Consider the following 72089-nt stretch of genomic DNA (forward strand, 5'->3'; position numbering starts at 1 on the left):
AGTTCCTACTCAAGGGTTTGCAGGAAGGTTTACCAGTGAAACCCTCGAACCCGGGAAGGTGCTGGTTGCTGATTGGCCAAGAGGAGGAGCTTCCATAGATGCTGGTTGCTGATTGGCTGTGGGGAGGAGCTTCCGTCCTCTGTTGACTCTCTTATCTTTTCCACAGATCGTTGGAAATCGGATTTTTAAGTGGAAATAACATGAAAAACAAAAGAGGGAGATGTTATCAACATAATTGGCACTGACAATATATACAACCCAATGAGCACTTGGCTAAGAAATTACTTGGGATTCTTAGGACCAAATGATTTAAAGTTATTGCCAAAACAAGTGAAAAGTGTTCCCTTCGGGAGCTGAGCATCCGCGGTCTCCACAGACCTTTACTGCCATTAGTTGATTAATTAATTCATTAACACTCATAGAGTACAGGGTATTGACTCCATATGGCACTGAACAGGCAGTTGGATTTCTCCAGAAAATTTCTCATAGACGAAAGCACAGAAACAGTAAATAATTAAGCTCTGAGCGGCTTGGTTGTAATCTTTTATTGATCAAGGCAAAGATTTGAGAGCAGGAAGGCTTCAGGCGCTCTCTCCAACCTGACTCTCTTTGCCCCGTGATGACATGTTACCGTGAGACACTTGTTCTTATTATAAAGCCTTTAAGGAAGAAAACAAGCAGGCAACATGTTTATGGCCAGAGTTACTCCTGTCCAAGGTTAATCGTCCCTGCCATGAAGACTGAGCATTTTCTGGTGGGTTCCCAGGAGGTCATAGAAGTGAGATGACAACTGTGTTGCCTGCCTCCTTCTCGGCCCTGCTTTTGTTAAGCTTTCTCCCCCTAATAAAGCTATTAAGCCAATGACTTATGACCGTGTAGCTCAGTGAGATCTCCAGGGAGTGAAGGTGGAGGCCAAACAGAAGTGCTTGAGCATGGATCAATGACAGAGAAAGTGGCCGGAGCCTTCTGCCAGGTGGAATTTTTGTTGCTTCCCTCCAAGGACACCAAATTGGTTGCTGCAGCCCTAGATCGTGCTCAGCACTTTACTACCGTTTTTATCCTCTGGGTCTCCAAAGAGATCCAGTGGGAGGGAGATGGGGGAGGGAGGACGGAAGAGGATGGACAGCTGTCTCTTGTGCTAAGCCTTCCCCAGTCTCATCCTGCTACGGTTCACACTGCTCCTGCCTGGTTGGTCCTCAGTCACTGCCCTCCCTCTTCTCAGCAAAGCTTCTTGAAGAAGGAATGAGCTCCACTCGCTATGTCTATAGTTTCATCTCCTAGACACATCCCAGTCTGGATTTTCCTGCATCCCTCGTAGCTGCTCTTTGGTCCCAAGGTCATTGTGCATCTCTGAAGGTCAGTGTAACATGGAGTCATGCAAATCAGCTACTGTTGGAATGGTAGGTTTGAAAATTGCCCACAGCTTTCCCTTCATTGATTAGCCCTTGGTACTTTTGGAACCTTATGTATATACCCATGCATGTCTGCGTGTGTGTGTGTGTGTGTGTGTTGCATGCATTTGTGTGAATATGCATGTGCAGGGGGTTGTCTGTATGTGTTAATGGGGAAGCCATAGGTCTATTTCAGGTATCCTCTTCTATCATTCTGCATATTGTTAATATTTTTAATAATAATAATATAAATGATATGGTGAGGATGATTTGAGACAGTCTCTCAGTGAACCTGGGACTTGCTATTTTAATTAGCAAGCTCCCAGAACCTTTTTTGTCTCTGTCTTTCCAATGCTGGGATTTCAGGCTTACATGGGTACTGGGTTGCATGGATACCCAGGTCACATGGGTACTGGGGATGGAAACTCAGGTCCTCATGTTTGCATACAGCATTTTAGTCCCTGAGCTGTCCCCTAGCCCTGCCAGAGTGGACGTAAGATTCAGATCTGGTGTTATTTCCTGATTATTCCATTTAAATACTGTCCTTTTCTCCTCTTCCTCCTCCTCCTCCTTCCTTCCTCCTCCCTTCCTCCTCTCTCTCCTCCTCCTTCACTCCTCCTCCTCCTCCCTCTCCTTCTCCTCCTCCCTCTTCTTCTCCTCCTCCTTCCTCTTCTCCTCCTCCTTCCTCTTCTTCTCCTCCTTCCTCTTCTCCTCCTCCTTTTCTTTCTTCTTCATCATCTTCTCTTTCCTCTTCCTCTTCCTCCTCTTCTTCCCATGTCACACAGGGACTCATGTAGTACATGTTGACCTCAAACTCAATATGTAGCCATAGGCTCTCCCAATGATACAAGCTAAAGTATATCACTGACTTAGGTCTCTCTCTCTCTCTCTCTCTCTCTCTCTCTCTCTCTCTCTCTCTCTCTCTCTCTCTCCTGTCTCTCATTAAATTTGATAGCCTTCTGCTTCAGTTGCCCAAATGCTTACATAACAGGTGAGTGCCCCCATAGCTGGTGGACAGCGCCCTTGTTTCCAGGTTTTTAATTGGCCCTCCATCATTTGTTCTGCTCTGACCACACTCCCTGTTTTGACAGCTCAATGCAGGCTCCTGCTAAGCACCAGTTTGTTCCTGAGAATCAACACATGTATCACCTCCTCCAGGAAGCCTTCCAGGCCAGTCCCTCTGCTGCCCAGCTGAATCTGGTGCCCTTTGCTCTGCTCCCACAGTCCTCTATTCTTCATTCAATTACAGCCCTTCTCTCAGGTTTTAGAATTGTATTTCAACAGGCTGTGTATTTCCTGCTAGACTGTGAAGTTGTTCAGAAGAGACGCTGCCTTTTATCTCTGACTCTATGGGACTTGTCTCACTGCCAGCCCGAGAAGGGCATAGCAATGATGTCCTGAGTCCCTGTCTTCACCAGTGCTGCTGGCCTATGCTGGCACTGTCAGCCGCTTGCAGTAGGCACATTTTGCCTCCCCTGGCAGCTTCCTGTGCCTCTAGACATCTCCTCTAAAAGTATGGGGCTAGGGTTTGATCTCATCCTGCCTGTTTCATTTTGGCCCCAGGGAGCTGGTACTGGCTGGTGCTAATTGGATGATGGCATCGAGTCCAGCTGGTTTTGTAAACGTGGGCACAGGCAGTGAGTGGAGCACAGTTCAAACAGAATCATCTTGGAAAGCCTTTGATTCTCCCAGCTAAGCAGTCTGACCCTGCCCTTGTGGGAACTTGGCATCACTCCCTATGCTATTATTGATGAGACCCCGCCTTCGAGGCCCACTGTGGAGTGGTGATTGATGCTGCTGTATACACAGACTGTTTAACCCCAAAAGGCCTTACTCTGTCCATCTTCACAGTGAGCATCATGCAGATTAGTCACGTGCCCTGCCAAATGCTCCAGGCACAAGCCTTTCCGACAGAGTCTGGTTTAGCTCATATCATTAGGTGCATAGCTAGAAATGCAGCAAAATCTGAGGGAGAAAGCTTGCGGTGGGGGTGGGGGTGGGGGTGGGGAGAAGCATCATCTCCTTGGGTCACCCGGATACCCTGAGGGAGAACTGTCCAGGTTGTAGGTGCTGATTACAAATGAAGTTCAGAAAGATTACTTCTGGTCTGAGCAGAGCTTGGCTTCTCTCCTCCATCCCTCTTGGACAGATTCATCTACTTCCCACAGTCCAGGATGTACCAACAAGAGGTGTGTATGTGGGGGGGAGATGTGAAAAATATAAACACAGCTTTGCATCCCTGGGGTCCTCCTGTCGACCCTGTGTGAGTTCATATCCTCACATTGTGCTTGTCAGAGGGACAGCTTTCTCCCACGGACTTCCCCTCAGATCAAGGGTGTCACCAGAAGGCAGTGGTCTTTTTCTTTTTTTCTCTTTGGCAGGTGTGCGTGTGTGTGTGTGTGTGTGTGTGTGTGTGTGTGTGTGTGTGTGTGTGTAAAATCTACGAAAAGTGACAAGGACCCCTTAGAAAACAAAACATTCCCCACATGTGTTCTGTTGTGTTGTAATTCACTTCAGGAGACCAGGCTGCTACTTTGGAACCCTTGCTGTGTTACCCCGATCTTGTCTGCACCAAGTCTCCTGCCACTGTAAACCTCTGTAAGCCCTAGGCACAAGTGTTCCCTTCTCAGTGTTCTCCAAGTGAGTTGCCCTTGATGCAGAGCAAAGCACTACGGGTCGTCTGATTTCATTCTCAGCCTTGGTGTGGGTGGTACCCCTGGCTCTTACACTGGCTTCCCGCTCACTGAATGACCTTGAGAGCTGGTTGGTCAGCTCCATCAGTCTCCAAGCTAAGAAGAGAGCATTGTCACAGTGTGTGCCCCATAGGGGCATTTATGAGACCCCATGGTGCCTGTCGGGGCCATCTGTAAGGACTGACTTAGTGGGAACACAGGGCTTGAACCCTTTATTCTCTGTCCCTTGTGCCTAGTTACAGGGTCACCTATAACAGATATCCAATTAGCATTGGTGGAAAAGGAGATAGAATCAGTTGAGATACATTTATGCCTATGAAAGGCTGTTAATGTGGCCAGGAAGGTGGCAGTAAGAGAGGAACACCAGTGTCCCCATCCTTCCAGACTCTTGTATTTTCTCAATTTGTAGAGATGGTCATTTAACCTAGAACTTGGCAAGTATAGATTTTTTTATAAAAAGAAAAAAGGGAAAATGTTAGTGTATCTATGTGGAAACCTTGGCTTTGGAGGCAGCTCCAAGTCCAACACTGACACCCACCAGAGTCTGAGCACGCCTTGTGAGCCTCCATTTCCTCAAAGGAAATATGGAGGGATTGACGCTTGTCACTCATACTTGACTACATCAAGAGTGGAAAAACAAAACAGCCTATAGGAGCTGTGGGAGGGGGGAGGGCGGCTTCAGTTGCGACTGAAGCCAAGAGAAAGCTGAACACAGTCCAACTGCAGAAGTCGGTGGCGTGTAACTGTCCTCAGCTGGCCTGAGATCCGCCCTAACTGCCCTAACGGCTGATGTAGCTGCACAGTGGTGGTGAGCCTGAGGTAAGCCTCCAGCTAAGACCGTTTGCACTCAGACTCATTTTCATCTCCAGCTTGCTCTGTAAGTTGGGTAAGTTGGCTAACCTCTCCCAGCCACCCCATCCCCCCCCCCTTTTTTCTGAAATGAAGATGCTGCTTCCTAGTGCATAGAGTCACTTAACTATGGGGTTAATGTACCTTGTCTGTGGCACATAGCAGGTGCCTTCTCAGTGGCTTTATGGCGACCCTTGTCTGAGAGTGAGGAAAGGGAGGATCTAGGCTACAGATCCTACCTTCTGCTGGAGAGCTCGCAGGGAGCAGGGTTCAGTCTTAGATTCTTGAGGAATCACCACATTGTACTCTTGTTTTGTAGGTGTACCTCAACAATATCGTGGCAAACTACAGATGGGCCAAGCCGGGAGGAAAACCAATGACTCTTAAACCCAGGGTGCCATGGAGACCCTCTATAGTCCAGGACAGCATGCGGTTTGCAGCTTGCCTTATTATAGATGCTCTGTGAATTCTTCCTGGACATCCGGTCCCTTCTCTCACGGGTCCTCAGAACTTCTGCCAGATGAGGTTTCTGTCCTAAGTGGGGGAAATCTGCCTCAGGTTATCTGAGGGCAGAGGCCGTGTGGACTCAGGCCTCTGTGCAACCAAGCTCCTCTAGGAGAGCCCATCCTCACCCTGGGCAGAATGCTGGGCTTCATTCATATTCATCGTCACTTGGAGCTGCACCTTTTCTCCAGTCTGTGCAGGGATGTGCATCACCATGGCAACGCTAGAGGTGAAATCACTCAAGTGTTGGCAAGCAGGGTTTCTCTCTGGAGCTTGGAAAAATGGAGAGCAGGCTTGTGGTGTCACAGAAAGGAAGATGCCCTTAGAAGAACCCAAGCATTCTCTATTCCATTTGGGGACTTTCCCTTTAAATAAAAACTGAACAGTAAATGGAAAGAGAAATGTTTTTAGTCTCTGGATCTGCTACCCCAGTGAGCCTACTTGGAACGGACACGCTGATCCTTCTGGCTTTCCTAACCTGCTGTACCTTGTAGACTGTTCTGCCTGGAGTTACTATTTTAAAGTAATGAAGCTGGGGCCCACAAGTGTGATGTTTGTGCCTGTTGGCCAATTTCTGGCTCTTTGTCTAATTTGGGGGACTAGAAGATATTTGCTAAATAACTATTTGACAGGCTACTGGTGGCTAAGGGCAATGAGGACATGCTCACACACCCAAGGGGTCTTGAGATAAGCTGTTTCAGTACCTGCTCGAGGCAGCTTGCCCTGAGACTTCTGAGTACATGCAGCAGCCCCTGGAAATGATTTTGACAGCATTGCCTTTGGGCAGGAATGATGAGGAGGAGAAAGGTATGGGAGGATGGGTGTGGGTGCCAGGTACTGGGAAACTTGGGCTGGTTAGGGGACCTGTGCATACCCAAGGCTTAGAGGAGACCATCAGTGCAGATTGCCTGATAATTCTACATGATTCTTGGCTTGATTTTATTCTACCAGGGACAAAGAGGCACTGATAGTAGTTCTCCTTTTAATCAGAACAGTTTGGAATACCTTGTGAAATAGCCTTGCCCTCTTCCCCATCCCCCTTCTCTCCTCTACACTCCCCTCCCATTCTCCCTTCCCTTCCTTTCTCTCTCTTTTTCTCCCCCCTCCCCTTCCCATATCCACTGAGTACTTGTCAGGCCTCAGGCATTATGAAGGGCTAAGTTACAGCCTTCCTGGAAATAGCCAGCAGTCAGGAAGTTAAAGTGAATATATCATAGATAAAGGCACTTCTTCGCAATTCTAGTTTTCCTGTTTTTAATCAGGGACTTTGATATTAAGTCTAGGTTATTCGATTGGACAGATAGACTGACAGACAGACAGGCTGTGACCCTGTTACCCTGAAATTAAGGTTAAGGTAGGGTTCTAGTCCCTTGATTTAGTCTCAGATCGTTTGATCTGTTCTGTTCTCAGTTGTTAAGGACAAGCTTCCACTTCTCAGTGCCTTGGTTTCTCCACATTAAGCTTCAGCCAGAACAATGAGGAGATCTCAGTGGCTCTCACTCAGAAGGGCTGAGGTTTGGCAATGTTGGCAAGTGGGCTCAAGCAGTGTTAGCTCGTCCGGACTCTTCATAATGGATGACGGCTTCTCATGTGGCACAGGCACTTCTACGATGTGGTGTGGAGGTGGAGGGGACTAAGCTCTAGGAGCTGGTAGGAGGAGGAGGGTTCTGCAGAGGGGCCAGGATGACCACATAGTCAGGGAAGGTAGTATGGGCATTGCTGTCAAGCATCAGAACAATACCGTCAGGATTCCAATGATGAGAAGAGTGAATATATAAAGGAGCCAATGAGGAGGATGTCCAAGTACTCAAGGTGATGAGACCAATCTTTTGGAGAAGAAAACCATTAAAAGAGGGAGGCCAGAGATTCTCCTATCATTTGTAAATGAGATCTTGTAAAACCTGATTCCCTAGTCTATGAGGGCCCTTATTCATGTTGCCTTTCTACTGGTGAATAAATCAAACTGCTCGTCTGTATGAGGGAGATGTAGGTCCTTTAAAGGGCTGTGTGTTCCATGAGGTCCTGTGCCTGAAGTGCTCTTCACCGTAGTTAGCTTTCCACTCAGAAGTAGCTCTGATTTCTGATGTGTTTAATGTTGTGATTTGAGCCGTTCAACTAAGCTGGTCATTGGCTTTGAATATATTGTCTTTGGTTCCGATCCAATGACACTTGGACCTGAGGAGAGTTATACAGCTGGCGGCTAACTGACATTCACACAGGGACACTTGCTTCTTGTGACGTGGGTACCAATGTCCCTTTTCATTAGTTAGCAGGCCTATTAAATAGCTAGTCAGGCAGCTTGGTGTCATCTAGGTTTTCAGATCACTGGAACATTAGGGCAAGTCACATAGACTTGTTGAAGACATCAGTCTTTGTCCTAGGCCTTGGTATCTCAGGCTACCTCCAATGGAATTGCCAGATGGGAGGTGGTTTGGGAAGCTTGAGGAATTCCAATGGGCTTCAATTATTTTCATACACTATATTTTTATCATGTTTTTCTCCCCCGATTTCTCCCATATTCTCCCTGCTTCTCTATTCATTCAACTTTATGATCATTTCCTCAAAACAAAAACAAAAATTCAAGAAACCATCACCACCACCACCACCACCAACAACAACAACAACCAACCACACACACACACACACACACACACACACACACACACACACACACACACACACACACACAAGAAACAATAAATCCCTCCACAAAACCTCAAAAATGAAAATCAAATCAAAGAACAAAGGCCAATAAGACAAAAATGCCAAAACAAACAAAATGAAACAAAATATTTACAAAATTACCATTGTGTTTATTGTGGTGGCACCAGGCCTGCCCTATACAGTGGTTAATACACCCAGTGACGATTCATTGGCGAAAACCAATTTTCCCCAAGGGGCTTTTGAAAAGATTGTGTGGAGCATTTTTAACTCCCCTTAGGTTATGAGTCATCTGGTGAATGTGATAGAAGTTCTAGATTTTCTTTCTGGAGAAACTTGACAACGTTTAAGTATCATCTGGGAGGTCTCTGTGTTACTCTGCCTCTCCTTGCTGTTACAAAGTATCCACCATAAATAGGGTAAAAGGAGGAGTCCATGGCTAGCTAGCACCTTTGTTTTCATGCCGGTGTTAGAGCAGAAATGTGAAAGGGGAAGGGGTCCAAGGACATCCCCTGATGAGCTTCTTCTGTCCGTCCACATGATGCAGGTCAACACAGTGGCCTTTCAAGCTGCTTGCTGAAGCCAGGCATACAACATATTCTTCAAAGTCATGCTCTCTGACTTACTTCTTATTTCTTACTTATTCCCAGGAGCCCATTCAACATAAACTCATCAAATGCTTGACTCAATGATGAAGTCAGTGCCTTCTTCATCCAATGGTACCTCTGACTGGGGATCAAGTCTTCAACAGGCCAGTCTCTTGAGGGAGGACTCTTCCCATCCAAATCCTATCAGCCTCCAAGGAGTGAGCCCCCGGACTGATAGAATTGCTCTGGAAAACTGCCTGGCATTCTCAAGGAGAGGCAGTCTCTTTCTGGGGAGGCAGCTCCAGGCAGCATCCCCTCCTGGGCCATAGCTAAGCGAGAAAAATCTGAGCACTTTTCTCATCAAGCTCAAATCAACTGCGGGAAGCCTCAGAGGGGCCTTCTCTGTGCTTTCCTAGTCATCTCCATCTCGACAGTCCTACAGGTTCTGAACGTTAATCAGTGTCATCGCGAGTCTGCTGATGTTACGGAGAACTTAATTGGTTCTTTGGAGGAAAATGAGTCACCATCAGGAGAATAAGCTGCAGGGCAGGAACACACAAGGGGAAAGGGAAATGAAACTGTACGCGGAAAAGATCAAGTGTGCCCTTATGCTTCTCCTAGGCTGCAGTCCCAGATGAGCCCACTTTTGCTGATGGGGCTTAAAGAGGTTTTCAGAACCACGAAGACAAAAGGTATTGCCTTCTCCTACCCCCATCGCCTTTGTTTCCCTCTCTCCTTTTCTGCATGTGCAGCCATATCCAGTGGAGGGGGAAGGGGACAGACCGTCCGCCTGACTGTCAGAGTTGATCATTGCTGACCTTATCAAAACACAGAATCAATACTCTCTCCTCCCAGCAGTCCAGAAAAAAATCATAAGGAGTTTGAACTGAAGCAATTTGAAGTGCAGAATTGCATGAATCAGGAGACAAGGCAGTAAACTGTTGGGCCTCTGAATCCTTCCAAGCCCTTCCTAAGAGTCAGGCAAGACCAATAACATCACTTGAAATAACTGTTTCTGGGTGGAGAGGGATCCAAAGAAGCTTTTGATAACCAAGCCCACCTCCTGGAGAAATGGTTTTTTAGGTTTGTGGTAGCAGGGTGCTTTTGAAAGAAGCCTGAAGGAGGGTGGGACTAGAGGCTGGGACCATGGTCCTCACCTTCCTCAGGACCACTCAGTAGAACCTTTCCAGGCCTGGCCCTGGACAACTCTATGGCCTTTTACATTTGGAATTCCAAGCTGGGTCACACCTCCTTCCCATTTCTTTGTTCTTTTAAAAAATATTTTCTCCAGATTTACTTTTTCTTTCCTTTTGAGTTTTTGCTCCCTCCATCTTCTTCCTCCTCCTCTTCCTCCTCCTCCTCTTCCACCTCCTCCTCTTCTTCCTCTTCCTCCTTCTCCTATTCTCTTTCTTTTTCTCAGAAGAGCTAAGACTGGAAATGGATTACACGCCTGACACCCTAGCTATTGAGAGGCTCTTGGCAGATGATATTGAGTTCCTGGCAGGTGGGATTACACAGTGAGGTCCTATCGCAAAACAAACAAACAAACAAACAAACAAACAAACAAACACACCCCAAAACAAAAAAACAAAACATAAAAAACTGATCAAAATAAACAAAATTCCCAAAGGCCTGGGAGAAAGGAATGGAGGAAGAACTTAGTCTGTGTTGTACGGGATTTAGGTAGCACCATTGTTGGTTGGTAGAAGGGCCAGCCCTCAAAGAGAAGACAGAATCATACTATGTGGTCATTTGGCATCAGGAGGAGAACCCATTTGCTCCAGGCTGGTTGTTGATGGCATTGGGACCTGGATTTCCTTGGGCTGTATCTTCCGTCTCTTCCCTGGCCTCCCCAGCCCTTGTGAGGATGAACCGTAGTCTCAAACACTGTGGTCTGTCTACTTCCTAGCATTCCTACAATCTCAGAAACTGCAGTGGCTGGAGCCAGTGTGCTTCAAGGGCCCAGGACCATCAGAACGATCAGAAACTCTCCTTACTGTCATTGTCTACCCAATGATTTCTCATCACCAGCAGGGGGTTCCTTATAGGGAAGAGCTGACCTCACAGCCCAACCTAGAAGTTTACACAAGGTGGGCTCAAGGACAAGAAATCCAAAGGGACTCAGAGCTTACTAGGGAAGCAATCTAACCTCAGAATTTGTTTCTAAAAAAATTTAATTCATCTATCTATCTATCTATCTATCTATCTATCTATCTATCTATCTATCTATCCACCCAACTACCCACTCATCTATCTATCTATCTATCTATCTATCTATCTATCTATCTATCTATCTATCTATCTATCTATCTATCTATCTATCTATCATCTATATAATTTATTTATAAGCTGGTTCACTCTTTATACAGTATGAGTCCTGATACTGATCTCAGGTGGTGAGGCTTGGCAGCATGTATCCTTACCTCTGGAGGATGTCATCAGCCCTCCAGCTGACTTTTTGCATTGTCACTTATGCAGGAACATTGTAGCCAGTCCTGTGACCCTAAGGATTCATTGTTGAGCAGTTTCTTTCCAGGCCTCACTGCATACTTACCTATGACCAGGCCCTTGGACATTTGGTACCTTCCCAAAGAACTTAATATTTACCTTAACAAGCAAAAGTAACTGTTCACACTGTGCTCTTTTGTTTGTTTGCTTGGCCGTCTCCTCTTAGGCAAGCAATTCATCTACTCCACAAACAGGTATCTTTGCCAGGTTTGCGGAAACACCAGGCACAACACAGGTGAATTCTGGCCCTCATTGAGCCACGAGGAAGGAATGACCTACAGAGAAAGCCCCTATCAAACAATCTTGAGGGACGGTGATTAGGACGACCAAGCAGGGAAAGGCCAGAGTCCGGCAAGTGAGGCATGGTTAGGACTTGATGTTTTATTTTTGTCATAGAGCCGCCAGTCTGGACCTGGGCGGAAAGAAAAATAGCCAGAAACAGCAACATCTTGTTTGTCAAGAGAAGCTGGGGTAGAGGTCCCAGAGGGTCAGGCTGCTGCAAGGACAGCATGAATGAGGAGCCTGCTGTCCACAGGGCTCATCCAAGGGCAAGGCTACAAGTGCTCCACCAGCTGTTCTCGCCTGTCACTGCTGTGGACAGACACAAGTCTTGGGACCCGCGGCTGCCAGTGCTGGGGGCCAGGGAACACTTATCAGGAGAATGTACAAGGACCCATAGTGACAGGCAGGCCCTGGTGCCAACATTATTAATTGAAGGGAATGTAATCCACCTGATGTTTAAAAATCACATGGGCCAATGAGCAGAAACCATCCCAGAGCAAGCAGCCAAATAGGCCGGATGAAGCCAGATGGGTTGGTATTCTCTGTATGGGTGGAGAAGGTAGAGTGGGGGCAAGCGGGAGTGACAGCCTCGGCTCTAAGTGTCACTAGTGTGTGGAACCCACACCTATGGTGTCAGAGTGGGGCCTCTGTTCCCTGAGCAGGCTAATGTGTCCCTTGGTAGATGAGTCTGCCCGCATGCACGCCAGCTGTCAGCATTTCCTGGCAGAGCAGGGGAGCGCCAGTGCCTGACCTCTCTTCTCAGACTTTCATTCCCCACACAACTAAGGCTCCCTTTGGGAAATTCCCTGTGCTCCAAGATGTCATCAACCTGTGGTTGGGGAGCAGGGATACACATGGCAGGTACCAGCCACAGATGGCCCCAGCATCTAAATAAGCATTTCATTAGTTTAGAACCTGGGGAAAAACGGAGCAGGTTATGGGGAAGCATAAATGCGTGCGGAGAACAGAGTTTAAATCCTGCTACTTATGTTTGGCGCCTTCATAAAAACAAGCGGAGCTCTCTCTCTTTTTTAAAGGGGCCACAGTTAATTAGCTGTAGTGCTCCTCCAGCCCTTGTCTAGTTATAATGTGGTCAGGCAGGGATAGGTTCCACATATCCTTTATATGCCTTCTCCTGTCATACGGAAATTGGCTCTCTCATCCCACAACTGTGTTTTATGCCATAACTGAGCAGGGACACCTTTGCTTCTGTTTACCCTTACCCACCCTGGGAGGCGGATTCCTTCTCATTCCTCCTTTTGGAGGTCAGAGCTCAGCTCTGATTGGGAAGGACATCCAATTCTATTTTCACAAGCTGTGTGTTTGGTTTTTCCGTTTCCTTCCCCAGTAGTGGATGCCTGGATGTGGTGTCTGTGTTCTCTGTGTGACCCTGTGGCTTATTCCAAGCTCTTCTTCATCTTTCCTGATAGACACAGTCTGTTCAAGGAGGGGGTTGTTTATTTATTTATCATCTTTAAACTTCTATTAGCATATATCAATTATGCAAAATAATGGGTTAATTATGACAGTTTCATACACATATATATGATACACTCATATTCACCCCTCATAATCGCCTCTTTCCCCACCCCCCACCTATTCCTTGTCTCTAATAGTTTATCTTCTATTCTTTTGTGTCTCAATATTTCTCTCTTCCCTCCCTCCTCTCCCCCTCTCAATCTACATCCCATATAGGAGAAAACGCACTCAAAATTTGTCTTTCTGAGTCTGGCAATTATTTCTCCTAAATGATGATCTTCGATTCCATCCATTTATTTTTTGCGCAAATGATGCAATTTCATTTTCCTTTATGGCCCAATAAAACTCAAGAAAGACGTTGGACTGTGATTCTGAAAGCCCCCTGAATGTGAGCTTGTTCGGCCATTTCATCAGACGACTGAGAAGGACTTGCAGCTGCCCTACCGATCTCTTCACTGAAGCTCAGTTACTTCATCTGTAGGATGGGGCCGGGAAGGGCTCATCTTCTCAGGCCGACATTAAGTATAAAGCCAGAGACCTTCAAAGAGACTCAGGAAGGCTGAGGAGCTATTACTTCTATACTGATTTTGAGTGCTATGTTTCTGGGTCTGAGTAGGTCTGACTGACTACTGTTTTGGGTCTAGGTGATGCCCATGAAAGGCTCTTCTGTATAATGGCCGTGGGTTTCTGGTTTACATTCTGGGTACCATTTTACCCCACCTCCAGAAAAAAAATCATTCCATTTAATGCATAAAAAAGACTCAGGAAAGTTAGGCGAAAGGTCCAAGGTCTTGCATCCGACAGTCAAGTGAGTTGGATTTCAGTTGATTTGCAGCCTTTGAGTTCCATCCACACCCACCCTTATTCTATGATCTACCGGCTCTGTAGACTCTGAGGGATGCCCAGAGTAACACTGCGTAAAGTTATAGTTTCTACAATGATGGAAATGTTTCTTTTTTTCCATCTGACGTGAAACCATTAGTCACTTGAAACATGGCCAATGTGACACAAATGAGTTAAACATTTTTAATTTTGTGAATGGCATGGGAGTAAACAGCCTCTTTCTAATTGGATTGAAGGCCTGCTTCACAAGACAGACCTGCCTGCCACTGTTAACGGCGAGTAGCTGACATAGGCCCTAGGCCCTATGAGAAACTGAACACTGTTTCTCTGTTAAACGGACAGAGTAATAAACTGCTCCTCACTTCTTATTTTTATACCATAGATTAGAGCATCTCTTGACCGTCATCAGAGAAGCTTGCTTTTGCAATGGATAGTGATTAACATAGAGACCCATGGTCTATGTGCAGAAAAGAAACTGTCAAGTTCCCAGCTCCAAGTTAGAGATCTAGATCATATTACCTCCTCCAAATTCCCAGGGATCACCTCAGAAGATGCGATGGAAAGACTATAAAACCAGAGGCAGTGGATGTCTGCAGAGAAACAGGACATAGTAGGACAATTGCATGTTGTGTCTGTGACTGTATGCAAAAGGTCTACACAGGGCCAAGCCAGCTAAAATCCCTGCATGGAGCAGAGAGCGCCTCATGGAGTCACACTCCTACCTGAGCTGCTAGGGGGAGGGGCGAGTCAGTTTTCTTTAGGAATATAGACCCTGAGAGGCTGCACATACCCCAGTAGAGAGTCCTCTCATACTGGTGCAAAGGTACCAGCACTAAGTGGATTCGATTTTTTTTTTTATTTAAGGGCAAGGGAAATTGTGAGATAAATGAGGTAGAAGTGGTGGGGGACGAGTTAAAGGGAAGTAAACGGGTAGATGGATTTGACCAAAGCGTTTTATAACAGTAAAAGTATTACATATGCTAGAACCAGGTGTTTGGTACATGCCTGTAATCTCAGGACTTGAGTGGTTGAGGTAGAAAGATGGCCAGCCTAGACGACTTTGCAAGACCTGGTCTTAAAAACAAACTCTATGCCCGATAGCAGACAGTGGTATACAATCTTGTAAATGTGATAGAAACTACTGAATTCTATATAGAAGAGTCAAAATAGTGTCTTGTCACCCTGAGAGCAAACTCATGTTACTTATACAGAAAAGTACCTATTAAGTAAACTTAAATAACCTCTGTGACTAGTGGCTACCATATTGGACAGTGAGTGGGCTTTAGAAGTTGCTTATTTCTGATGTGAGTCTTCAGGGACAGTCCATGAGCTCCTACTCCATGGTCCTACTCCAGCTCCTCCCATATCCACCCTACAAATGGGCAGGTGCACAGTTGGCCACTTTTCTGTGTGTAGACGCATTAGCATTAGCTGCTCTCATGCCTGGATGGTCCTCCATATTCCTATTCCCTTCCCAGCTTCCCTTTAGCTTTTCACTTTCCACTGTTAGTCCCTGGGCCTCGCTAGCTCATCCATCTTCTCTTTCTCCTCCCGTTTTGCAGATGTTCGATCGTTCCCACTTCGCCTCTCAGATAGTCACTGTCTAGGAGGTGTTGTGACTCTGTCACAGTGTTGCTGTTGTGGCTAGTCTAGGCTCTCCAAACCTTCTTGAGGTAGCTGGTATTTTGGCTTAAAGACATTTTTTTTCTTCCAGGTTCTTGGTAGTTTGAGGGCTGCCTATTTGCACATTTACAAAAATATTTCTTTGATTGATTATAAAAGTAATGTGTACTGATTGTAAAAGTTTTATAAAATATGGAAACTTGTAGAATAAAATAAAAATCAGGAACCACAATGCTGTTTGATAACTTCAGTTTTTTTTTTTTTTTTACTTTAGATATATGAGTTTTTGGAGTATAAGATCTCCACGACTCTGTGTTTCTTCCACGTGTAAACTCGACTTGTTTTATTAAATGAGCCAAGTCCTAATCTGTGGTGTGAGGACCACAGAGCCCTCAGTCTTTGACTAAGTTCCATTTCAACTTATTTAGAAGTAGCAAAGTTTGTATATCTCCATGTCAGGTACAACCACACAAAGCCAACTGTTTTAAAGGTCTTATCAGGTGTTTCTAGTGCCTTGAGATAAATATTTCTCAGAAATAACTGTGATTTTATTCTTGAAGCCTTCAGTGTGAACAACATTCCTGAGGTTTCTGGTTTTTCCGATAACTAACTCTCATCCATAGAAATTATTAAAAACATTCAGAATCCCCCCATCTACATTTCTGCTGAGGAAGTACATTGTCCACATTGATCTCAGAGGCTTTCCTTTAGCACTCTCTTGAGAACAACCTGAAATAATCTTAATATAAGGAAAATAATATTTTTCTCCTGAACCATTATTTATTAATGTACCATGAATATTTTTTATTTAAAATTTTGTTCTGAAGCAGCTATGAAGCAGTTTCTTTTGAGTATGAGTACACTCATTTAGTCAATGTCTCAGTAATGAAACCGGTTATTCCTAATATTTTGTTACAGGTGATATGAATGACCATTTTTTGCAGTTGGTCCATTTCTTTTTCTCTTTTCATTTTGTATTTTTCCCTTTTATTGAAAACATGTTCTTTTATCACATAATATGTCCTGAGCACAGTTTCCCCTCCCTCTACTTCTCCTAGGTCCTCCCATCCCCCCTCCCCCTTCCTCTCCCAGCTCCTTCCACCTCCCCTTCATTAGAAAAGAACAGGCTTCTAAGGGATGGTGATAAAACATAACAAAAATAAAATAGAGTCAAAAGATAAAACACAAACTATCACCTAGAAGTTGACCAAGACAAGTAAACAGAACGAAAAGAGGCCAAGAGAAGGTGGAAGAACCAGAGACCGACTCGTTCGCACACTCAGCAGTCCCATAAAAGCACTAATACGGAAGCCATAATTTATATGCAGAGGACCTGGTGCAGGCTTGTGCACACTGACTTAGTCTCTGCCAGTTCCCACGATTGTTTGACCCACTTCTTACTATTGTACTTTAAGGAAAAGTTTAGCTTAGTGTTTTTAAGCTTGCGTCAGGCAGGTTTGCAAGTTTCATTCCCATGTGTAAAATGTAAAGCTGTGTTGGGATGGAGTGAACTGAGCAAATATAAACACACACAGACACACACACAGACACACACACACACACACACACAGACACACACACACACAGACACACACACACACAGACACACACAGACACACACACACAGACACACACACACACACACACACACACACACACACACACACAAACACACACATACACCTCCAAATCCCAACCAACCAACCAACCAACCAACCAACCCATCAGAAACCTGACCCTTGCGTGCCTCAGGCTGGCCTCAAACTTACCATGTAGCTGAAGATGACCTTGAACTTGGGATCCTCTTGTGCTCCTTCCTCTACTTCCCAAATTCTGAGATTGCAGGCATGCACCGCCATGCACAGTTTCATTTGAAGCCAGCTAAGGCCTTTCGAATGCCAGCTAAGAACCTTACCCACTGAACTACGTCTCCAGCCCTCAGCACTGTAACTCTAAGAATTAGATGGACTTATTTTTACTGTGTGATGACTTAGACTCAGACTTAGCAGCTTCAAAGAACCACTTTATTTGGACAACTTCGTTGTGATTTAGTAACTTGAGAAGGACTTTCCTGAGTCCTTCTCAGGAAACAGACAGTCATGGGGCCTCCGAAATGGTCATAGTAAGAAACTGGCTGGGGAGCTGTAATCATCTAAAGTCTTCAAAAGACTGTCCCGAAAGCCACAGTCATAAGGCTGCATTTGGCACTCACTACTTCCTGGAGGCTCAGCCGAAGCTGTCTTGATCCCGATGTAGTTGAACCTGTGACATGGTAGCTGGATTTTCCCAGAATTTTGAGACTCATGGGAGGAGCTTCGTGATGTTTTCTGACTTAGCCTTGGAAATCACACAACAACACCTTTGCCCTGCTATACTGGTTAAAACTATTATATCAGTCCAGATTCAAGGAAAATGAATATAGGGGAAAGGCCATAGGGGAAAGGACAAAATTCAATACCATTTAAGAACTGCTGTAGAAAGTATAAAGGGACCATAATTGTGGAGGTTATAAAGAGGATCAGCAAGATACAGGTGATAGGGACTAAGAAATGGAATAAAGGGGAGGGGCTCCGACTGGGTAGGGAAGAGGGAGGTCAATGCAACAGAAGGAGGAGGCATGAGGGACAAAACACCAAAGTTGTTTGAAAACTTTTAGAGATCATATTATTTTATATATACCTAAAATCATATACTAGATATATAAGTATATAAACACACACATAAATATACAAATATATCTTAAAGGAAGATGATCCATTTGAGCTGACAAAGTTCCCTACAAAAAAACTCCAGTACCAGGCATGAGAAATCTTTCAAGCAGTTTGTCAGAGTAGTCCAAGTGATTCCCAAAGCGATATCAAATATCAACATAGCCCTCGGTTGCCGCTGGAGGACTGAGGTGAGCCTCTATCGAGGAAGACACTGTACATGTAAGACACAGGACTCAGATGGTCTGCACAGGCCTGAAATCCTCTTTTCCTGATGTCTTACTTCTGTGGTTCCCTCAACTACTGTATAAGCTGCCAAAGGAGGGAAGCCATTAAACAGGCAACCTACAGCAACACCTGTGAACCACAATTACCAGAGAGCCAGATACACATCACATTACACTACGTGGCACTGGCATGTTTGGCAACCGATAGCTGTCTACTTGGACCTAGTGCACATCCAGTAGGAAGGAAATCACATCTGGTCCTGGAAACCTGGACCCAGGGCTTCCTAGGAGGGCGAGTGAAGTCATGGATCTCAGAAAAGAGTATACGACTGTCACCTTTGTAGGTCAGGAAAGTTCCTTACTGCACTCTACATCTTTCTTATCCTTAAACTAAGAGTGGCTGCCATCCATCATCAAAAAATACTTCTCTTTACAGCAAATGGAGATTGTTATAAAAAAAAACCCACAACTGTGCACAATGCAGAGATCAACATATTTTTGGGTAGCCCAGCCACCATGGATAAATTTACGCCACAGATCCTGCATCTATGGTTTGGGGAACATCGAGGAAGAAGGGACAGAAAGGTGGTAGGAGCTAACATACCAGGAATTCTGTTGTGAAACAGTAACTTGTGGAAATGGCTGCATTACCAAGACCATAACATTGGCAAGATCACTGGACATGTTGAAGAGGAAGGGGAAAAATTTCACTGAGTTCCACCTCTAGACAAAGAACTCCAGGTAGCTAATGTGTGCTGGGAACAGGAGAAGCAATGTCTTCCTGGATGATCCCCTTTACTTGGCGTCCAATGCAGAGTGTCAGCCTTCAAACTATACACATATACAAAAATAGACTCAGTAAGTTGTGTGTGTGTGTGTGTGTGTGTGTGTGTGTCTGTGCACACACAACAATAATAAAAAAAGAAGTTTATCAACTTGAGAGTTGGGGAAACATAGTAGGGGCTCAAGAGAGGATAGCTAGAGGGTCTAGAGAGAAGAAAGGGAGAGAGAATGTGTTATGGCTGTATTTCAGCTAAAACACATGTGGTGGTTTGAATAAGAATGGCCCCCATAGCTCATATATTTCAGTACTTGGTCATCAGGAAGTGGTACTACTTAAAAGGATTAAGAGGTGTGACCATGTTAGAGGAAGTCACTGAGGGTGGGCTTTGAGGTCTCAAAAGCCCATGCCAGGCCCAGTGGCTCTCTTTTCCTGCTGCCTGTAGATTTGGATGTAAAACTCTCAGCTACTTCTTCAGCACCGTGGCTGCCTGCATGCCACCATGCTCCCACTATGACAGCAATGGGTAAGCAAGCCTCAATTAAATGCTTTTTAACGTAAGAATTGCCGTGATCATGGTGTCTCTTCGGAGCAAGAGAACAGTGACTAAGACAACATATTAATTATTTCTAATTGTAAAAGTCACCATAGAATATACTTTACATATAAGCACTGGCTTTATAGGGGATATACTCCTGGAAGTGTCTGTGAGGGTGTTTCCCGAGAGGAAACTGAGGAAGGAAGACACATCTTGAAAGTGGGTAGCAGCATCCCATGAACTGGAGCTGTGGGCTAAAAAGAAAAAATGACAAGAAAGTAAACGGAGCAGCAGCATCGTCTCCCTGTGCGTTGTGACCTCGATATACTCCGTCATCTGGTCCCTCCAAGCCTCACCTTCTTCACCACAATGCTTTGTAACACTGAGCTAAAATAAACCCTTACATAGGAAATTGCCTTTTCAGGTATTTTGGTCACAGGAACAGAAAAGGTAACTAACTCAGTGTTTAAAGGCCATACTGGATGCACTGGCCTTCTATGGGGTTGATGAATATGGATAAACATAGGAAAAAGATTCAGGGTCTGAGGCTGAGCTCCACCACAGATCTGGAATGCTCTGCTGATGACTTCCAGGCCTCTCTGACATGAGGAAGGGATTCGAGACAAAGCCAGATACGTGGGGTTGGTTTATGATGCTTCCCAGGAGACGAATCTGAAGGCTTAGCTGAGAGTCGGCATTTGTAGCCGTCCAGGCCGTGGTTAATATATTACTAGCATCTCTACACAGCACAGGAGCTCCAGCCCTGGGCTGAGGGTGGAGGAGCCAAAGGTGAGTCCTGTGATTCTGACGGCTCAAGTTTAATTAATAAATTTTTGGTTTAGGAACTTGAATGTCCACAAATGATTTAATCAACCTTGGGCAGTGGTGGAGGAAAAGGAAGCGTCCTGGAGAGCCCTGGTTGGTTACTTATTTTCACCGTGACTCTGGCTGGTTTGGGGCAGCCATGCACTTTGGGTAGCTTCCTGGAAAAAGGTCCAATCTAGCTTTGTTCTCACTTGAAATGATGGCCCAGCTAAACTCCTTCGGATTGTGTCTCTGAGATGTGTAACTTTGGGTTTCTGCTGTGCACACTTTTAATTTCCATCATGTTTCCCCCTGGAGTTACTAGCTTTGGGCTAAGAAAGCACATTTTATGAATTGACCCCCCCCCATACTCCATTCTAGCCCCTACCCTGGATTTGGGTTAGATTATTATTATTATTATTATTATTATTGTTATTATTATTATTATTATTATTATTATTATTATTATTATTATTTTTAGTGAGTTTGGAAGGGAGTTTGGCACGGCAGCCTTGAAATAACTCTTCGACAATTGTGCGTCTTCTCTTCCCCAAAGAGCCTTGATTCAGAAGGTGTCTCACCTCACATCTGGAGCCTCCGCTGATCCTTGCAAAAAGCAGAGCAGACATTTTCGTCCGTTTCACAGGAAAGGAAATTGAAGCATGGAGAGGTGGCACCATTAGCTTGTAAATCTCAGAGCTATATCGGAACCAGGAATCTCTGACGCGGCTAGAAGCCATTCCACTGGCTGCTTTCTCTGAAGACCTCATGGGCACTCCATCACGGTGGCATTCCCAGGCCTGTAGGTGGTAGGCAGACTGGCAGATGTTTTGTAGGACTGTGTTGATAGTTCAGTGGGCCAGAGCATCTGGGACAGGGGAAGCTCTGGAGTTTAGACAGAACCTCCTGCTGTGTACAGGGACACCACACTCTCTGATTAGCTTGCAAGTTTTGGCTGAATTTGGGTTGTGAAGGTGACACCTTCTCTGGTGGGAATACGGGGGGCTGTTAAGCCTGCACAGAGCAGGTCTCTAAATGCAACAGCTACGCTCCACTCCTCCAGAATGTAGGTTGGTGTGAGAAAAAAAAAACTAAACCAACAAAACAAAGCTTTATTGCTCATTTTAAAGGGTTGCTTGAGGAAGAAGTCTGGGGCCCTGCTTTGCTTGGAAGTAGGTCTGGGAAGGAATCAGCACCCTTTGACAGAAAATGCAAGGTTCTATCTGGAGCAAGACCTCATGTCTAGCCAGAGGAGTTGTGCATGCTGACATTATGATCTTCCCTCATTAGGTGAAGACTGGGAGAGACAGGTGAAAGTGAAAACAGAGGTTTAAGAGTTCAGAAGAGACCCCAGAGACGTTCTGGCCGACTTGCGTGGCTTCCCACGACCAAATCCATCCACATTTGTTAGATTCACTCACCGTGGGAGTTCTGACAAGGACAGAGTGGCACTCAGGTCACACACTGCTTATCTAGGCCACTTGTGACTTCCTGGACCTCCAAGTGCTTGGGATGGGGGGTTAGTTACCCTTCATTCATTCAGGAGACCCAGCATCAAAGCAGAGCCAGGTGTCTTCTCTCTTCTAACATGGCGTGTTTTCAATGTGGAGTCCTCTCAGCGCCATTCTACTGCTGTTACTTTGGTGGAATGATGCATCATGGGTAAAATTAAGGATGTCTACCCTTGACCTGGTCAGCTCTGATCACTTGGAGTAATGACTTTGCTTGGACCACTTTCTCTTCCAGGTAACTTAAAGGACATTTGTATGGTCTTTATGCTCCCGCTAGACTGTAATACAGTAAGCCAATTTTGTTTTTCTCATGAACTGGAATTGCCAAGCAGATCTTTTGGAAGAGAAGGAGGCAGGGGGCTGGAGATGGATATCAATGAACATTTCAAGGAAAAGAAAACTTAACTGAAAGTGTTGTGAGGCACCAAGAATACTATAAAAGTACCAAGAGCCTGAAGCAAAGGAGAGAGAACCGACAAAGAACAGGAAAGGCAAGGCACAACAACACCAATGGCCTCCACTGAGTTACTCAGGACTTGCTGGGTTTCCTCTCAGCTCATCCACTTGGCTTCCCACTAAGCAGCACTGCCATTAGATGATGATGATGATGGTGATGGTGATGATGATGATGATGATGATGATGATGATGATTGACTGGTGGTTGAAGAACCTGGTTCTCCTTTGTTCTGGGAGTATATCTGTTATTCCTCAGAAGGCGGCTCAAGGTAAATTTCTTCCTTGGACAGCCGAGGGCTAAGTCTGTATGGCCTGCCCCAGCTAGCAAGGGCCCCACTGCCCTGATTTATTCTCCGTCTAGACGGTCGTTCTGTTTTTCATAACGGACCCTGAAAAGGTGCCATAAACTTCTGTCGGTGGTTTGTTGGTGTGATCTGAGGTTCCAGTTTTTACTTCCAGACTCCTGAACTGATAGATGTTGGGACAAGGCCGAGATCTCTTTACTTGGGCTAAATGGTTAGGCTGACCCCAAGGAAAGAGTGAATATTTCTGAGACAGGCTTATAACCTAGGAGTGAGGGAGTAAAGGGAAGAGGGAAATGTCTGTGTGCTTTGAAAATTACATGAGGATAAGGATTATTTTTTATAACTCCTTTCCCCAGAGAGAGAGAGAGAGAAAGAGAGAGCCTATCCTGTTCACTCATCCTCCTGCCCCATCACTCGACACCTTTGATAGAGGCCAAAAATAATAATTTACATTTACTGAGAACACACTGCCAAGAAACTCAAAAACATATTATAAATGTCATATGCTGTGACAGGCACTGTTATCCTGTGAGAGATATCGCAACAAATCATCCAATAATTAATTTACAAATACCACAAAACCGGAGGGTACTGGGCGAAAACCAGTATGACTGTGCAGGCAACCAATCACATCAGATCCATTTAATTTCCTCCAATGTCAGAATGACAGGTCTAGAAGATAAGGCAACAGCCATAGACGTAAAATATTCTGACTTCAGTGAGCCCTTTAGCTCTGTTCCGTACGACGTCCTCATAAACATGCTCTGAGAGCATGGCGTACCTCCTGCTATTGTTATTTAGTCTCTGATTTATCGCCATTCTCTCTCCCTAAAGAGTTCGAGTGGAGTGCTCTGCACTAAAATATCTGCCGCTGGGGAGAGCATTGGAAGGGCCCAGCTCAGAACCAGGCCTGGGATTAGTCTTGCTCAAGTAACACAATTACAGAGGTAGCTCACAACGACACAGTCCTTTCGTATTTACAAAGTATTGAGTCTCAGACCGAAGTCTCTGGATTCTAAACCCAGGTCATCTTCCGCTCTTCCCTACCTGCCTCTGAAGGAGCTACTCATTCATTTATTCCAGGAAGACTCTGTTTTTGTTTGTCATTTCTGTTTTCCAGTACTGTAATTAGGAGGTCTTACTTAGAACGGTAATATTTATGGCGGTGGTGGTGAGATAATTTTCTTAGGACAGTTCCAGCCTGTGATATTCTTTCTGTGACAACCCTCGCCCCCAAAGCAGAGGTGTTGTTGGCAACTGTAGGCAGCTGTGATGTTGGGAGGGAGTTTGGTCCAGGCAAGGGCAGAATGGCAACCCTGACAATGCTTTTCCTTTTTTTTCTTGAGTTGGTGTAAAGATGGGGGACTCCATGCCTCCTTAAAGGGTCCCTGATGGTAAGATGGGTCCTTCAGTTCAGTTGATATGCCTAATCTGGAAGAGACTTGGTATGCCAGGATCGGGGATACTGAAGAGGGCCCCATCCTTTCAGAGGGGAAAGAGAGGGGGATGGGGAGGCACTCTGGGAGGGGGGCTCCAGGAGGGGGGAGCAGAATTTAGGGTGTAAAAAAATAGATCCTTCGGAGCTATGTGTTGACGGATATAGTGCTTAAGACGATGACAGGTTGTATGAGGTAATAGAGGACTGGCTGTGTGTCCTGTATCAGGAAACACAGAGGGGTAGAGAGAGCATCTTCCTTCCCCAATACAGGGAAGGTGCTGGCATGGGCTTGACAGCGCATTCACTGCAGTCCACCAGGAAGTAAAAGAATCCATCTTTCCTCTCTGGCGCCTTCAGGCTTGAGAGAAGCTCGGCAGCCCAGGCTGTCTGAGGGCTGAGGAAACGTCTAATCATGAGGAAACAAAGGGAAACTCATCTCCACTTAAGGGAGTTTAGTAAACAAGAAAAACAGGTGGCCATTACTGAGGTAGAACCGAAGGATGAGGCGAAGGAGAGCTTCAGTCAAACAGAGGAAAGGACTCTGAGGCAAACAGCAGAGCGGCATTGATTTTCTTAAACAATAGAAAGCCATTTCCTAGTTTCAAACAATTGAAAGACAGCCTAGGAAGGGAGCCGTCACTGCTGGAAGCAAACCACTGTTCTGGATGATCATTTGGGAGAAAAAGAACGCAAAGCAAATCTCTGAAAAGAGGGGTGCGGGCATCATCAGCAAACCCCCTCTACCCCAAAAGTGTCACCTAGAACTGTTCTAGAAACACAGGGGCACTAGAAGGGTAGATGGAGAAATAAAAATTAATGAAACAATGGAAGAAATGTCCTCTGAAAAGAGAAAAGGGAGATGTGAGACAGGTAGGGTTTTGAGTATGGAGGGGTTCGCTGAGAGTCCCAGCAATGTTGCCATGGACATATCCTGGGTATAGTGCAGTGACTCCAAAGAAAAAAAAGAAAAATTGGCAGGATGTTGGTAGAAATAGTATATCATTTATACAGGAAAGACTATGTTTATTTGCGAAACTGGAGGCCGTATGTCTATGGAAAAGCATTTGTCAGATCATGATCTAAGAAGTTTATATCCAGCCAGGGTCACCTCTCAGCTCACTTTGACACCCAGGTACTGGTGAACAACTCATTCGTATTCCACATACAAAATCAAAAATTGGAGGGGACCCTTAGGGTGACCGCAGCCATCCCATCCTCCCAGCAACGTAATAATTTTCCCCTTTATGGATGTGCACGCGTGTCCCCGGAGTGGTGAGGCAGAGAGGACGAGGGCAGGGAGTGGGGGAGTGTCAGAAGAGCAGTTAAAACCATTAGCGAGGCTCCAGAAGGTTTGATGCTAATTTGCATTTAGACGTATTTACCGAAAACTGAGTTGGCCCTAATAAATATAATCTCGTGTATATGCGAGATGGCCCCAGGAAAACACAATTGGGTTGTAATAGGATTTCCCAGTGGGAGAAATAGACTGGAGTGTGGCAGTCCGTCCCTGAGAAGGTTGCATTGGAAGCTACCAGGTTTAGTCAATTAAATTCGGGGTGCCCATTTACATTTGAATTTCAAATAAATAATTAAAAATAAGTATATTCTAATTATTATTTTTTCTCCCTCATCCTGCAACCACACAAGCCTGCGTTTTCTTATCTTAGTTTTCTTTTTTCATTTGATTCTTATATTCAGTGTGGGAATTAAACACACACACACACACACAAACACACGCATGCACGCATGTGTGTGTGTGTGTGTGTGCGCGCGTGCAAGACACTGAATATTGTAAAGAAAACTTTGAAAAGTTGGACCTGTAATCCCTTGCTTACAATCACACCGGTTCCTGGTTCTGGGGATAGCAGAGAAGAAGGCCACATCTTTTAATTTGATGACTTTTCTCCCCAAAGAAAAAACATTCACATTATATATTTACACTAGCTCACTTGAAAGACGGCAGGCTGACCAGTTAAACACCAAGCTGTTTTGAATGCCAAAGACTAATTCAAAACTGAAATGGAAGACAGTTTCCACCTTGAATATCTAGGGTTTTTCAGAGTCCTGTTCCACAGAAGGAATATTCCAGTCAGGTGAGATGTGATTGCTAAAATATATATAGGACTTAAAAATAAAAGCCCAGACAGAGTCAATTTAGTCTTTCAAGTCCTGAAGTTTTTCCTCTCTCTGTGGCTCTCTTTGCCTCCTGCCCACTGTACAACTGCAGGGGACTTGCTCTCTTCTGCCAAAGAGGTCAGCAAAAGACTCAGAACCCCGATAGCCATGTCGAGGTGCTCATGGGCAGGGACCAGCTTGGGAGGGATACCCGTGGTGTGGTGAGATGGGAGGAGCTGTGGGAAAGGTTCTGAATGATACTCGGGCTCAAGGTCCCTGACATCAAGCTGATATGGATTCTGATGACGTCAAAATCAGTCTGCGCACACCTTCTAGGTCATGACTTTCAGAGCTGTCAGCTGTGCTTGTCGCCTGGTTAGCACCCGGAGAAAGTAACTCAGAGTGTTCAGTGCTGTTCTCCTGGAGCAGGCTGTCGAGGCTGGCATTTTCAAGGGAGTTTTAAGGATGTACCTTGTAGATTGATGCTTATGCTTAAATGGGTGGTAAAAAGAATCTTGGAATGAGAGATGGGGCCCGTGCCAGTGTGGGAGTTGGTGGAAGAGTGGCTTCTAAGTGTCTGTCTAGGTTTGAGACAGATTCGAATTATCCTTTGCTTTTGTAGCATTTAAATTCTGGTTATAAATTACGTGTGTGTGCTTTGTGTGTGTGTGTGTGTGTGTGTGTGTGTGCACGCGCGCACGTGCGCTTTTGTATGTTAATATAGAGTTAATTTTCTTTGAGCATTTGCCATGTGTCAGCAACTATGTTAAGCATGCTAATTTATTTATTCTCTGAAATAATGACTGCTTTTTTTCAAGATATTTGCATTGAGATGCAGGAGAGTTTACACAGTTGGTCCGCCTTGTACGGCTTGCAAGTGGCAGAGCAGAATTCTAACCCAGATATGCCTGACCCTGCGGGTGCCTTTTATTTCTCTCTATGCCTTCCTACTTCACAATCTGATGAAGTGAACAGAAGCAAACCAAAGCACAGCGTTGCTAAGTTACTTAGGCACGAGGTTACCGGGAGTGGCCAGTGTGGGCCAGATGGACTGAGGAAGACTCTTCAGAAAGAAGCTGTGGACCCTGGCTTCTGACTAGTAGATTTGGATTTGAATAGATAAAAGGAAATGATCAATGAGTACATCACTGCTGGCTGCTGTGGGCAGGGGCTTATGGGATGTACATGAGGGCGGGGCCCATCCAATCAGAAGAAACAAAAGGAGTTGATTTGGCCCAACAGGGGAGAATTTGTGTCCAATGTGACCAAGAAAGGATATGTTGTGAGGGGGAGGAAGAAGAGGAGGAGAAAGAGGAGGATGAAGAGGAGGCAAAAGAGGGAGAGAAGGAGGGGAAGGAGGAAGAGGAGGAGGAGGAGGAAGCAGAAGAGAAGAGGAAGATACTGCCATGCCCTCACAGGAGAGGGGAGATGGTAAGATACTATAGTTAGAGAGGAGGTGGCAGACATACAGTCTGCCTTAGCTTTTAGTCATTATTTTAAAGGCAATGAAGATAGGGTCTTGAGCTAGAAAGAGGGTGGGCAGGTTGAGGATGGGCGGGTTCCTGTGATGTTTAGAAGGAAGCTGGAAAGGGTTTGAAGATGGAAACACATGTGTGGGGAACCTGGTGGGAACGCACCTCTTAGAATTCCCTGGGATTGCCCCAAAAGGGAAGAACTCATGAGATTGTAAGGTATGAGGGAGTCTTGTTGGCTATGGTAATGTGGAGGTTGCTGCCTTCAAGACAGGTGGAATGATGGGATGACACAGATGACTCCGGTCGGAAGTTATGCTGCACCCAATCCTGGGCAGTGTACAGTCAGGAATGACAAGGTGGCTCTGGTTGCCAGGCCACCAGCATCCTACGTCTACAGATTGTGGAAAGGAGGGTTTCTGTCTCCCAGTTGGTGCACAGACCATATAGAAACATGCCGTGATAAAGAACAACAGGATCATGTCCCTCGAATACCTTTGAGGACAGCATGTTGGCCATTATGCCTTTTACGGTCCTCTCCACGTGCCGGCTCTACATATCGCCCTGACATCCTTCCAGGTCTCGTACCACCATGAGCTAGCCACTGTTCCCTACACTGATTGTGAGCAAACCAAGCCATCACCATACAAGGTGGCTGAAATGAAATGTGTAATTGTGCTCAGAGACACCTTAATTGTTTATTAATTACTCCATAAATCATAGTGACACCTGTGCCTGCGCTCTTGTTGATTCCCTCTCATGAGGTGGGGGGTGGACGTATGTCCTGCCTGCCGGAGAACCGCGTGCTGGAGAACTGCGTGGCTGAAGAACAACGGGCCCTGAGCTGTAGAACAGAAGCAGGGAATGGGCACTGGGATGAGAAGGCTTTTGATGCATTTTCCTAGTTACGAGTCTCAGCTGCAACGGCACCCACCTCTGGCCAGGAGAAAAGGACAATGCTGTGTATTTGTGAGGCCTTGAGGGGGTAGACGGTATACGTGGAGATGATCAACTCCCTCCATTCCATTCCATCCCCCCAGAGTGGTGGTTCTCAACCTTCCTAAGGCTGCGCCCCTTTAGTACAATTCCTCATGTTGTGGTGACCCCCAATCATAAAATTACTTTGGTGCCTACGTTATAACTATGATTTTGCTACTGTTATGAACCCTAATGTAAAGCTTTCTGATGGTCCACAGGGGTCGAGAACCACAGGTTGAGAACCACTGTCCTAGAGGCTGGTGAAGGGAGCGATTATTGCCTTTGTTGTAAGAGGAGAAATAGACTCATAGTGTTGATGCAATTTCCAAGGTCAAATAGCCAGTTATATGGCAATGCTGGAGTCTGGACACAGGCTCGCTGGACCTCTGAATGATGGAGCTTCTGGTGTGCGAGTCAGGGAATGGCCCACGGGCAGGACATTAGCTCTGCTGTGTCCTTTTATGGCTCTTAGTGTTTATCCAAGGAGAGGTGCAATGTCTTCTGAATAATCCCTCTCATGCTTTTTACAAGATTATATCTAAAACAGAAGCAGAATTCACCCACAGCTTCTTGGCCAGCATATGCTGGTACCCTGCCATTTGGATTGGTCACTGCTGGAACTCCCCCTCTAACTGACCTCCATTCCAGACAGTCTAGCCTCTCCTGTCTCTGAGAACTGATCTCTGCTCACATCTGTCGACAGCCATCAGTGACCAAGCAACTAGCCCCAGAGAGTGCATGACTGCTCCAGATGGCTAATAGAACGTTATTGCCACAATCATTCTCACTGTGGTCAATACAGAAGCGCTGTCTGGAGGCATCTGTGTGGTACAGCAACCAGTGGCTTCTGGGAATAGCTGCTCGAGCTTCCTTCATGAGCCTGAGAACAGGTTTCTGATTCTGTAGACTGGCTCTGGGGCAGTACCCAGCTTTGAGAAAATGCTTTGTAGAGCTGAGATGAGATTACTGAAGAGAAGAGAGAGATCTTCCAGTAGTGGCTGGAGGAACTTGAGCTCTATGCTCTGAGTAGGGAAGAAGGTGGTTGCTAGAGGTGGCAGGTGGGAGAAATGGCCTACCCTACTCTCTCCTAGTCAGTCCTGACCTTCCCTCAGGGCTCAGCCTCAATATAGTTTCTTGAGACTGGGGAGATAGTTCAGTTGGTGGGGTTGTCCTGTAAGCCTGGAGACCAGGTTTAACCCTTAGGACCCATGTTTAAAAAACAGATGGAGGGGTGGTGTGCACTTGTCCTGAGATGCTGGGGATGTAAAGACAGGCAGATCTCTCTCTGATCTCTGGCCGGCCTGGCCTACTTGGTGAACTCCAGTAAAGGAGAGATCTTATTTAAGAAAGACGTGGTTGACATCTATGGACTCACACTCCAGTATCCTGTGGCCTAAACACACACACACACACACACACACACACACACACACACACACACACACACACACACACACACACAGAGAGAGAGAGAGAGAGAGAGAGAGAGAGAGAGAGAGATCAGTTAATTCTATAATTGTCTGTTCTTTGCAGCTTAGTTTTTTTATGACAACAATGTCAGCCAAGGATTTATTTGTTTAGCTTCTCCCCCTGTCCCGGTGAGGGCTGCTGTGCATGGGAGAGGCTTGCTTTGTTTAGTACCAGGCTAAGTGTCTGCACAGTGTATAATAAATTCTGAACAAATATTTGTGGAACGAACAAATGAATAAATGAATATTCTAATTGAGCTAGGGTGATGGTCCCTTCCAGAATGAGTCTCTTAAGTCTCAGCAGATAGGATATCTCATGATGCACTTGCCAGTAGGTGGTTTAATCTCAGAAGGAAAAAGAAAAGGACAGGGTTTCAGAAGCCAGCTGAAGTCAGTTGGAGTCAGCGGAAGTCCATAGAATAGCTAGATTTTGAGGTTCTGAAGCCTGAGGCAAGGATGAGTCTCTTTGTCTGGGCCAAGGTAGCCACTGGATACAGGGAGTAATCAGTGAATGGTGAGAAAAGTCAGGAGGGATTTGTTTACTTCTTGTGTGAGAAGCGAATTTGTCTATGAGCGAGGAGACTGTCTGCCAAGAGAGGAGCAGAAGGGTTTGAGCCCAGCTCATGCTCCTGAGGTAATTTCAACATAGGGAGAAGTGGGCCTTTGTCTTCCCAGCTTTACTTCTGCCTAGCCTCCTGCTGGGAGGATCTGTTGAAGGATTAGCGCCTTCCAGCAGGGAGGCACTAAGGCACCAGGATGATTCCTAGGGCCCTAGGTACTGTGGGTCTGGAAGATGTTACTTTCTGTGTCAGATGTCTGCTTTGAAGCCTGGAGAAACATGCCATGCTACCACAGAAATGGAACCTACAGGTTGCTTTAGGAGACTGGCGAGCTTTCTCTGCCTCTTCACTCCCTGGTCCACTCTTCTACTGTGCCTTGAGAGGGCAGGGCTGCAGATAGATGAAAGAGTCCAAAAGATGGAGGGACACAGCTAGAGGGTGGCAGAAAACTATTGACTTTTGCCAACCTATGTAGATCTGTCATATATGATCAGAAAAGACATGTAAGTAAATGTCAGTAAGCACATACTAAATATTGACAGAGCAGCCCTTTCCTAGAACTTTCTCAGGACAGACCAATTTAAACACGATTGCCTGGCATGTGCTATAGATTATGTCTGGGAAAACACGAAAGTGTGGCAGAAGGCCGTATCCAGACTCAGGGTACACTGACCAGATTGGGTTCTATAGCTGTGTTCTGTCATCTAAGAATAAACGTGTCTTGTAAGTTGAATGTAAATGTTTGTCACAGGAGGCACAAAGTCACATCCAAGAACAATCCAGGGAACAAAGTCCATTCAAGGGAAAAGGCCCTCTGCCTTGTTTCCTCTCACAGGTCTCCAAGGCATTGTTCACCATGGGTCATTTTTTTTTTTTTTGATTGTGTCCCAACCGGAAATTGTCCAATGGGATATACAGTTGCAGGAGAAGCCTGGGGTGCTAGCCTAGGTCTGCTAGATTTAGTTACTATGGCGTCAGGACTGTCCTCTCGGAGGAGAGGCAGAATTAGCAGAGGGGCAGGAGAGCGTGGAAAGGGGCAGACTGACTGTAGGGGTGGGATGGAGGAGAAACAGGAGCTCAGGAGGAAGGAACCACAGAGTAAGCAAGAGGAAGCCTGTGGTGCCTGTAGGAGAACTGAAGGGGATGGATTTGGGAGATACGCCATTTTCCTTATAGGCGGCACATAGAGGAACTGGGAAGACATACTGAGTACTGAGGTGGCAAGGGAATGGTAATAGGCCCCAGTTGGGAGAACAGGCTTGTATGCCTTGTGGAGGTATAAGCTAATCCAAAGAATTGAAGCCAGAGACCCGTCCCACCCCACAGTTGACCACCTGGCTTATGAACACGGGAAAGATAGAAAGATCATTAGAACCCACTATGGATTCACTATATCCCATGTTCTGATTGGAGTACTTTGATGTAGACGTGCCTGGGGTCCCGGCACATCTTTGGGAGTCTGGCTTGAGTGAGCTAGAGACCTTGAAGTCGCACGATCTCTGTTGTTTTAAGATGAAAAACAAAACAAAACACACCTCGAGTATAATTGTGTTACTGATGGGTCAGGATCACAGAGATCTAGGCTGTGTACAAGGTCTCCAGATAGGGAGGCTCTGACATTAACATGTGTGTAACAGGATACCGGCCAAGTGAGTCCTCTGGGAAGTAGGCACTGAAGTGGAATCGGAAAGGTTTTAAGGGAAGAAGTACCTGCAGAAGAGAATGGAGGAGAGGCGGTCTCTATTGGGCAGTAGAAGCTGCCAAGAATCTTTTTAGTCTGAGGAGTTGAGGATTCCAGAGCCAAAGCTGAGTGTTGAAGGGTCTATTTGTTGGCGGAAACAGTTGGGCTCGTGTGCTGATGTGCCCAGTCTCTGGTCAAGACGGTTGGGACACATAAGAACACCTCTTGAAGGGGGCAGCCCATCTTTCCTGCTAGCATACCTCCGTGTCTAGCATGTGACACGATTAATGATCACCTCGGGACCATGAAGTAAACAAGCACAGGCCCTTAGCAAACAGCACATCTGGTTACCATATTTCCAGAGCATTATTACAGGGTCAGCCTTGGATTTTTATTCTCTTCTGGTTCTATACTATTAGTATTTTTAAAATTTGTTCTTGTCAGGTAAAATAGCAACATTTACTGGGCCTTTGTTTACACGACAGGTTGGAGCTGAACATTTTGCATGAACTTATGCTATTAATACCTTAACCCCACGAGGCAGATAGCATCACCTTAGCTATTACATGCTTTACCTTATATGCTTATAATTATTTACTTATATACATTTATATAAATACTATAAATTAATACATTCTCAAGTTGTGTGCTCATTGGCTTACAGAGTAGCATTTATTACAGTGTTCATTTTATAGGTGAGGAAACTAATATGTGGGAAGGTTAAGTGATTTTCTCAAAGTCATGTATCATTTCAGAGGCAAAACAAGGTTTTAAACTAAGAGGTTTGCCTTCACCACCTAAAGGCTTAAATAGTTTACCATTTGTAGACATTTGAACCAGAGTCTGCATGGTGAGAACCGGAGAAGTCGCACACCTCCCGATAGCCACATTAAGGCCGAGCCTCCCTTCTGACTCTCCAGTCCAGGGCTCCTTGATTACCACAGACCTCATACATGCTTTTTTGGACTCGTAGATAATAGAGAACCGGCTAAGAAAATTCTAAGAGTTGAATGGTTCAAGGTGATTACGACAGGCTGGAACGGTGTTTGAAACCACTAAGATGAAAGTTGCCAGAAATATGTGTGTGATTGTACATTTAGGTTCAAAACCCCGACTGGACAAGCGCCAGGCAGAGATGATGCAGGTTTTGAGGATGACGCTCAGAAGTGACAGGAAGCATGAATGTGGACAGTGACTCAGGATGAATGAAAAACGGAGGGAGAAGGATGGGGAAGGGGGGGGGGGGAGGGGAGGTGGTTTTTACCTGGGTATCCCAACCCACAAGGGGGAGGGGGGTGGCAAGAACTAAACTCTCCTCTGAGATGGGCACTTAGTCAGGGAGCTCTGGAGAAGGTGTATGAAAACAAGGCCCCCAACTGTTGCAGACTCAGTGAGATTATTAGGAACAGGTAGTTCCTAGTGAGAAAAGTAGAATCATCTGCATTTCCACCTTTGACAAGGTCCCCAGGGGTTCACAAGGGACCATTAAAGTCAGAAAAGTACCTGCTCTAGGTCAGTGGGTTTTTCAGTCCAGAGTACACATTAGAAATCTCTCTCCACGGGCTCTGCTTGGAAATTTTGATTCAATGGCTCTGTGCTGGGACCATGTTTTCTTTCTTTTTCATTTCTGCCTTTTCCTAACCCCCCCCAACCCTTTCTTCTTTAAAAGCAAAACAAGACACAGTTTCTCATGTGTCCCTGGCCAACCTTGTTCTTGCCAAACAGTGGAGGATGGCCTTGAACTTCTGATCCTCTTGCCTCCATATCCCCGGTGCTGGGATTATAGGTGTGTGCCACCAAACTCAGTTTGGAGATGGAACCCAAACTTTGTGTATGTGAGGATAAAACTCTACAAATTCTATAGTGCTATAGCTCCAGTTCCTTCTCTGTCCCTCTCTGTTTCTCTCCCTCCCAACTACTAAGCTGTCCTCAAGCTTGATTGAGAATCAGAATGATGGAGACGTCATTGAAACAGCACCACTGGTCTCACCTGTGGAGTTTCTAATCCAGCAGGCCAGATAGGGCCCAAGAGCCTGCATCTCTACCAAGTGATGCTATTGCCGCTGTTCCCTAGGGCTCACACAGAGAGGAGAGGCCAGGAGAGTGATCTAGATAGAACTTCCAAGGAGAATCACCATGTGTGGTAAAAGAAGGAGTAAAGAGACTGAGTGGCTTTAGTCATGGAGGTGAGCTGCCAAGAAAGCTTTATTTCTCAGAAGCCTTCTTCTGTGAAGTCCTAGCTATTTTATTTCTCAGCAACCACCATTTGAAGAATTTGCCCATGGTCACATCTGGGACCTCTTTCAGCAGCTCCTGCCATTGCTTGCAGAATGAAGTGTGCTTCTCGGTGCAACATCCAGGCTGGGGACCAGGACCTTCTGCTCCTTCCCTACACTGGACTCTGCTCTGGACATCATGACCTACTTGCCAATCTTCACTTAATTTTGCTGTCACATTCCGTGCCCCTGTAATGTATCTGAAGTCCTCTCCCTTTTCCTCATCTCTCAGCTCCTACCCGGCAGAGTAGATGAATAGTATAGATGTGACTGAGTGAGGGCTCCTACTGCTGCGAGGAGACTCCATGACCACAGCAACTCTTATAAAGGAAAACCGTCAGTGGTGTTCACCTACCATTCAGAGGTTCAGTTCATTATCATCACTGTGGGAAGCAGGCGGCATGCAGGCAGACACCTGGTGCTGGAGGAGGAGCTAGGGTTCTACATTTGGATCAGCAGACATTGGGAAGAGGGTGTGACACTGGGCCTGACCTCAAAGCTCCATCCCCAGTGACTCCAACAATATTATACCTACTCCAACAAGGCCATACCTCCTTCTAGTGCCAGTCCCTATGAGCCTATGGGACCATTCTCATTCAGATTACCAGAGGGGCCATCTTTCTATTTTTACATTTCTTTCTGTTCCACCCATGGTCACCTACCTCCAACTTCTGGCTCAGTTTAAACATTGATTCCTTTACCCAAACTTACTCTGATAGTAGCCCCCTCCCAGTACTTATATATAACATAATGTCACACTTCTTTATAAGGATGGGTTCAGTTGTTTCCCTCCCTCTGTGTGACCACCTTTGAGCAGAGAAATGGGCAGGGCGAGCATGCTGGGGACTACTTTGAGGATATTGATTATTGCACCCGTAGAGCCCCTCACGGTACCTGATACACATCAGACAACTCTCGCTTTCCATTGATGGAGAACACCTAGATACTGGTAAGTAAATACAGGTATTTGAGAATCATTGTACTCTATTCAAGACTGTAGTGTCTCTTAGCTTTTGTCTTTCCGTATCTGGCCTGCTCCTTCTCCAGCATGGAAGACAGAGGAAACTTGTCTAGTCGCAGTCTTCTTGGGGGAGCACCAGTTGATCTGGTCTCTCCCACAATCCTTGCAATAGATGGTGGTATCTTTATGTCCAGTTAGCACTGTGATTACCTCACTTTAGGCAAAATCATTTGGCATATTTCTCTATTTAGATTAGCAGTTCCTAATTTCTCCGTGGAGAACTGGGGGTGAGGGGTGGTAAAGGCCAGCATCCAAAGTTTCTCTTTCCGGCTTCCTTGAGTGTGACTTATTGCAAAGGCCCAACCTAAAACAGATGTAAGATCGAAAACCAGCCTTCCAACACTGCTGGTGGCTGGGAGTTGGTAACTCTCAAGGTTTTCAACTCACTGAGGGTAGTTTCTGAGTCAGCTACTGGCCGGACAGCCAACAGCACAACAAACAGAGGAAACAGCCTAGACAGTGGGTTGGGTAAGAAGGCTGGGGTTGAAGTCTGAGAGCATTATAATATTGCTACACTGGCAGGTCCCTCTCTCTTCACACCTGGAGCATCGTTCCAGTCTCTGTGAGCTCGCAGGGAAGGAGGGTGGCTACTGGTAAGATCCTCTTGCCCATAGAGCAGGAACCCATGGACCATAACGGATCTCACAGTGGATGAAAGTGCGACTGGATTTGAACCCAACCCAGCTTCCTCATCCTCTTCAATATGCTGCCTCTTTAAAAATGTTCAAACATGTACAAACCCATGCAGGGTGCAAATGCAAATTATTCCTTCTGGAAGCATAAAATAGCCAACTGGTGATGGGAACTTGGCAGGGATGGAGTGGGATGAGTCACGGACAGCTTTCTGAGAGAGGAGCTTTGTTCTGTATGGCTGAGGGGAAGCATGGCAGGCAGCAAGTCGGGGGGGAAATGCTGGGAGGAGAACTGTGGGTGGGGCCCTGGCGCTGGGACTGGGGGGCTGTGGACAGAAGCAGTGAGATACCTGAAAAGGTCTGTGTCATGTTGTTCTTCAAAGTCAGAACTGTGTATGTGTGGGCATGTATGAGGTACGACATGGTTACGTGGCACGAGTGCACGTACATGTAAGCAGAACATGGATATTATGTGTGGAGCACGGGTATGTGTGTAGGATGTGTCAGGGTAGTGTGCAATGGTGTGTGTATTCAGGGGAGTTCTGGCACATCAGAAAGCTGTTGATAAAAGGGTTTTTAATATTCTTCCTTTCCTCACCTGTGCATAGGTAGCATTAGGCAATACACCCCCCTCCCCAGCCCCCGTACACACATTGTGTGGTGGTGACTCAGATGTATGTTTATGTAATGCACTTAGCTAGTTAAGTAGATGTGTATGCTTTAGCACACGTGTAACTCATAGTCTGCTTTGGCTGCCTTCAGGGACTCAGGCAGTGTTATTGGGAGGCTGCCATTTCTATTCTCAGCTCTGTTATCCTTGCTGTTGGACCATGTGTAGACTCTGTCCATGTGATGGTTCCCAGCTTGAATCCTCAGCTTCACAAAACTCATAACTTCAAGCCCACTGGAAAACTTTTTACCTGTATTTTCACAAAAACCCAAACTGAACCCCACTGTAATGCTTAAGCCATGTGTCCATCTCTGGACTAGTTACTGTGGTCTGCAGGATAGAATGTTCGATTGGCATCCCTGGCCACCTGCTCATCTCTAAGTAGAGAAGCCAGGCTTAGCACCATATATAGAGGCTCAGTCCTAAGGACTTTGGGGATGCTGGTGCTGAGGGGATGGGTGAATGCCCAGTAGACAGGCACAAAGCCCGTTTCTTGGCTTTTAACCATTGCTTAGTATTTAGCTTGCAAACGTCGAGCTCAGCCCAGTCTACAGTTGGCTTTCTCTCTTGCCTTTCCCCATGCTTCTCACAAGGGAAATTTGTTTAAGACTGGTACTCTGGGATGTGAAGGAGCAGAGAGGTCAGTGAGGGTGAGCTGGCTCAGAGAAGGGTCAGAGCTGCAAGCGATCACTTGCTGTCAGGTGTGGGGAGGAAGGCTGCTGAGGAATTGTCTCTTAGGTCTTTATATCCTGCCTATGAGGTGGGTACCACTCATCTGAGAGAGTGCCACCAAGAGTCCTGGGTAGGACTCCTTAGGACCTCTGCTTCCTGTAAGGCAATGAGACCAGTTGGGGGCAAATCCTGGCTCTAGAAAGAACTGCATGTTGTGGTAGCACTGTGAGTGCTGGAACCAGATCTTCTAGAAGCAGTCCCTGTACTTACTGTTTGAATTCCGGATGAAGATGGTAAGGTCTGTCCTGCTGTGATCCTAGAATGGTCCTATCAACACAAACAGATCCAGGGGAAATGGGCTTTGGGGGTATTCAGAGCTTAATACAGCTTGAATGTGATGATGTCTAGGATTGGTTATTAAAATTGTGACATCTTTTACTTGGTACACAGTAAATAGCATCTGCTCCAACCGTCCATGGCCAGTCTGGTTCTTCCCCTTAGCCTTTGGTCTGGGACTTTAGGGACCACCCCTTTGGTCTGGAATCATAGGAAGAATTCTTGGCCCTGACCAAAAGGAGAGACAAAGATTGATGGCCTGGAGAAGTAAGTGGAGCTCAGTTACTCCCTGAGCTCAGCTACTCTCTGTCTCCTTCCTGTTCTTCTGGACCAGAAGACCACCATGACTCTGTTTATTCCCCCTCCCCTCTCCTCCCTCTTCTTCCTCCTCCTCCTCCTCCTCCTCCTCCTCCTCCTCTTCTTCTTCTTCTTCTTCTTCCTCTTCCTCTTCCTCTTCCTCCTCCTCCTCCTCTTCCTCCTCCTCCTCCTCCTCCTCCTCCTCCTCCTCCTCCTCCTCCTCCTCCTCCTCCTCCTCCTCCTCCTCCTCCTCCTCTTCTTCTTCTTCTTCTTCTTCTTCTTCTTCTTCTTCTTCTTCTTCTTCTTCTTCTTCTTCTTCTTCTTCTTGGTACTCACTATGAGGTCACCTGTCCTGAAGCAGGTGACAGAGGGGAAGGTAATATATTATATTATTTATTGGTGTACCCAGTAGTTTTGAATCTCAGCTGAACTGGTGAGGGGTGTGTGTATGAATGACAGTTCTTGAGCAGGCCTATAGGAAAGAAAACGTTGCATTTTGTTTTAATTGCTATTTCTAAACTGTAACATATGTTGGTCTATATGGTTAGGAACTTGTGAGCCCAGGATGAACCTGTCCTCCTTCTTTATACTATAAACAATTTAGTTGTAATACCTGCCTCAAATTATCATCTGTAAAATGGGGGAATTAATAATGTCTACATTGCAGATTTTTGAAAGGAAGGGGATATTTATATATAATTTAATTTCTGCCCTGCAGTGAGGTACTATTAAAAAACCTTTACTTTTTATATATTTGCTAATTTTTATTTTAGTGTATGAGTGTTTTGCCAGATGTGTGTATGGGCATTACCTTTGTCCCTAAAGAAGACAGAAGAGGGCATCAGATCCCCTGGTACTGAGGTTACAGGCCATTGTGAACCACTATGTGGGTGCCGAGAAATGAACCTGGGTCTTCTGTAATAGGAATAAGTACTCTAAAGCACAAAGTCTCTTAACTTCCGGTTTCCTGTTGTTTTGCTTTAGTCATGCCAGCTTTCCCTCTTTGGAACGAATACCATGCATTACTGCTTTTGGAAGCGTTGACGTGGAGGAATCCAGAACAAGAGGTTTAAGGTGTGTTCTCTAGGAGTTCTGGTTTCAAATATTATGACTTCTCAATTAAAATATTCCATTTGGGTTTTAGCCCAGATGCTATGATTGTTATCCCCTTAGCACATAAATAGGTTTTAAATAATCTTTTTTTCCCAGGAGATCCTTATTAAGCTATCCCCTCTCTTGGGAGTCTGCCATGGCTGACCATTCCCTTTGAACGGAGCTCCTTCATCTTGTTTCATTTGCCCCCCTTCCCTCCACCTTAGCCTCCACCATCAAGAGTCCTTTCCCCTTTGCCTTTACCAACTCTGTTTCAGCTGAGTCTGGGGTGCAGATCTTGCCTTTGCCTCTGGCACGTTCCTTTCCACTTGCGATATTAGGCAGACAATGCTATAATTTTATAATTTAGAAAATCTGTCTAGAGCTATCATATTGATATATGGGAAAGTATGGAAGAATTCTGCAGGTATTGTCAATCCTTGTCTCTTTCTTATTTCTTTCTTTGTTTCTTTCATCCTTCCCTTTCTCTTTCAGAGACAGTTTCTTGTAGATCAGGTTGGTCTTGAATTTACCATGTACCGAAGGTTGGCCTTGAACTCCCCATCCCTTAGCTAATGTCTTTTGAGTGCAGCTCAGCTTCTTGAAGCAGATAACCATTAAACAACCAAATGATCTGAGACAGGTACTGTGTGTCTTGGTTCCCCCTTATGTAAAATGCACACGTAGTGGCTATTGCCTGTGAAGATTGCTGTGATTATATGTGCCTAAGATTGGGAATAGTGCTTTTGTAAAGGAGGGTCTTAGTGGTGACAGTGATGATTAGGGTAGGGCACCATTCTTCCCATGCTTTAGACAGGTGACAATTGTGGTAACTCCTTCACTCTCACCCCCTCAGTCAGAGATGAGATTCGTAGCTAACACACAGAAGATTATCATTTCTTGAGCCTTCTTGGTGATATTCTTTCCCTAAGGCCGTGATCTGTACACAGTAGATACTCAGTAAAAGCTATCTGTCCTGCTCAGAGCCTTGGGGCTTCGATTTGAAGGCATCCTTTTCTGAACAGGGTAGCTGAGGCTCTTGATTTGTCCTGGTTTAACCCCCAATTCAGGCCAGGGCCATATGCTTAGAATCTGCCGTTCCTGCCTGCTGCCATCTCTAAGGGAATCTGCCTTCCAATTATGATTTCTCCCCCCGCGTGTTTATATCAGCAGAAATGAAGGGGAGAAAAACCAGCCTTTAACTAGGATTTTATTACCCATTGACCTCAGCCATCTCCATCTATTTCTTCTGATCTCTGCCCATTAGTTGTCAGGGCAACGTGGCGTAACTCCCTGTCTGGCTGCACTTGGCTGAGTTTAATTCTCCCCTGCTCTCCTACTGGCCAGACATGGATACCCAGTGTGCTTGCTCCAAGAGCACTGTTGGGTACGGCCATGGAAAAGTAGAACAGGAGCAGGAGATGTGTCTGGGAGACGAGATGGGTAACTGTCTAGTTCCTTATTCTTGGGGAGTAATGGTAGCTTTAAGTGTGACTCGTGGGTCACTGCTGGAAAGCAGGAAGTTGAGGGCAACACAGAAGTATGCACGTGGGAAAGGCAGAAGAAATTGGGTTGCTTCAGCCAGGCTGAAGCACTGCTGTGTCCTGTCCTGACAGCCTGCAGTTCCTCTGCACCTGGTGTCTCTGGACCAGCTCTTCCCTGTCACAAAGAACATGGGCTTCTGTGTTTTTTCTGTCTTCTTACTTTGTCACATTTCTGTCCCCTCACCCTGAGTCTCCTTATTCCCTTCCAAATCGTCCACCTTGCCACCAATGCAGTCTCTTCTGAGCCTTGAAATAGCTTGCTTTCTACCTTTTCTAGGCAAAAACAAAAGTGGGGCTTAGCCCTAACACTCAGAGGTCTACTTCTACTGAACCAGATCCATCATCCATGCCTCCATGGCTTCTACAACCTCCCCAAACAGTGACACCAGTTGGAGCCCAAGTGTAAGCCTGTGGGAACATTTCACATTCAGATTACAAATTTGACACGAAACCCCATTGTGAAATTAGATCTGTTTATGTGTATTTGTCCTGTTATCTGCTGAACACACGTGGCAGTTGTGTTCCCCAGCCTAAGACAGATTCTTCATCCACCTGCACTTCCAACCATTAACACCCATATTCAACAGGCAGGAATCTTCAAGAGCCCTCATCACCCATTTTGACTTCCCTTTTTGTTCTTTCTGAGTCAAGAACCAGGCAAGTGTTTCAGGTTCCCTTAACTAGCATGCTTCCATCAGCCAGGAGCAGCGAGGGTAAGACCTCCCTCTGGAGGCTTTTCCTAGACTTGAGCCTTTGAGGAAGTCGAGGTCAAACGTGGCAGCTCTCTAGTCCTGCTCTTCTCTCCTAAAGCACTGAAACTGGGTGGCAGACTGGGGAGTCGGTCTGACTTTGGTGTATGTCCTGCTATGTGGCTTCCAGGCAATGGTAACCTGGTCTCTTCTTTCCTGATGTTCATTGCCGTAGGAGAGGGTGGTTCACAATGGCTTCAGGTCTTAAATCAGGAGGTTTCTAGAAGGATGTCTCTCTAGCAGGGTGCTGGTTCTTCCAGACTACTTTTCAAGCTGTAAAGAAGACATAGAACGTCTTAAAATCAAATTCCAAGTGGGTTCCTTTAATGGAAGAGAAGAGGCCTCTGGTTCAGTCTGATGCCGGTCATTTGCTTCCTTGCTTTAAAATGTTCCACTCAGTTGCCCGGTGAGGCCGACCCTCTCTTTAAGTGTTTAAAGCCATTTCTTCAGCATTCTTTTCAGTCATTGGAAAATGGATTCTTTCCCCTTCAGGTTTTGAAGGAAAACACATGGGTGGGACAGCGATGCCTGGCCTTTAGTTACAAGGCTTTAAGAATTCCGGAGAGCGGCAAGAGTTGGATTCAATCATATATTGATTTTCAGCCTCGTAAATTGTGGCTGCTTTGTACAAGGGTAACAAGTACGCTGCTGTGCTTTTCAGACACACACACACACACACACACACACACACACACACACACACACACACACACACAAAATCAGCCTTTAAACAATAAAGAAGATCTCCGCTGTGCAGAATGATTCGATTTAAATCCCGATGAAAGCCAGTGGTGAGCTTAAAAACAAAGCAGCATTAAAAACCACAGCCACACCCAGAACCCCATGTCCACGATAAAACAGATGGGATCATTTAAGCCAACCAAGGTGAATTTTAAAGAAATCAAATTCCTTTGAGGATAATGGACTAGATTTAGCTGATGTATCTTAGAGGCTACACAGTTAGTCATCCCTTTACCAGGCATGATGGAAGAATGTAGTACCAAAATTGTTCTTTAATGGGCACCTGAGGAACATATGGGCAGAGCCTCCTCTTCTGTTAGAACATGCATCTGGGGTCCTGGGCTCATCTCTGAGGCTGAAGTTTGTCTTCGGCCCACAAGATTTTCCAAATTGTGTGCTCGCCTCCCCCAACTGTGCCTCCACAGCTCTGGTTTTGGGGTGTCAGGGGAAAGTATCAGATGCTGCCTGCTTGAGCAGAGGGACTGAACACAGTCTTGAGACTTCTGGAAACTGCCCTTTCTGTCGATGGTGCTCCAGGGAGAACCAGCTTCCTGCTTTTAGCCCCAGGCATGTGGATCAGTGATTTTTGATGTCCTAATCATTAGTGAGAGAGTGCTCCAGACCTTCCATTATGTATGGATCTAGATCATGCTCCTGAAATGTGTGGACTCAGGGCCTTATGAATATGTGAATGGATGTGAATGAATATGGGAATTATGAATATGCATGTGACTATACATGAAAAGATTTATGGTAAAGCACTGACTCCTCATTGTGGGAGGTGAAATGTCCCGTGGCCTGTATGCAAATGAGCTCTAGAGAGCTGCCATGCTCAAGTCTGTTCAAGTCAGTTTTAGCTGGAAGGCCTAAGAACCAGCACGCAGGTAGTACATATCTGAGCCTAAGTGCACAAAAACCCGAGAGATCTCCCAGCTCAAACAGAGAATTCCTTTTCTCTCTACCATTGTTCTTGTTAGTCCTTCCATGAACTGGATAGTGACATCGGGAGCCTTTTGGGTGCATAGTACAGGGAAGGCAATGGCATCCTTGATGGGATGTTCACCAGGTTGAGTCCATGGTCTTGTCTGGAAGTTGCTAAGGTCTAGATGCTAGATGGGGGTGGTCTCTGAATAAAACAGGCAAGGACACCAATGAAACAGCGATGGCACCACATAGACCAGCTACCCACTCTCTACTGTAATGAATCCACTGATTTAGATGCTAACTTTCCCTGGAAATGGCTTCACAGACATTCTGAGAGATAATACTTAACCAGATTTTGAGGATCTGCAGTAGGATGGCCCTCTGCTACCTACATTCACATCTGAGGGTGCTGTGTATCTGGAACTCATTTCATAGAGTCCCCAGAGCTGAGGGTCACTGTCCCTCCATTCCCCAGGAAAGGCTGGTACTTGCTACTCCAGCCTCCTGACTCCAGTGTCATCACTGGCTTGGCACAGGGGCCACCTTGCATCCATCAAGCTAGTCATCTGATGTGTGTAGAGCGAGAGAGTCCTGTGTGCTTATGAATTGATGTTTCTGTTTCATGGCTGCTGCATAGAACCATTGTCAGATCTGCAGAGGGGTTTCTAAAGCAAATAGAGCTCTTGTAAGAGGATGGCCATGTTCTGATAACTCTAGGATTGTAAAACTCTATCCCCAGTAGGACACTGACCTCTCAGAGGATCCTTGGGGGAAGGTGCCAAATGAAGCCAAGTCCAGCTTTAGGAGATGCCCTGTCTAGAATGCAGCTTCTTGCTTTAGCTTCTTACACTTCCAAAGCAAATTCGAGGATAGAGTTTTAAATGGTCAACATATTTATCGTGGACTCTCAGGACTGGTGTCTGAAGGCATACAAGTACCATGAACTTGGAAACTTAGAATGGCACCCAGTGTTCCTCACCCTATCCTCACAGATCTATTTTCTTGTTTGGTTTCAGATGTCAAGTAGAACTATTAGTGAGCCCTTCTCCATGAGAAAACCCATGACATCTGATTCCCCCACACCATGCAGCCAGAATAGTCTCAGGCACTGTCCTAATAAGGTCTTGGGTGACATTGAGAGCCTTCTGGATGCATAGTACAGGAAGACAATGGTGGTTGTAGTCCTTGGTGGGATGTTCATCAGGTTGAGTCCTTGATCTTGTCTGGAAGTTGCTAAGGTCTAGATGTCTCTGAATGAAACAGCCAAGGACACCACATAGACCAGCAAGAGCTCAAAGGGAGTTGAGGGTTGGAGAGCAGAAGCATGTTCTGCACAATGTTCTCACACAGGACAGTGGACCCTGAAGGAACACTATAGTGCAGTATATTGACCTTTGGACTTATTCCAAGGATATAAGATGTAGGGTAGATAGGCAGGGATGAGTTATGGCAGAAGCTGGATTCTACCATCTTCTTGCCTAGGGATAGAATCTTTCTAAGACAGAACAGTCTCTCTACTTTCTTGCTTCCTGTAGCCCCTAACCAGCCTGAGAGAGCCATGATTGACTATTGTGATTGGATGCTGATGGTCTAGGAGGATTGTATAGTAGGGAGGTCATTCCAAGGCAGATGTTGACTTCTCTGTATCAAGCTGTGTATGGGAAGGTTTTAGAAGATGCTATGTGTTTCTATGTGCCCATCTCATTTTAATGGAAACTGGGAATGGCAGTCCTGCTTGACTTGGAGCCAATAGTTCCCTGAGGTTTATAAAGTCTGTGCGGAAGTTCCCCTTTCCATACTCAGTAGGAGAGAGAGTCCAGGCTGACAGAGTTGGGATGTCTTGCTTTTTTTTTTTTTTTTTTTTTGGGGATGTCTTGCTTTTATAGACTAGAAAGAGAATATTGGTTATAATTCCTGGGTTCTGGCTGGTCCATTGTCTGGTTAGTGATATTTGGAATACTCTGAAACCCTCCGGAATGTAGGATGTTGTCTATAAGAGTGTGACTCCTTGTCATACCCTATCTGCTTTCTTATGAATTCAACTTCCTTTAGACTTTATCTGACGCTTGGGCGTCTCTTTGTTTACCGTTAAGCCAGTGTCATTCCTGTTCTTTACACGGCCTTATGACTTTTACATTCTTTGTTCTTGACTCTCAAAACACAGAACATGCATGCTTGGTTGCCATGTTCTCATCATGGGACACCACCTGATGTCACTGCTTAGAGGCTATACCAGCTAGCCTCCCCACCTAGAATCTTCTATCTCGTTATCCTGTTTTATTTTCTTGTTGTGCTTGCTACCATCTGAACCTGTCTTACCCATTCACATATTTGTTTTGAGTATTTTGTTTTGTCTTCTACTTGTCTCACTATACACAGAATAATACTGAAGCCATGTTGGTTTTTTTGTTTGTTTGTTTGGTTTGGTTTGTTGTTGTTTTGTTTTGGTTGCTGAATCTCTGGTAGTTTCTGACACACAAGTGCACAATAAATATTTATTCTTTAAACAAATGGAGGTGACAATTAGCCACCACCCTGCTTGTTTCCCAGGGTGGTTGAGAGAATCTAATAAAGAGTTACTTAGTCTGAATGTTCTGTGGTGCTGGCTCGTCTGTAAGGAGTTGCAAATCTCTGCCTAGAGGTAGGAGTGATGCAATGACACAGCCAAGAATGAGAATGATGTGTGAAAGGCCAAGGTGTATGCATCATACATGCTGATGTTGGCATGGATGTTTATGTGGAGCAAGGAGCTTATATTTCAGACCCATTTAGGAAACACATAGAAGTCCTAGGTTTAAGATGCTTGCTTTGGTCATTAAAAGAAGCTCACTCCATCCTGTAGCATATGGTTCCATGGTTCCTGGTTCTATTCTCCCCCTCCCTCCCTCCCTCCCTCCCTCCCTCCCTCCCTCCCTCCCTCCCTCCCTCCCTCCTTCCTTCCTGTCTGCCTCTGCTCTCCTTTGTGTCTCATGTACACTTGTTTGTATGGTGCATATGTAGTATACTCATGCATGTGGAGACCAAAGGTGAACCTCAGGTGCTCTTCCTCAGGAGTCTTAGTCTTTAATTGCCCTTTGGGTTGCCCAGCAAGCCCTGAGGATCTAGCTGTCTCTGCCTCTGAGGTTACCATGCTTAGCCTGTTCTGCAAGGGTTCTAGGGATGGATTTCAGGTCCCCATGCTTGCACGGAAAGTGCTTTCACAGAGTCATCTCTCCAACCCCCTTAGGTTTCTTGAGGGTATCTGGATTAGAGGAAATTGTTCCAAAGACACCGGCTCCATTGCATCTTGTGAGAGTTTAGCCAGTTTGGCCTCGGTTTCCATCATCTAAAATATGGACTGAGAGACATGGGAAAAGCTCCAAGAGCTACTACTTATTGCTGAAATGGTGGCATGTGACATTGGGCAACCTCTTTGTGAAAACATGCACCCAGCAAACTCTTACTCCACTCTGTATCCTCATGTATAAAACGAGGAAGCTGAATGAACAGGCTGTGAGCTTCTTTCTAGGATTCTGAGTTGCAGAAAGGCTGAGACATGATCTGTTAGTTTTCATCTGCAAACTGCTACTGACATACCCCAGACAGATCTCCGGCTGGAAGCCATAAATCTGGTGGCTGAACCTGCTGGGAAATAAAAACAGTATCAAAACTCATATTTGCATACAGCCAGAGCTATTTGCATAGAGTCATCACATTTATTTCCTTGCAGCAGGAGGAGGCTGAGCAAGAGGCAAGCAGCTCCGGGCCCCGCCTCCCACACCCCACACCAGCGTGCTTCTGCCCTGTTAGGGCGTTCCTGGTCACTGCATTCATGAAGCTCCGTCACATCAGGGGCGAAAGGGAGTATGACCAGCAATGCCAATGAGGATGGGGTGAGAAAGACCCAGGATGTGAGCTGCTCAGAGGTAAAGCTTTAAAAAAGTGGACAGGTAAAACTCAGCAGACTAGCACTTCTGAGACCGGACAGTCCACCGGGCAGGATGAAGAAGTTCCTTGTGGGACACTAAATATTTTTCCCTCGGTTATCTGTCATGGAGAGATCACAGCAGGTCATTATCACGTTACTACTTAGCCATCAATTAGCCGACGTGCACCCCTTTGGGTCATTGCTCATAAATCAATCTCTCCATTTCCTCATTATTTGCTTGTTTCCTTTAATAGCCTCTCCTGCACCTTAATTTATGGAGCCCTACTAACCAAGGGCGAGCACCACAGTTGCTTTGAATCAAAGGAGAGCCTTCTGTGGCGCTTTAAAGGGCTGGCTGGTGTAAAAGGCACAAGCAAGAAGCGCTTCTTTGGTTGTAGCCTCTCTGAATTAGGGTGATGTGCTTTTCTACTTTCAACCCCATGCCCCCAGGCACGAAGGGCAGAGAGCTCTGTGGTGAGGCTGGGTGAGCCAGGGCATCCACAACAGTCGTACATTTTCTAGCTGGAGTACTATTGTGTTGCTTCCTCATATTTATTACCACTTAAGGTTCATTTACATTCCCTATGTGTCCGCAGCGATCAGAGCAACACCTCCCAAATTAGCATCATTTGCAAGTTTCATTAACATGCTGTTTACTCTCACTCTTTCAGATCATTAATAAAGATGACCCCGTGCCCCCTACCTCCCCCAACTTAGTATATTTCCATTTGTCATCACCCCGTGTTTGCCGACTTGGAGCCAGTTTTAAATTTATGTGGCATTGCTCCTTACTAAGCCAATTTGAATTAATTTTGAGTGTAACACTTTATGCCACTATATCAAATGCTTTTCTTATAGCTGCCCGCTCTCCGTCGATAGCATTCCCTCCACCTCCCTCGTTGGTATTCAGGTTGAAAACTCTCGATTCTGCCTGGCATTTCAGTTCTTTTAGACTCACTGTGTCCTCTGTACCCAGCAGTAGGTGCTTTCTTCTAATTTTTCAGTTATTTTGTGATGGTTGATGTGACGAAGGAGATGATTTGGGGAGCTATTTATGGAAATTGATGGAAATTGATAGCTTTCATCTTCCTCTCTCATATCTACTGCTATTGGCTGAGTTGGGCATTTTGGTGAAATCCTTTTACATCTCAGAATGCCTGATGTCTGGACCTCCTGGTCTGAAGGATCCAATAACCCCTCCCCTTGTTTGGAACTTTGTTTTGTAATCTGCACATTAGAGTTTACGGTTGTTGTTGTTGTTGTCTTACAGTGGTGGTGGTTGCTCTTCTGAGGCAAGGTGTTATGTAGACCATCTTGGCCTAAAACTTGATATGTAGCTTAGGGTGACCTTGAACTCCTGCTCCTTCTGCCTTCACCCCCTATGTGCTGGGGTTGCAGGCGTGTGTCATATACATAGCAGCTCTTGTCTTGGTTTTTAGACTATGCACTCCTGGCTGGCCCAAAACTTGCTTTGTGGGCTAGGCTGGCCTCCAACTCGCAGAGAGCTTCTTGACTTCCGAGTTCTGGGATTATAGGTGTGATTCACAACATACAAGTCAGTTTAAGTAGGGGTTTAAATCCCAGTCTTATTATAAGGCACGCCGCTGTGGTAAGTAGTTCTGCTGCTTGTTTGTGCCTCCTCCTCCTCTGCCTCCTCCTCTTCCTCAGAGTCGGTAAACACTACCCAGTGTCTAGCCGATGCTAGTGCACTCCTATATCGGTTCATCCCATTTGTGTGTACTGAGACCTCGCTTTTATCAGGCTAGACTCTCCAGATGCTATGATGTATAGAATCTTTTACCCTTTCAATGGTTCTCTGAGTCGGAGATGAGCAGAGACACAGGCACATAACGTATCATCAGACTGTGACATATGTCATAAAGGAGAATAAGGAGGAGTGAGGAAAGACTCCGAGAGGTTCCACGGCAACACAGAGACGTTTTCTCTTGGCTGCTGACCTAGTTTCCAACTCTAATTCTTGTATCTTAGAAGACGCACACTTCCCAGAGGCTCAGTGGGTAGAAGTAATGACCAACAAAGCAATCTCACGGTAGCAAGTGTTAGTCAGGCCTCGTCCAGACATTCCTTATGTACACACTTGTGCAGTACACGCGTGTGCACGTGGACTCTCCCAGCTCTTGGGACCCTCCACGTCTACCCGTCTTTGGGAAGACCCAAGGATTATTATCCTTTTGAACTTCTTCAAGAGGCAGCAGTTGGTGACGCTGAGCTCATCCTAGAAAGTGTGCCAGACAGAGAGCGCTTAGTGCGGTGGCTCTCATCCTTCCTAATGCTGCAACCCTTTAGTACAGTTCCTCACCTTGTATTGGCCCCCAACCATAGAATTATTTTTATTGCTACTATATAACTATAATTTTGCTACTGTTATGAATCATAATGTCAATATGTGATATGAAGGATGTCTGATATGAGAGACCTCCATGAAAGAGCTATTCAACCCCCAAAGGGGTTAAGACCAACAGGTTGAGAACTGATGACCTAGAGGGTCACTTGACACAAGGGTACACTGACAGGGAGAGACCCTCGGCAGGCACTTTTAGTATGTGTGTAGTGACTATAAGTCAAGTTTTAGAGAGATAAGGGGCTTGAGAGATCCTTACCTTTTCCTGGGACCACCCTACTCAGGGTCCTGCTGGCTGTGCTCTGAGACCTTGCAACGTGAGACCATCATTATTAACTGAGGTTGTGTGCAGTGATTTTCACAATGTTTAAAAAAAAACTTTTTTAGAGGCATGCTTATTTTTGTTTGTTTTTTAGCCTTTTTGTTAAAATTATTGTTATAACACATCAAAATAGTTGAGCCTAGCGGCCCACACCTCTAATCCCAGAACCTAGGAGGCAGATTCAGGGGGATCCCAGGCTCCAGATAGTCTGGGTTACAAGATAAAATCCTGTCTCAAAAAACCCAAATCCAACCAGACTTGGTGACACTAGGGAGACTGAAGCAGGAACATTGCAAATTCGAGCCCTTGTGTGAGCTCTAGAGAGATTTCAAAGCCAGTCTGAACAGCCTAGGAAGGCGTGACTGAAAACTAGAGAGCAGTAGAAGCACCAGGCACGTCTGCTCAGCATGTGTGAGCAAGGCTGAGTGCTCTAAGATGTCCTCAATGAGACTCCACTTTGTTTTTAAGACAAGACCACTCACTGAACTTAGAGCTCACCACTCAGCTAGACTGACTGGAAGCAAGTCTCAGGATCCTTTTGTCTGCTTCCAAGGCTGGGGTTACCTCCACATGCCAGGGCTGGAAATCTAAATGCAGGTCTTTGTACCGCAGACACTTTTCCCTCAGAGCCATCTCCCCAGCTCGTTCTCCATTGTTTTGACGTTCCTTTCTGATGGTGATGGCTTCCTCCTTTCCCCTGCAAATTCAACTTTGTCCCTAACCTGTTTTAGGAGCAGTTGAGGCCTCTAAACTCCGTCTTTAGGCTTCAGTACCTGTCTGCTACCACTCTTAGACAGGACATGCCAGTGAGGGAGTCTCCTTCCTCCTCACCACCGGTCCCAGGCTTGGGGCAGGCACGCAAGGGAAGCTTTTCTTAAACTGAACCGAAGATAGGGGAATGGCAGCTACGCATCCTACTTTGCTGCTCAGTAGACTGAGGCTGAGAGAAGTAGGGGTATAATAAAGCCGTCTGGGGTTATTGTGGATACGGGAGAGCAGGGTAGTTGGCACCTAATCCACCTGATCTGGATAATTTCTCTGGGGATCGGAAAGTACCGTCAGCTCACAGAGCTCTGCTATCTCTTGGCGCGCAGGCGACATTTTTGTTAAAAACATTTCTGATTTGCAACTAATGGCTTTCTGTGTTCTCTCCCCTCCCCCTCCCCCCAGCAGTGGTTATCAGATGGCCTATTTTTGTTGGTAGAGCTTATTCTTGCAAAAGTTCTTATTTATTTTCAAGTTAAATACGATCTGACTTTTATCCCCAAAGGAACAGAGATTTGAAACCCCTGATTTGAACAGGATTTTGGCTTGAGTTTGGGCTTGACTCATCTCTTTGATTAAAGGCTTATCTTCTAAATAACACGTCTTAATAGTTACTCTTTCCCTTTCCAGACCTTCTAAATTTAGATAAATGAGACCAATTATCACTTCTAGAATGTTCAGTTTCCACTCTGGTCCTAGAATTTGGTCTCTAAGAGATGTTGATTTCCTTCCTGTGGGATTATTTAAATTCTGCCTTTTCCTAGTCAGTGTCCTCACTGGGAGGGAAGAGGGTTGTGGGTGGGGCAAGCTATATGCCTGTTCATCAAGAACCAGAAGGATGGGCATTGGGCCTCTGGAAGCCTGAGTGTAACCTGCAGGGACCTTGCCTTTCATGGGCATCAGGATGTTCTACACAGGGCAGTGGATTAGTGCAGGTACCCACAACAGCTTCAGGTTTATAGACAAGGAGTCAAGAATCAGGACAATCGCTGCAAATGTGCTGTATATGGGGAGACATTTTCTGTCTTTTCAAAATGTTTTCTTTGTCATATCTAGAGGCGATCTTGCGACCACAACAGGGGGAATAAAGCATCATCAAAACATTTCAGTGTGTATTCATCAAAACAAGCCCCTGTTGTAGACAAGCCCCTGAGCCACGCTGTTCCCATGGGATGAAAAAGAAGGCTTGACCTTTCAATAATGGGGGAGAGAGGTATGTTTCCAACAGTCAGGGGGCGGAGGACTTGTTCCCAGTAGGGTCTCAGAGCTTGGTCTGGGACTTAAGATATCTTAAATTCTAGACATGCAAGGAAGTAGAAAACTTTTGCTCACATGTCTGCCCTTTTCCACTGAGCTCCCCAGCCCCACTGACCTCCTTCCACGATGAGCCCGTAACTGGATCCCCAGGACCTCAGTGGATAAAGGTCATGTTGGTTGTGGTCGTCATGATGATATGCACCCAGTTCTAATTTTGATACATTCAAGGATATTCAGACGTACGGCTGAATAATCTGTGTTCCATCCCTGGACGCGAGACTCAGGAGCTCGAGGGCAAATGGACGTAAAAGGAGAGTGGCCATTTATTCACTAGAAACAGCGTCATCAGGGTCTCTTAGTACCCACCAGTGTGAGCACAGAGCAGGGCTGCTCCAAGCTCTGCACAGGGATCCTTGGGCCAGCCCCTGCTTCCCGAGGTTTCTGAACACCAGCCACTTGCATGTGAACTGTTCGTTCCTAAACGGGGTGCAGAATCTGGAGTCCAGATACCTTGGCTCTCCTTTCTTATCAGTTGGGGTCGGGGAGTCATTTGGGTGCTGACTTCATCCTTGATGGAATAAAGTAACAGCACCTTCCCATTCAGAAAATGCACGTGGCACTATGAAGTTAAAATGAGAAAAATGGTGATGTCTGTGCTTGGAGTGGTCACGTGATTCCTGGTCCTGCCAGGCTGCTCCCTCTTGGTAAGCCATCCCCTTTCTTTACCCCACTTCTCTTAACTGACTTCTGATCACAAAACCATTATGATGTTGCAAGCATTTGCTTACTGATCTGTCCTTTCTATTCAGACTGCGCAGCCCCGGAGGACATGGGGGGGGGGGGGGACGACAACCTGCTTATCTTCTCTGCCGGTCACAGTGCAGTTTTAAGAGATTTTGATTCAATCGATTAAAAATGTTAGTTAATTTATTTTTAAATCGTCCTTTAATGAGCTAACTCCTGATCATTTTTATCTATTCATCAAAGGCAGACTTAGCTCCTTTCACTACGTGTAAATGGAAGTGATAAAATGGAATTCTTTACAAGCACCTTCCGACTGTCTGTTCAGCAGGCCTTCCTGCAAATTAGTCAGAATTAATTAGGGTTCATCTCCCTCTGTTGGGGGAAGCAAGAGGAAGGAAGATGTATGCAGTGAAGTCAGCCAGGCATTTTGACCAGACCAGGGTGAGCCTCTTCACCCAGCATCTTGGGTCCTCTCCAGTAGGGCGTCCACGGTCCATGTTGATCTAGATGGACAGACAGACAGACTGGACTTTTCTTACAAAGTACATTGCTGTGGCAACAGGCTGGCCCCAGATTCTCTCCCGGACCCTTTAAAAAAGTCTTTTATTCCTTTTCCAGCTCTCGCCTTTGTTATTTGCTGGCAACAGCCATGAAAAATCTGTCTTCTGAAGTTTCTCTCCCTGGCTTCTGGGTTTTTCCTTTGTTTTGTCTCCTGTTCCAGTTCCAGGAGGTGCCCACGTTTTCCATCCTCCCTGCTTTGTGCTTTCATTTATGTTGCTGGGGGGGAAAGGGGTGGTGGGGGGCGATTATGTGCTCCTCACCAGCTCCAGTTTAGCTGGTACTAGACACTGTGTAGACGGATGTGATGCTAGCAAGGAGGATTAGTAAGTAGTACAGGGAGGAGGTTAATTTTCTCATTCACACCTGGAAAGCAAATCTGATGGCACTTGTACAGATCTTTAATGAAATAACATTGTTTAAGAAGTTTCCAGAGAAATTCATCACTAATTGATTTTTGAACTGTGGAAGAAGATAACACCGAGAGATGAGATATCTGCCTCCATCTGGCCTGCGCGAATCCCACCCCCCCTCCCCACTCTTTCGATTTCCTTAGTTACCTTGCCCATGAGAAATCAATAGCGGCTTCCCAAACCGACTGTGGCCAGTGAGGCCCACATAAGGAGCTTTTGGGGGTGGGTAAGGAAGGGTGTTCAGTCTGTTTCAGTTTTCCTTCTTTGGGGCACCTGCTGTGAATTCTTGCTGAAGTCTGTGGGTGTCTACGGTAGGGTTGGCTGGAAGATTTTATTTTATGAGCCAAGAGAAAGGTAGTGAGTGGGAGAAGTCGATTTAGGCAGCAGGTTAGATGTCCTTAAAAGTCTCGGGTCTGGTGGGGGCACATGAATACAGCCCTCCCCTCTCTGCAAGGACAGCCTTAGCACCCCTTCTTCATATATGTTAATGTATACATTGATAGAGACCATGGGTACGTTCCTCATTCATATGAAGTATAAAAGCAGATACATAAAATTTTGTTGGGAAACGTGGGCCTGAAATACGTGCGTGAACAGTGCCAGCTCTACAAAGCTAGCCCTGTGGTATGTGTCCTAGCCCTTGTCACTACCTGTTCTCTTTACCATTCCTGAAGCTGCCGCTCTAAGACTTGGTTTCCTTGGCTGACTGGCGAGACTCTTACATCTTCTCACCTTGTTGACCCCATCAGATTTCTCCAAGTTTTAGGATTACGGGGATCAGTAGATCTTGAAAGGTCACCATGGCTTAACGGGCCCTGGTTCAACCGTGGCTTGTGAATTCATTAAGGTAGATTGACCATATTTGAGGCGGCCTCCCTAAACTAAGAGCAATCCAGCCAGGCCTTTCCTTGCATGCTGGTGATGTACTGGGACTTGCCTTCCCCAGAGCTCACCCCTGTCAAGAAGGAAGTAGTCGACAAGGAGCCTCAAAGTACTGTGAACTCCTACGGGGTAGGTACCTCAGTCAATCTTGGAGTTTGAAGGAAGACTTTCTGAGGCAGGGCTGTTTGACTGAGCCTGAAAGAAAGGAGGGCTATTTCCATTCTTTTAATGTACTCAGATGGCCTCTTTTGCACCCAGTGGTGTCCACTCTGGCCTTTTATAAAATAAAGTGAGCTTTTAGAAAATAGTATTCTTTTTTTCCCCCAACCGTTCTCTTCAAATTATATTTACTTCAAATTAATTTTACTCTACTGCCAAACTCTGGCTGTTAGGGGTCTGCTGGGTTGACTTCCAGTATGAAGTTAATGAAAGTTCCAAAATTGGTTCTTAAGTTGGTATTTCCATTTTAAAATTTCTAGAGATCAGTACAAGGGGGCTGGGAATGAGCCCCAGGGACAGTTGGATATGAGAGGGAGGAACTGACAGTGTGAGAGTTTCTTTGATTCCCTGTCTTATGTTTAAGGTGTCATCAGTTCCAGAATACTGTAAGGCTAGTTTTTCTGAATGTTTTAGACCTCGGATGCCTCCAGAAGGGCCTGGTTAGGGCAGGTGGATGGGGCTGGAAAACACTACCTGTTTCTGAAGACCAGTCTGGAAGCCTGTGCCAAGGTAATGTTGACAAGGCAAAAACCACGGGATTCAAGGTCTCCCATGGAACGTAGTGGCTAAGGTCCTGTCTCCCACATGATAGAATTCTTGCCTCTCTGAAAATCACAAGGGTTGAAAGCCAGCTCTGTGAGTTTCTGTATATAGCCACCGTTCTGCAACTATCTGGTTGGATGCTCACGTTTTCCTTTTTACAGAAAACTCTGGAAAATCACTAGTACGCTCCCAAGAAAGCCCTTCAAGGCTGTGCCATGCATTTTTACTTATTTATGAAATAATAGTAACAACCACACTTCAAATAAAACCTTGGAATTTTGTGGGCTCTTTTTCCGTTTCCCCCCCTTCCCTTGCTCCCTCCCTTTGGAATCAAATGGCTTCAAGGAGCCATACAGAATGAAGATGAAAAGAATTGTTCTCTGGGTACCGACGTATCCATAACCAATGTGAGAGAACAGTGAGCAGGGGATGTATTGGAAGGGTCTAGCTCTGAAGGTGATGCCTGGCTCAGGTAGACTTCCATTAAAGGTAACACATGGTAACATTGGAGAAGGGTTGGAGGTGGGAGTTAGATTAACTTCCAGGAAGGATTTCTTGGGCACAAGGTGTTTTTTTTTAATACAAGCAGATGTGCTCGAGCCTCTTAATGGGAATAGGACATTAATCAAGCCACTGGCCACCAGCTTCCTTTCTATGTTTGGGGAATTCCTCAATCTCCTGAGTCTCTTTCTTCTCAAGAGGGACACCACAAGTGTTGTAGAAACTGAAGACCTGAGGTACTTCTAGCCAGAAGCTCCTGGCTCAGGCTCAAGTAAAGAGGCCACTGAGACTAGGAGGCAGCTTTGCAGAGGACTCTGGTAGCTGGGGAAAGGCATTTGATGTCCAGAGACAGACACTGCTGGCAGAAACACTTGGTGCACAGTGTGGATGGTGGCTCCTGTGTCAGAGGCCTGATGGCGGGGACCCTCAGGAAGCGGTGTGGAAGATGATACTTTTTTTTCTATTTTTTTCCCCCTGCTCACGGGGCTTCCCAAAGGCATTGCCAGAGACTGGTCAGCGTGTTTCATTACGTTTCTTTTCTCCTAGGGAGAGTTGCTTTGTCCACCACAAAGAACCTTGACTGGTACAGCAGGCGACGGAGAGAGCTTCTGCAGTTTCTGAAGACGGTTGGAAAGAGAAAAGGCATCCATCTGTCAGCCTAGCATAATCAGAACATGTATCGGTCAGGGCTCATGGTTACAGACAACAGAAACCAACTCTGTATTTTAAATCGAAAAGGAAGCTATTGGAGAGTGAGCAGATGCTGGGGAATTAGAATGAGAGCTGGAGTCAAGAATCCTAACAGGGCGACTGGACCAGGAAGTAGGCTTTGCAGCTCCAGCGTGTCACCAGGAATTTCAGTCACTCATCTTGAAGTTTGGCTTCCGGCGTATGAAGACAGAATCTTTAAGGATTTCTGAGGTGAAAGTCTAGGCTCCCGCTAGTAATATACAGAATAGCATTGCAGTGATGTAAAGAGAAGATGTCCACCCCCATGTTAGAGCTTCTGGGAGGTGCAGCCAGGTATAAGCCTTGTTAATCTTTGCATTGTTCCATATGAGTGTGTTTTAGGCCTGAAACCTTCTCTCAGATACATTTCGAAGTCTTCACGGCCTGCCTGAGTGCCTGATTTTGGAGTAAGCTTTGTCTTGGGGTTTTACGTGAATGTCTTTATTTTGAAGTAAGTGCATGCATGCGTGCATGCGTATGTGTGTGTGTGTGGGGGGGGGGGGGGAGGCATGTGCCAAACATATCCTTGCATTAGTTGTGATGATGGCCTTGATGACTTTCAGGGAGCAGTGGTAGCTACAGAAGCTGATCTTGCCCTGCTTCTCCATTTAAGCTAAGCACTGTACCATCCGTTGTCAGTGTGAGACGTGCCTTTCTTAGTGACCTCAGCATCCCTATGCATGGGGATGATATCCTAAGATTGTTACTCCTTATGGTATGCAGTGGGGGCATTTGCTTAATAGAAGCACGTGCCTGTAGTTTTTGGTGCTATAAGGTATTGACTTATAATAGAAAAATGGTGGGTGGCAAGGATTCTATCACGTGGGAGACACCTTAGCCACTATGTTCCACGGGAGACCTTGAATCCAGAGTTTTTTCCCTTGTCAACATTACTTTGGCACAGGCTTCCAGACAGGCCGTGTTTTGAATCTTAAATGTTTCCTAAAAGGTCACGTGCTGAAGCGATGACTTCCAGCTGATGAGTTTTGGAGAGGTGATGGAAACTTTAGGAGGTATGGTATAGTGGAAGGAAGTTAGGTCCTTGTGGACCCTTATGAAGCAATATGCCCTCAATTGAAACATCTCATCAGCGAGGGAGGCTCAGGAAGTAAACAATTCACAAGTCTTGAGAACTTCCTAAAACTTAAAAAATTTTTTTCATTAATTTATTTATTCACTTTACATCCTGATCGTGCCCCGTCCTTACTTTCCTCCCAGTCCCGCTCTTACAAACCCTTCCCCCATTATCCCTCCCTTTCCCTCTGAGAAGGGGAAGCTCCCCTTGGGTACCACACACCCTGGGATATCCAGTCGCTGGAGGACCCACGTGAATACAAAGCTGCAAATCTGCTACAAATGTGTAGGACATCTAGGTCCAGCCCCTCCCTGCTCTTTGGTTGGTGGTTCAGTCTTCCTGAGCCTTTGAACCTGAAACTTAAAAGATTTTAAGGATCCTCCTTCTCCAAGGTTATCTACTTAATAAGGACTGCTGGGGAGAGAGGCTGCTGTGACCTAGCAGGCTACCCACACATCTTGTCCATGAGCTCCAGGAATTCAGCTTTGGTGAGTCATTATTGGTGGGATTTTTTGGTGATGTTGTTGCCTTAAGCTGGCCTCGTTCACGTAAGTAGCCTCTTATCTGTACTCCTGTAAGTAACCCCAATACACTCACTGGCTTACCGGGCTTGACTATGGCGGAGTCTTTGCTTTGGCCTGTCCTTGGTGCCATGTTTGGAGTGAGTTGACGTTTGTTCGTGGCTCACCAATGAAAGTCACCCAGAAGGGACACGACTCTGTAAAGGCCGGCAGGTCTCCAGCCCCTTCTTCCTCTCATTGCTTTCTTTTGCCTTGAAGTGAGTGACTTTGCTGTACCATCCATCCCCTGCCATGATGTTCTACCTTGTCACAGGTCTCAAAAGGTGGAGCTAGACCGGCCTGGACTAAGTCCTCTGAAACCACAAGCCCCAATAAATAAAGTTGATTTTCTCGGATATGTTGTCACCATGATGAAAAGACGAGAAACAGCTAAAGAAAACTACATGTTGCATAACTCAATGGTATGGGATACTCACCCCTTCCGGATTTAATTAGTCATTTACATAGTCCATTAATTTTTTTCTTTTTAACAGTTGATTTTCCTTTTTCTATGCCAAAGCAATGCTATAACAGTAGAATCGTATGCATCAAGAACACTATAACACATGAAGATCCATATCCTATGTATTAAGATCCAGTCTTCTATCCATCTATCTCTCTGTCCATTCTAAAAACCATCACAGTCCATCTGGGCATGCAGAAGTCAGAAGAGGACATCAGATGCCCTGAAAATAGAGTCACAGATGTTCATGAGCCACCATGGAGGTGCTGGGATCTGATCCCTGGTCTTCAGTAATAGCCACAAGTGCTCTAACTACTGAGCCATTGCTCCAGCCCAATTTAAAAACAAAAAACAAAAAGCAAAAACTTTCCCTAGCTTTAAAGTGGGAGAAGTCAGTGACATCTTTTTAAAAAGGATGTGTTTGGAGGGATTGAACTTTTAAAATTTTAAGTTATGCATGTTTGTATAATACATATGTATTTATACACATACATTTATATGCATGTATATGAAGATGACTGAAGAGTCCAGATAAAGGGTGTTGGAGCCCTGAGGGCTGGGGTTATAGGCAATGTGAGTTGCCTCATATGGGTACCAGGAAATGAACCTGGTCCTCTACAAGAGCAGTCTGCGCTTCTACCCCTCTCCCCCAACCCCAAGTCATCTATCTCTTCATCCCCGTGTTGAAGGTTTTAATTGAGACAACTCAGATGAATTTAGCCTTACAAGTGAAGTTAGCCATAAAACTTTTCCAGCTAGAAGGGATGATCTCTGAGAGGCTGGAAGTGTGACATAGCACACTGTACTTGGACGTAGCAGACAGGGCTGGGGATGGGGTGTTACTAGAGAGCAAATACTCTCCAAGGAATGGGACGATGAGACAGGGGCATGGAGATCTTGAGGAGTCCATTCTAAGGCTCAAGGAGACTCATATGTTGGCACATTGGAGTTGTGAGTAGGGCCCAAAAATTTGCATTTCTAAGCAGTTTCCAAGGACAGTGACTGCTGCTGGCCGAGGACCGCACATCGTATCACTTTTCTCAAGAATAGACAGGACAGGAATAAGTCTGAGGTCTCGGGAGGAGGCCATTGCATTCACTGGGCAGGGGATACTAGCTCTGCTTACATTCAGAGTCAGGGTGGCAAACATGGTGGGAATGGCGTGGAGTAAATGGGGTTTGATACAGGAGGAAATGCTCTGTATGTATGGGATGGGGTTGGTGGGGGAATGAGAAGAAGGGGTGTTGGGAAGATTCTCTTGTCTCAAGTCCTGAGAGAATTAGCAGAAGCCAGCCATTTCCTAGTCTAGTTCTTTCTAGTGGGTGATGTACGATCTAAAGAGAGAGCAAACTGCCAGCATTGTGTCCTAGTACCAAGTTCCTGGCTTTCACAATACCAACATTTGTAGGTTAATTTGGAAACAAAAGAAAACAAAGCTCCTGGTTCCTCCCCAGCAATTCCTGGATATTAATCTCACTGACCTGGCCTGCTCTTGGTTGAATGTGCTTCTGGAGTCAAGGTCACTTCAGAAGGTCCCTTCCCTTGACACAATCCTGGATAGGGTTCCTGAAAGAGAGACCAGTCTTCTGAGGAGAATTCTATATCCCCTAGTTGATTCCTTTTCAGCCCTAGCTTTTGGTTTGCAGGAGATTTTTCAATGGCTCAGAGAGCCTATCAGTGACATATTGGCTGAAGAATGGAGCTAAGATTGGGAAATTACAGCATGCTCTTTGGATTTCCAAGGGGCGAGCTATTGAATGCAGACAGTCCCTTTCACACTCACAAACACTGGAGTGCACTCTCGTGCAATGGAGATCAATCTCAACCCCCAAAGGCCCCTTTGTCTCTCCGAAGCACTTATTAAATGCATCTGTGTTTCTGCTGGCAGCTTGGAGTCATCTAGAAGGGGAGCACAATGGAATGTCAGTCAGTATTTGTTACTGTCAGAGTCTTTCTGCAGTCCACCCCATGTTTATTGTCTTTTGGGAGCCCATTTTATCCATTTTCTATGTGCAAAGCCATTAATCTTCCTCCTGGCTTGGGTGCTATATGTTGCTGACAGCCGGGGTCCTGGCTTCCTGGGCTTCTGGATAGGGGTACCTCCCAGCCTCCTGGCGACAGAGCTTTGATTAGAAAGACTGAAGAGCCTGGCAACTCTTAAAGAAGCCAGAGGAGGGGGTGCAGGTGTCTGTGGTCACCGAAGCACTGGGATTGGTGGAAAAGGTCAGTCTGATTTTGAATCATCTACAGTGCACCCTGACACCAAAATACACTCACTCCCATGCAGAATCACTTGATAAAGAGGCTAATGAAGTGGAAAGATGTCAACAGAGCTAAGCGGGCCAGGCTCTTGGGATGCCTGTGCCATGATTCAACCTCCCGTTGCCATGGATACCAGGGAGGCTTGGCTTCTTTCTTCCTCTCTTTCCTTTTGGAAAGTCTCTCCTTGGTAACCTTGACCCTTTCACATTGGCAGGCAGAGATAAGGAATTCCATTTTCCCTTATCTGGTCATGGTTGGCTGGTAGACTCTGATGGGTCTGTGATGGGGGAGGGGTTGCTGGCCAGGGGCTCTGGAGTGCCTTAATTCAAATGCATGAAGTGGAGGGTGGGAGGCAATAGAAAAAGAACAGTTAATTAAGGTTGATATTGCAGAGAAGGTTGTTTTCTGAATAATAAATTCTGCAGACTTCAAAAACAAGCGCAATTAAAGGAGTGCGGAAAGGAGAGGCAGCTGAAGGGCAGAGGAGGACCAGTTTGTTCACGGGATAGTTTTGGGGAGTGTGACGTTGGGGGACAGAGGCAGATAAGAGGCCCTCAGCATGTGGAGATCTTAATAATACTTCCAATAAATACCGGACTCTATGAGAGTTTAAGTCTGTGCTGCCCATACAAATGCCTTTGTCTTAAGGGACAGAGTCAATGTTCTGAGCAAATGGAGACATTGATCCCGATAGGAGGCTTGACCTTATGTTGATAAAGAGGCATCTTTTTTTTTCTTTTTTTGCAATTTAAGCTTAGAAATCTAATCCCTGGGTAGATCTTTCTCGATGATATAGAAGATCACTTACCAGTTCATGTATCTACTGTGCCACTGTGTTCTCCAGGCCACCTAGAAAACATTAGTATTCTACAAAATAATGCACTGGTCCCAGTGCCAGCTAGGGCTTGATGGTCCTGGAGATGGTCATCCACTCTCGAGTGAGACAGTGGTGAGTGGACAACAAAATGTGGTACCCTTGACTCACCTGTCAATATTATGGTAAGGATGCGTCCTTAAAGAAAAAATGAAGTCTGTCTTCATTAAATGTCTTTGCTACACAGGAACCTTAACCAAGTTACCAGAAGGAAGGAACAGCACGTTTCTTTAAAAATTGTTATAATAAGGGTAAAAAAAATCCTAGCACATTTTTGTCCATATATTGTGATATGGAAATGAAGTATCCTCCAAGATTTCTACATTGAAGGCCTGGTTCCCAGTGTGATATTTGGAGATAGGGTTTGGGGGAAGTGATTGGACCATGAGTGCTTATCTAACCATTCACTGAATTAACTAATTTGTGGTTGCACAGTTTGATACTGTTATTGGGAGAGGGTAGAAACTGGAAGGTAGGACCAGTAGGGGTATCCATTTTCCTGGTACATCTTCCTCTCTGTTTCCTGGTTGTCATGGGATGAACAACAAACAGAGCAAATTCTCCTACTGTGCTTCCTGTTATCATATATATAGTATATATAATATATATATTATATATACATACTGTACACTGTAGATCTGGAAATGAATAATCCTTTTATAAGGCTCCTATGTTGAAGACTATACATACACACACACACACACACACACACACACACACACACACACACACATATATATATATATATATATGTAGTTTTTTTTTTTATTTGTCACAGGCCTAAAAAGTATTGAGCCAGATTCTTGAAGCTGTGAGCCAAAGTAAATCTTTCCTCCCTTAAATTATTTATGTCAGGTAACTTCTCACACTGATACAATGTTGACTAAAACACAATATTAGAAGGACCTGCTTTCTTTTTTCCAACTGAGAATCAGGAAATGAATCCACAGGCGAGTAGGAGATGCAGATAGCAAATTCTGACAAGCTGGTAAGGAGCAAACTCCTATGTCCCCTGGGCTGGGAAGGTGGATAAGTCCTCTGGCTTCTAATCTTACCATTCTTACCACTCATTGGTGATTCTGGACCTGGAGTGAGCAGACTGAGAAAACGATGGTGAGAATCACATTGTCCTATCCAGCTGAACAAACAAAGGCTTGGGGGAGCATTAGTACCAGAAGAGATTTGCTTACCTTCACACAGTATTTGTAGAGATCTCCTGGTATGATTCTTCAGTAAAAATACTGACAAGATGTACTCATTGGTGTAACAGTGGCACATATGTCGTGTGTGTGTGTGTGTGTGTGTGTGTGTGTGTGTGTGTGTGTGTGTGTGTGTAGAGGAGGTTGACTGATAGTTTTTCCATTGGATTTAAGGTCCATGCAACAGAAGGCCATGCCCAACCTGGTACTACAAACCTGGCCAGGAAGGGAGGTTTGGGAAGCTTTAGAAGGGGGTCTATTACTATTATTTTGCTATTTGCTAAATAGTATAACCTTCTAAGTACTTATTCCTATATCCATAGGTTATAGTATAGCTCTCCGCCCTTATTCAAAGAAGTTAATTTTTGCAGTGAATGGTGGTTAAAACAGAGACTGAGCTAGCTGAAGTGCACAGGGTAAGTGACTGGAGTACTCAGCCCTAGATGGGACATGGGACATGCATATCACAAGCCCTCACTGACAAGGCTCAGGGAACACCGGGGGTTGGGGTGGGGGATTGGGTAGAGATTTTGTAGAAGCTAGAGATCTAAGTTTCTTTGTTTTGGAGGATAATGTTTTTTGGGGGATATCAACACAGTGTTGAGCTCATGAACTCACACTTGCGACCACCTGCACGAGACCTGCTTAAGATCAAGCAAATAAACATTCCAACATAGACAGGGGAGGTGTAGTGAGAGTTTCTGTTTTGTTTCTTTAAAAACTTGGTTATGTTACATGAATATGTTTTTGTTTTAATCCCAGGTGTGTGATATGAGGCTGCTTCACAGCAGGTGATTATGATTTGCCTCATGCCCTAGCAGAAGCATGATATGTACCAGCTGCAGATAGTTTCATCCAGGGGACTCTGGAAAGGGTATAAATGAGAGGGCCCTGAAATGGCCTGGGAAGGCTGCTGCTCCCCATGCTGCTTCTCCTGCTCCCCCTGCTGCTTCTCCTGCTGTTCTTCCTCCTGATGGTCCTCCTGCTCCTCCTAGTTGCTGTCATTTCAGTTTGTCAAGTGCTCATGAGCAAAGAGAGAAGAAGTTGGAGATACCCTGACAATGAAGGTTGGACTTGCCCTTAATCAGCAGGGAGTAGTCTTTTTTGTTGGGTGATAGGAGTCTGCGCACTATTTCCCCTTTAACCTTCTTTTTCTCCTACCTAGTATCGGAGCATTGGAAAGGATCAGAGTGGAATAAGAGATAGAGGTATAGTCAAATACCCAATAGAATAGTCAAGAAACAAAACCAAAACAAAGCAACAGCAACAACAAAAACATCATCAGAGAAGCCTTACGAAACTTTAATTGAGCAGTTATTGGCAGTTGATGGATGCTTGGGGAAGGGAATGTTAGTTTTTTTTTTTTTTTGAGGATATGGCTCATGGTAAGTTTTCCATGCTCTAGTAGAAGGCCCTATACCCATGTACATACAGGCAGCACTAATTGTACTTAGTGGGTTCTAAAAAAAAAAAGAGGCCATGAAGACAGGAAGTTGAGAAGGAAATGTGAGTGTCTTGTAGGAGTTTAGGAGAGTAGGGGTTGAAATATTCTTAATATGCTATATACATTTTAGAAATCGTGAAAGGTATAAATAAAACAAAATAATAACATAAGATATGCGCTCAAAAGTCATATTGCTTTTATAAATGAGATACAATATGGTTATCCAGAGAATGAAGAAATCCTAGAATAATGTGGAAAAAATGTTTCTGCTTTTATCCTTAAGTGAAGAGCAGGAGCCCAGTAATCTGTCTTTTATTTTAACTTATATTAGCAAAAAGAGTGAAAATGAAGAACATACATGCTTACAGTTGTTGGAGTCTCTTTGAGACTTAAAATATGCCCTATATGCTTAAGTATTGGAATAGTTGGTGTCCAGTTGGCAGCACTGTTTTGGGAGGTTGTGGAACCTTTGGGAGGCAGGGTCTAACTGGAGTTAGTGGATTTCTGGAGAGCTGACTTTGAACTTGGTAGAACCATTCACTTCTTGTCTTGCTTCTCTTTCCAAATCCACTTAGATGTAAGCTAGCAGCTGTGTGCTTCTTGTGAGGATGGCCATGGGCCAGTCTTGCTAATGTGAAGGACTTTATCTCCCCAAACTGGGAGGCAAAAATAAATCCTCCCTTCCTTAAGCTCCTTTCATCTTGCAACTAATGCAGAACGCTGGTACTAAGTGACTATGGGTGGGGAAGTATGTGGAAGACTTTGGAATGCAGGTTGGAGAAGCCCTAAGATCCTACAAGCAGAGCTTGAGGGGCAACTCCAATGGAGTTCAGAAGACCTGAATGCAGATAGAAGTGTTGAGAATGAAGGCTGAACTCACAAGGTTACAGAGGGGAATAAGGACTGGTTGGGAAACTTGACTAGGGGCCACTCATGCTACATTCTGATAAAGAATCTGCTTGCCTGAATCCTGAGAACTTGAATGATGCTGAATTCAAAAGTAACAGACTGATTTATTTGGGGGGAGGGGAATTCCACGATGACGTAGAACATTCACGATGATGTAGAACACAGGCTATTTATTGCATGGTCACTGCTTCTTTCTTTGGTGAGATTTGTAGTGCAAATGCAAAGCAGAAATGCACAGGAAGTGTATGGGTTGGCGAAGAGTTTATACTTGTAAACAAGGGTGGGTTAGACAAGCATCTGCAACTTTTAGAAATCATAAGCAAACGAAAAACTGTGAGCTTTGCCCTGGGACAATTGGAAAAAAGGCAAGATTAGAGCTTCGGGGTATAACAATACAAACTCTTTTGAAAACATCCCATTTGGAAAGAGACTGACTGCACAAAGAACCTCCCAGCATCCTGCTTAAGCAGGGAAGTCTAGAGAAGTGTTTTCCTTGGTTCAGCCTTAAAGGCATGCATAGGCTGCTGCAGCCATCATCCCGGGGGGACAAGATTACATTCCCAACTTGGCAGTGGAGCTTGGTATCATCTCTCTCAGCACTGGCATTTCAAGTACAGAAAATACAGGAGATAATATATACGGGGCAACTTGCCCCAGGGCTCCAGAGAACCATTAAAACAAGACAACATGAACAAAAATCTGACAGAGGGGCTGGGGATGTAGTTCAATTGGTACAGTGCCTGGCGAGCATGCATGAGTTGTGGGTTCCCTACATGGAACTCCAGAGCTGCTATGTGTGAAGAAGTGAAGCCTATGTTGCTATGGATACTCAAAGATATTGGAGATGCTGGATAAGTAGAACATCCATTTAGGGGAACTGTGAAAACCAAGTGGAGCCTGCCACAAGCAAAGGGAGGTTTGGGGCTACTTAAGCCTGCTGAAGACTAGATGATACCACTACCCCACCCCCCAACATTTGAACGTGGAGCAGTGGGGTTTGGTGTTTGTTCTGGTTTTATCTTCTTTCCTTCTTGTTTTTGGCAAAGTCTCACATGGTCTATGATGGTCTCAAACTCACCATGTAACTGGGGGTGACTGAGTTTCTGCTGTTTCCTCCTCCTAAGAGATGAGGTCAGAGGTATCATGTGCCACTATGCCTGGTTTATGTGGTACTCTGGATCAAACCCATGGCTCACGCCTGCCAGGCCAGCACTGTTTCAATCAAACTACATCCCCAGTGCCTTTGTTGGGTTTTTGTCTTGCTTTGGCCTGATCTTTCTTGCTGTTCTCTCCTCCTTTTCTTCTCTTTGGGAATGGTGATGTTTGTATTGTGGCATTGTGTATCGGAAACATGGAATTTTTCTTTTAATAAGACCTTACAACTATGATACGCTGGACTTTTAAAATGTGCCATAATGAGGACTATGGGTTGTTTGGAGTTAGAATGAATATATTTTTTATCACGAGCTGACCATTAGCTGACCATGGTTTAAATGTAAAATGTTCCCAAAATGCTTGTTTCTTTTTTTGATGCTTGGTCCTATCCTGTCATGCCTTTTCTGAAGGAAAGCCTTTAGGAAGTGGGTCTAGCTAAAGGAAGCAGGTCTCTGTGGGGCAGGCCTTAGGGGTTATAGCCTGGACCACACGCCATGCTCACTCATGGAGTTCCTAGGGAGCAGCCTCACATTCCAGCCACAAACCACACTAGTCGCCATGTCTTTGCTGTAATACTTAGCCATATTTCCTCAGCGTGTGACCCAGAATAAATTCTTCCACATCTAAGACACTTCTTTTTTTTTTTTTTTTTTTTTTTCGGAGCTGGGGACCGAACCCAGGGCCTTCCGCTTGCTAGGCAAGTGCTCTACCACTGAGCTAAATCCCCAACCCCCCTAAGATACTTCTTATCAGCTATTTGGTTGTGGGATGAGAAAAGTAAAACTTTACGGAACCACCACATCTCAGTGGCCAGTGGAGCCTTAGGCAGAGAGGTGTGTATGAGAGGCAACCTAAGAGGACCTAGAGGAAAGTAAGCACCAGTAGTGTTATGGGTTGAATATGAAATGTCTGCCATATGTTCCCTTATGGAAGGCTTAGTCTTGTGAAGCTGTTTTGATTAATGATGGACATTTTAGGGGAGAAGCCCTCGCTGGGTGACGCAAGTTACTAGTGGCATGTCTCTGAGGGGTATCTTGTTCCCGGCCCGATCTCTTCCTCTTCCTTCCTGAGCTGTGTCTTAGGTATTTGTTACAGTGATGAAAACTGCCTCCAATTTGAGGGAAGACCTAAAGGTGTCCTGCATTTTAAGTTAACATTCCCAGCTCATAAACCCAGTGACAGAAGAGTGGAGATCTTATTGGCTGAAGGTGTTTGAGCATAAACTCAAACTTATCCTTGGATGAATGTTAAGATATGGAGATATGGGGCTGGGAAGATGGCATAAAACTCTCTCTCTCTGTGTGTGTGTGTGTGTGTGTGTGTGTGTGTGTGTGTGTATTCTCAACTTTCATAGTGATACGACCCTTAATATAGTTCCTTATGTTGTGTTGACCTCCAACCATAAAATTACCTTTGTTGCTACTTCAAAACTGTAATTTTGCTATTGTTATAATTCACAATATAAATATATAAATATATAAGTATATTATCTAACATGTAAGATATCTACATTGCAACTCCTGTGAAAGGGTCATTCACTATCCAGTGGAATCGTGACCTACATGTTGATAACTTCTGGAACAGAATGTAAAAACCTCCTGAACTTGTACTAGGAGACAGATAAGTATACCTTAGAGAAGCTGGCTAGCTAGACTAGTTGAAACAGCAAACTCCATGTTCAGTGAGAGACTCTGCTTCAGTAAATAAGCTGGGGAGTGACTGAAGAAGATACCCACTGTCAACTTAGGCATCCTCACACACATGCAGATATATGCACTTGAGCCCCTACACATAGAGGCAAACATATATGCAGACATATGCACACCTCTCTATCTCTCTCTGTCTCTGTTTCTGTCTCTCCCACACACATACATGTATACAGTGATATGAAGAGATTAGGGTGACCTTAGGAAGCCAAGTTTTAAAAGAATTGAATCCAAGCAGGGAGACCTTCAGCTGGGTGCTAGAAGGAGCCAGACTTCAATGACCTGGATCAGGGAAGTTACTGAACAAATAAATATGCAAGAATCCTTAGGTGGGTGTGGACAGAATACAGAACTATTAAAATATGCTATCTGAAAGACATAGGACTTAATAAAAAAGTATTAGCCAAAGAAGTAAATAAGAAAATTTGACTCATACTCTGTAAAAAAAAAATAGTCAATAGAAATGGTCCCTGAGTTCCTCTAGAGGTTAGATTTAATAGACAAGAACTTTGAACGGGCTGTTGGAAATATATTAAAAGTAATGAAAAGAAACCACATTTAAGGAATTAAGCAGAGGCAGAATAACAAGTATTCAGTGAGTAGAGAATCTAAAGGAAGAAAAGCAATTATTACAAGAAGAAGAAATTTGGGAGTTGGAAAGTATAATAATTTATGTGGAAACCAGATCAGCTAGAGGCAGTTAACGTCTCACTGCTGTCACAGGATACCAGAATGAACAACTTGAAGAAGGGAGCATTGACTCTGGCTTATGGTCTCAGAGGTTGAGTTCATGTTTTCTCGGTTGCCTTACTGTGACTCTGTGGTGAGGTTAGAGAGGAGGAGGAGAGAGTAAGGAGCCAGGGTAAGATACACGCTTAAAGACTCACCTCAGGCCTGCTTCCCCCAACTAGGTCCTGCATCCTCTTGCCCATATGGTATGAACTTGTCAGTAGATTAACCCATTCATGACCTCAGCACTTTGCAATGCAGGCGTCTCTCAGTAGTCCTGAGTGCTGGGGATCCAAAACGTCAATGCACAGGTCTCCTGCAGCTGGTAGGGAGAGCCTCATGTCCAAAACACAGCAAAGAACACATGTCAGATTCCAGATGGAAAAAAAAAAAGAAAGGCACAATTGAAAATAAATTGATAATAATACCCAGACTGAAGAAGAGGCAGAAAAGAGGAAATAAACACAAACTTAGAGACTTGTGGGTCAGCATCGAGCAGGCCACCATGCATGAAATGGTGTATTTGGAAAGAGGAACAATGATATTCAAACTTAACTTACAGATTCAAGAGACTCTTCAAGCTGGGGAACAGGATAGTAGGAAGAAATCCACAAACAGATACTTTTTAACTCAACTGTTTAGATGACAAAAACAAAGAGAAAGCAGGAAAAGAAAAGCCATTTCTCATATCCAGGGACATACTTAATGCAACCTTTGCTGATTTCTCAGCAGAAACAATGGATCCTGAAAGGCAGTGGAATGACATTTTCAAAGATTTTAGGAAAAAAATGGAAACTAAATACACAGTGAGTGTTAAAAAATGAATAACAAAAATATGTCTAATCACATATTGCAAGTAGTTGTTCCGCCAACGTACCACATAAGAAATACTGAAACAAGTCCTTTGGGTTGCCGAGACAAAACCAGAGATGGGACATTGAATTAGCAGGAAGGAATGAAGAGTTGTGGCACAAATGTGAATCCTTATAAATGAAACATGCTTCAAAATGACACTAGTTAAAAAATCAAGTCAGAAGAAAAACTGGAAGTATTTTGAACTGAAAATAATAATATAATGTATCATGGTTTATAAAAGGGAAATATAGCAATACTTATACTTAGAAAAACGTGTGTGTGTGTGTGTGTGTGTGTGTGTGTGTGTGGTGCGAATATGTGCACATACACATGCATGTGCACATACAGTCTCATGTGAAGATTAAAGGTCAATGTTGGGTGTTTTCCTTAATCCCTCTTTTATTTTTTAAGACAGGGTCTTCCACTGAACCTTGGGATTACCAATTGGCTAAATCGTCAGGTCAGCAAGCCCTAGGACTCTGCTAGTCTCCATAAATATTGAGGAAACAGACACATGCCACGACACATGGCACTTACACAGGTGCTGGGATCTGAAGCTGGGTTCTCATGTCTATGAGGCAAGCACATTACCCACCAAGCCATCTCCCTAGCCTCCAACTAATAGCTTTAAAAGACAGCATTAGAAAAGAAATCTTCAATCAATACAACTCCAGCCTCTGCATTATTACACCAGCGGAAGTAGAGCAAACTAAATTCTAAGCATGTGGCGGGCGTAAGTAAGGACTGAGCAAAGTGGCAACCAAAGGGACAGAGAATAGAAAAGCATGGAGCAAATCAATGAGACTAAAGGTTGTCGCCAACTTGAAAGGTTCTGTATTAATTTTCCATTGCTGCTGTGATAAGTGGCGACAAACAGGGGTGGTTAAAGTGACAGCTTCATCACTGTCAAGTTCAAGATGTTAGAAGTCTGACCAGAGTCTTCTCATTGCAGCAGTAAGAACTATTTATAAAGTTGCCAACCCCTTGAGCCAAGTGAAAATAACAATAGAATGTATCACGGTTTATAAGATGGAAATAAACTTACAATCTGGATATAAAGAGACTTTCTTTTCTTTCTAATAGATGGGCTGTGATGGTTTGTATATGCTTGGCCCAGGGAGTGGCACTATTTGGAGGTGTGACCCCCATTGGAGTAGGTGCATCTCTGTGGGCGTGGGCTTTAAGATCCTCACCCTAGTTGCCTGGAACCAGTCTTCTCCTAGCTGCCTTCAGATGAAGATGTAGAACTCTCAGCTCCTCCTGCACCATGCCTGCCTGGATGCTGCCACACTCCCATCTTGATGATAATGGACTGAACCTCTGAACCTTTAACCCGGTCCTAATTGAATATTGTCCTTTTAAGAGTTGCCTTGAGGGCTGGAGAGATGGCTCAGCTGTTAAAGGGTAGATTCACAACCAAAAATATACGAGTTGTCTTGATCATGGTGTCTGTTCACAGCAGTAAAACCCTAACTAAGACATGGACATCTATTAAAAACTACAATGACTCTATGTCCGTGATGGAAGAGTGAGTGACCCTCCCCCTGTGATCAGGGACAAGTCAAGAATGTCCTCTTTTGTCACATCTACTCCATCTTCTATAATACTTTCTGTCAATGCAATAAGGAAAAAGTGAATAAATGAATGAGTCTTGATTGGCATATTAGAAATAAAGCTATGTTTATTTGCAGATGTTATGATCCAATATATAGAAAAATTCTAGTGAGTTTACGAAGAAGCTACTAGAACTAATAAACAAGGTTAGTAGGGTTATAGGAAGTTAAGGTCAATACAGAAAAAATATCTCTATATATTTTAGTAATAAGTAATTCAAAATAAAAACCTTAATATTTACCAGGGTACTGGTAAATATTACTGGTAAAAGTACTACCAGGGTAAAATACTTAGAACTAAATAGTAAAGAATTGCTAATATCATCTAATGTCCAGGGATTAGAAGACTCCACATTGTCAAGATCTTGGTTTTCCCTAAACATATTTTCATGCAATCCCAATCAATAAAGCTATTTTTAAAATGTACTTGGAATGTAAAGACATAGAATAGCAAGAACGATTTTGAATAAGAAACACCACAAATTAGGGCTGAAGAGATGGCTGAGCTGTTAAGAGCATTGGCTGCTCTTTCAGAGGACCTGGGTGCTGTTCCAGCAACTACATGGTGGTTCAGAAACACTTGTAAATCCAGCTTCAGGGAACCCATGAACTCTTCTGACATTCGT

General features: G+C 45.1%; 2 long non-coding RNA genes across 3 annotated transcripts; one reads left to right on the plus strand and one right to left on the minus strand.

The window, feature by feature from the left end:
* The first annotated feature begins 111 nt into the window (after nucleotides 1-111).
* Nucleotides 112-10255, plus strand: LOC108351773 (uncharacterized). Of its 2 annotated transcripts, XR_005488420.2 has the most exons (3): nucleotides 112-1356; nucleotides 5253-6244; nucleotides 8749-10255. It is a non-coding gene; the product is annotated as an uncharacterized LOC108351773 (long non-coding RNA). The 2 variants fall into 2 exon arrangements; XR_001839516.3 differs by lacking the exons at nucleotides 112-1356; nucleotides 8749-10255 and adding an exon at nucleotides 3600-4970 and having other exon boundaries at nucleotides 5253-5988.
* Nucleotides 10256-47090: 36835 nt separating this feature from the next.
* Nucleotides 47091-49183, minus strand: LOC134480094 (uncharacterized). Its single transcript, XR_010054262.1, has 2 exons — nucleotides 48283-49183; nucleotides 47091-47443 (listed from the first exon to the last, which is right to left on the minus strand). It is a non-coding gene; the product is annotated as an uncharacterized LOC134480094 (long non-coding RNA).
* Between the last annotated feature and the right edge of the window lie 22906 nt (nucleotides 49184-72089).

The sequence above is a fragment of the Rattus norvegicus genome, chromosome 8 (genome assembly GCF_036323735.1).
Source record: "Rattus norvegicus strain BN/NHsdMcwi chromosome 8, GRCr8, whole genome shotgun sequence".
Taxonomy (NCBI): domain Eukaryota; kingdom Metazoa; phylum Chordata; class Mammalia; order Rodentia; family Muridae; genus Rattus; species Rattus norvegicus.